This window comes from Mytilus galloprovincialis, chromosome 1 (genome assembly GCF_965363235.1).
Source record: "Mytilus galloprovincialis chromosome 1, xbMytGall1.hap1.1, whole genome shotgun sequence".
In the NCBI taxonomy this organism is placed as follows: domain Eukaryota; kingdom Metazoa; phylum Mollusca; class Bivalvia; order Mytilida; family Mytilidae; genus Mytilus; species Mytilus galloprovincialis.
The window spans coordinates 65,576,251-65,648,339 of record NC_134838.1 but is presented as its reverse complement, the minus strand read 5'-3'; the positions used below and the strand labels follow the sequence as shown (position 1 = coordinate 65,648,339).

At 32.7% G+C, this 72,089-nt stretch overlaps 4 long non-coding RNA genes across 5 annotated transcripts in view; 2 read left to right on the top strand and 2 right to left on the bottom strand.

Moving 5' to 3' along the window:
* The window catches only part of LOC143085451 (uncharacterized), a 2,136-nt gene extending 1,280 nt beyond the window's left edge, over positions 1-856 (bottom strand). The window contains exon 1 of the long non-coding RNA XR_012981341.1: positions 215-856. This is a non-coding gene — a long non-coding RNA (uncharacterized LOC143085451). The remainder of the gene's footprint in view (positions 1-214) is intronic.
* A 30,818-nt stretch (positions 857-31,674) lies between these two features.
* On the top strand, positions 31,675-38,780 carry LOC143081822 (uncharacterized). 2 transcript variants are annotated; one of them, XR_012980110.1, is made up of 4 exons: positions 31,675-31,967; positions 36,870-36,975; positions 37,568-37,841; positions 38,643-38,780. It is a non-coding gene; the product is annotated as an uncharacterized LOC143081822 (long non-coding RNA). The 2 variants fall into 2 exon arrangements; XR_012980108.1 differs by lacking the exon at positions 31,675-31,967 and having other exon boundaries at positions 36,131-36,975.
* A 9,794-nt stretch (positions 38,781-48,574) lies between these two features.
* On the bottom strand, positions 48,575-54,164 carry LOC143085395 (uncharacterized). The gene is made up of 2 exons (XR_012981335.1): positions 53,751-54,164; positions 48,575-48,830 (listed from the first exon to the last, which is right to left on the bottom strand). It is a non-coding gene; the product is annotated as an uncharacterized LOC143085395 (long non-coding RNA).
* A 968-nt stretch (positions 54,165-55,132) lies between these two features.
* On the top strand, positions 55,133-56,408 carry LOC143085356 (uncharacterized). Its single transcript, XR_012981323.1, has 2 exons — positions 55,133-55,553; positions 56,207-56,408. It is a non-coding gene; the product is annotated as an uncharacterized LOC143085356 (long non-coding RNA).
* The last annotated feature ends 15,681 nt before the right edge of the window (positions 56,409-72,089 follow it).

Sequence of the window (72,089 nt, the reverse complement as noted above, 5' to 3'; positions counted from 1 at the left end):
CTAAATATGCTTTCCACATTAAATGCTCTTAGAAATAGTATAATTGGAGGAAATTATATATGATGGCCCTTCCATGTGTTCTGATCTGTTTTCTGGAATACAATGTCGACGTTATAATTTTCTCTAATTGTGCAATATGATACCAATTCAGAGTTTCTAAACACAATTCATAAATATCACAAACCGTGATAGCCACATGCAAACATCTACATACCATAAATATACGTGATAAACGGGAAGTTTCTCTTTCCACTTTGTCCTTTGTTGTTCTTTTTCAAATACAGGAAAGGTGCGTGTTTGAATAATGCGCATGGGCAATCTAACTTCCTGTTCAAATCCCGCGAAAATATGAATGAAAGAAATCGCGATCATTGTTGATAATCAACTATTTTAAATTTCTTTACATGTTATCTTTATGTTCAAATTAAAGTTATGTGAAATGAAATTAATAAATTATATTTCTTATTCCCTAGAAATTTAGTATCAAACGACTTACCTCCCCCCCTTTTCTCATACTGTCACGGTGACGCAAAACTCAAGTTGAAATAGTGACCAATAGTTAGTACTGTACTCTTTTGTAAAACCCAAAACTCTTTTTCATTCTTTTCTTTATTAATAAATACTTCTACAGTTATGCATATACTGCCTTCTGATAATGATTGTTTTTATATAGGCCTACTATGAGTAAATAAGTTAACGTTGATTCAATGTTGAATCAACGTTCCAATTGCAACGTTGAAATGATCAACGTTAATTCAACGTTGAATGTTGGTTTATTCCTCAACGTTAAAAATGTTACGTTGTTTCAACGTTGAATATACGTTGATCACATTTCAACCTCATTTCAACGTTTATTAAACGTTGAGTGCCTGCTGGGTATGTACTAAAAAAAATGAACGAAAAAACAAATATGCAACTCATAAACAAACGACAACCACTGAATTGCAGGCTCCTGACTTGGGACAGGAACATACATTCATAATGTGGCGAGGTGAGTTTAGTTGCCATTCTTTTAAAAAGTCGTATCTTTTCTTGTTATTTTATATGAGAAGTTCAAAATTCAAAACCAAATACAGAAATATAATTGAATTGCAAAATCAAAAGCTCAAACACATTAAACGAATAAAAACAAATTATTCATGACTGTTAATGGAATTTTCATAAGTAGAAAATGGCGAATTAAAGTTTAATGCTAGCTTAACTTCTCACTGGTATGTCAGTAAAATAAAAGTCCAGTATATTGTCAACAATAAATGAGCAAAACAGACAGACATACTATGTAAAGGAGTGAAAAATGTATTTAAAATAGCATATCCGAGCTCACCCAAGTGCATGAATGTTAGGCCCGGTGTTTCTGCCGTGTTTGGGGAAAAACCCCGAGTCCGACTTCATCAGTGGTCGACTCAATAAGTTGTATATTGGCGTGTTATTTATGTTTTTTGTTTTATTTCGTATATTATATTGGACCATACACCGGTTGTCTTTGGATAACATATTAGTTGAATATGATTTATTTTTTGCGAGCTTCGAACAAAAATGCCATACGAAACGTTATGAAGGACTTTGACGAATTCTCAAGAAAACTTAGATGTCGATATCTCTTTAAAACTTCATTCCGGGCAGACCAATTGTATCACTGTGTGGAACGCCCCTACACAATATTGGGCACTATTTCGATTATTTTCTTGTTCCACTTGTTAAAAAACAATATACATTATATAAAAGATACGTCAAGCTTTATTAATTCGATTGAAAATATCAAACCCCAAAGATACTGCTATCTAGTAACATTCGATGCAAAAAATATGCACACTTGCTTTACATTTAATGAAATATTAGAAGCCACTAACGGGGCACTGACTAATATTGATCCAAGCGAGTATGAAATCAAAGTTCCACCAAAGGACACTATACTTCCCGATTTAAGGCTTATTCTAGAGAACAATGAATTTGTTTTTAACAATAAAATTTACCGTGAAACCTTGGGCGTGCCTATGGGCGGATCGGCATTTGCTGAATTGGCAGACCTTACAATGTTTGTCATTCTTGAAAATGTTTCACAACGCTTTCAGTACAGAAACAACATGATGATGACTTCCAGATTTAGGGATGACGGCTGGATTATATATTCCAGACCTATAGAGGAAATACACGAACTATGTACAACAGCTAATACTGCACACCCGCACTTGTAGTTCACCTACGAATTTTCCTGTAATGAAACAATATTCTTGGACACTGTCATATACAAAGGAGAAAGATTCGTTAACGAAGGCCTACTAAACATTTAAACCCATATCAAACCAACTGAAACATTTCAATATCTACACAGATACAGCTCATATTTACAACCACTGGGTCGATGCCACTGCTGGTGGAGATTTATTTCCCCGAGGGTATCACAAGCCCAGTAGTCAGCACTTTTTGTGCTGACATGAATTGTCATTGATATGGTTATATTTATGAATTTACTGTTTACAATTTTTTGAATTTTTTGAAATACTAAGGCTTTTCTACCTCAGGCATAGATTACCTTAACTGTATTTGGGAAAACTTTTAGGAATATTGGTTCTCAATGCTCTTCAACTTCGTACTTTATTTGGCCTTTTTAACTTCACTGATGAGTCTTTTGTAGACGAAACGCGCGTCTGGCGTATATACTAAATTTAGTCCTGGTATCTATGATGAGTTTATTCACACCCGAAAAGTGTTTTCAAAGGATTTATCAAGGGTGAAGTATTGAGATACATCAGAACACCAGTAGCAGAACTGAACTTAAAAAGCAGTTAGAAGCGTTTAAAACACGTCTCCTCAAACGAGGATGTAAAATGTCTGAAATCAACAAAATATTTGATCAAACACAAAATATAGAAAGGAAAAACCTGCTTATACAACGACCGACGAAACGGGAACAACTACTAGTTGTGTTAACAAAATCCAACCCATTTATACAGAAACTAAAAAATATAATTACAAAACACTTGACCCTTATTTCATTAAACCCTGAATGTGTGAACATATTTAATCATCCGCCTATTATAGCTTATAAAAGACATACAAATTTACAAGAACTATTATCAAAGCATTAGCGGGTATAGTCTGTTCTACCTTCCACAACACAATATGATACTGAGCTCGCAAAAAATAAATCATAATCAACTAATATGTTATCCAAAGACAACCGGTGAATGGTCCAATATGATATACGAAATAAAACAAAAAACATAAATAACTTTTCGAGTCGACCACTGATGAAGCCGGACTCGACAGAAACACCGGGCCTAACATTCATGCTCATGGGTGAGCTCGGTTGTGCTATTTAAATACAAAAACAAGTTCATCATAAGGAATTGAAAAATATGGCCGTGTTTAGACCTCAAAATTTTCTATGAGTACAGTGAACTAGTGCATATAGGAAAGTTTTAAGGCATTGCAGGAACTAGATATATAAAAGTTATATGTAACAAACATTTTAGAAAATTAAAAACTTACCTTAATTTTGATGTCCATTTTTTTCCAGTATGCGGAAAATAGCAAATTAAACCCGAATTTCATTTGATACAGTCCACTCAGTTACACAGTTTAAATCACCTATGTTCAGCAGATGTCTGATGTCCATCTATTGTCAATTAAAATCAATACTACTAACAACATGTAACATGTGAGAGGAGATCACTACAGGTTTGAGAAGCTGTATTGATTAACATAGACAATAGATACCTGAAAATAGAGCATTTGCATTATTCATGTTTATGGATACGTACACGGATCGACGTAAACGTATCGGGCAGATTTGTATAAAATAATGTTTTAGTCCCGATCTCATTTAAAACTAAAAATATGTAAAATACGAACCAAATGTTGTCGATATATAGTTAAAACACTAAATATTTATTGCTTTTATTAGACCTGGAACATACATGCTTCGGATTTAATAACCGTGCGTGAAAAATGTATCTTTTTCATATACAAATATGGAAGGATCAAATCCAACACACCTTGCTTACAAAAAAATACAGGAACATTATGTGTAATTAAAAGTGTGTTTATTGCCAGAGGCGAGTTAAGATGGGGCACAAGGGGCCCTGCCCCCCTTATCTAGGATTTATTTAAAATTTTCACGGAATTTTATGGTCTGGACCCCATTTTCAAACTGCTTATAATATCGTAAAATTAAGCGAGACTATCCCCATTACCTATCTCCCATCTAAAAACAATCTGGATCCACCACTGATTGCTACACAAGTTATGTTTTTTGCTTTACTACCCCAGTTAATATTTTAATCTGTCCCTGTACGTGTTAACTTTATATTCTAGCTATTTAAAGTTATTACGACAAAAGTGTATTGATTGGGGTATGTAGGGCTTCATTTTTGTATGCTTTATCTTTTTTTTAAAGTAGCTATTCTGAGACATCCCCTCATAATACCATTCACTTCAGCTCAAATCAATCGACGTCCATTTGCCCGTAGACGAAGTTTAAGACATTTTAACCGTGTTCTGAGAAAGTATCGTGTCTATATAGAGCATGTTATTCGGTTACTCAAACTTTTTAGAGTTAATGGAACTTTGTGCAGACGTCATAGGGATCCTTTAAGTAGGGTTGTTTGTTTGTGTGCAGCTCTTGTGGTCCAAAGAACCAATTTGTTTATTTAATAGTATAGTGGGTTTATTAGTATTACATGTATGTGACTTTTTATATATGATTGATTCTTTTTATTGTATTTTATCATGCATTATAAAATATCTTCATCGGGACCAACCTGACTGAATGTATCATTTCCTTATATACGTGTTATACGATACGTCGATACGGATACGCCAGCAAATACGTGAATAATGCAAATGCTCTAATAGAGCATTTGCATTATTGCAAATCCGTATCGTATAACACGTATATAAGGAAAGAATAAATTAAGTCATGTTGGTCCCGATGAAGATATTTTAAAATGCATAAAATACAATAGTAAGAAGAATCAATCATATATAAAAGTCACATACATATAATACTAATAAACCCAATATGAAATTAAATAAACAAATTGGTTCTTCGGGCCGCAAAAGCTGCACACAAACAAACAACCCTTCTTAGAGTATCCCTATGATGTCTGTACAAAGTTCCAACAACTCTAAAAAGTTTGAGTAACCGAATAACATGCTCTACATATACACGATACTTTCTCACTACACGGTTAAAATGTCTTAAACTTCGTCTACGGGCAAACGGACGTCGATTGATTTGAGCTGACGTAAATGGTGTTATGAGGGGATGGATAGATGCAGTCGCCAAGTACAAAACAGTGTAGCGGAATAGAGAGCTGTCCATATTCGGAAATCTCCGACATTAGATTAAACGATTGAGCATCGTCGGTATGTCTTAAAAATCCAGACTCTACATGTCTTATTCGCAATTCATTGTCAATAACAACTTGCGTATGTATACAATGAAAGCGACGATGACCACTGTAGTACATCTGTTGTATTTCGTTGTTCGGGCGATATATTTCGTGCGAGGTACCATTTATACAACCTACGACCTCGGGAATATGTCTCCATCTGCCCCGCATACCCAACCATTCCTCGTTGCTTGGCCAAGTAATAGTATGGCATAAATGGGCCGCAAGTAATTGCCAGGTTGCGTGAATAATGCGTGATGTTTGGGAAATGCTTAAGTCAAAGATCAGAGAAAGTTGATTCATCAATGGGTATGATTTCAGCCACATAAATGTCATCAACAACTGATTTCGGCGATCAATCCGGGAGGTCTACGTCGGGAATTAGGAACCATATTTTGATAAAATGAGTAATAAATATCTAAAAAGGTTTCTGGTGTTTTTCCTGTCGAATTATAAAATTGGCGACGTCGCAGAATTAATGATCCAAACACATTTCTCCCCTGGCGGTGTGGAGATGGGGGATCATCCCAAAATAATAAGTTTCTAGAATTTGTCATTGAACGTTCAGGTGGAGCGGTAATCATCAAAAACAATTCATTCAAATCTACATCAATAGGCGCTGAAAAGTTTCGGAGCATTTCAAAGAATTGCATAACGAAGTCCATACTGGCATCATTTCTAGAAGAAGAAGGAAGAAGGAACCAAAATATAACAAATACCATTCTACGTTGATCCTAAAACAATAAGGAAAATGTAAATACACATTATAAAGTAGTCTATAAAACACACACATAGATTTTATGTTCTTAATCTCTCTGATCAAAATATATTTTTATTCGCAGTTGTTAAAAAATGGGGCATTAAATTGAGCGTTTTGATACTTTTTTTTTCTGAATCGAGTCAAGGACGTATATTAGATAGTTAGTTATACGTCCTTGATCGAGTACACCCATCATTCTTAAATATGACATGAGGCTCTGAATGTTAACTGTGTGTGAGTGTTTGAGTTGATTGATTTATATTGAAGAAGTTATAAAAATCCGAGTTTATAATAAAAAAATATCTTTTACTAGCGATATATACTTCAATTTTTTTTTTCGTAAGGAAAGATCCTGGTTTTATGGTAGTGTTTGACAAAAGTTAGAAACTGTCCTCGTGCGCCCATTTTACACGTATCCGCGTACGTATCAGAAACTGTCATAACGAGTGCACCTTACAGACGTAGACAACTTGAAAAATGTCGAATAAAGATATGCGTATGTATTTTATGTATTAACTGTACTTTATTTACGATTTTTATGTATTATATGTATTATACTTAACAATATAAAAGTAAATTGTACTTACCATAATTGGTGCTAAATACAGTTTCAAGTGAAGAAAAGGTGTGCTGGACTTGATTGATACTCTCAGTCCAATTCAGTTGTCGAGTTGGACAACCCCAACCCCCTTTTCCGGCAACTTGTATTTCATTTTTATTTCTATTTTGTAAAACACGATAAAAAAAAAATTCTGTCTCTAGCGTCTCTCATTATCGAGGAATTAAAAATGACTCCACAAATTAATCATATTATTTAAAAGGCAGCGAGTTCCATTTTTTCTAAAAACCATGATCTTCGAAATAGCATACAGGGGGCGGAAGCATGATTGCTATTTAGAGGTGCGCGCCCATGGAAAATATACATGTTGGATAAAACAAATTAGGAAAATAATAAAACGAGAAAAAAAAACTAAACAAATTATGATTAAATACTTTCTGAAAGGGAAAGCGGGGGCGCAATTCTTTGAACAACGCCCCGTCTTGAATATCCACAAAAGTAGTTCTTGTTTTTCACACTGTAACGATTGAAAAATACATAAAAAAGATGAACATTAGTTAGTAGAAAACAGGAAAATTTAACTATCCAAGCAACATGTGCCAGTTTACACCAATGAAACGGTTAGTCCCGTTATTTGGACTTTGTGAAATTGTTATCAAAGTTGTTTTTCCGTGTGATTGATATTTAGATATAGGAAGATGTGGTATGAGTGCCAAAGAGACATTTCTCCTTCCAAGTCACAATTTACAAAAGTATACCATTATAGGTCGAGGTACCGTCTTAAACAGGAAGCCTAGGCTCACATCAAATAGCAAGCTACAAAGGGCTCCAACAATTAATAGTGTAAAACCATTCAAACAGGAAAACAAACGTTCTAATCGAGAAAAAAAACCCTACACAAACGATAAACACATACAAACCACATAAACATACAACCACTGAACACTAGATTCCTGATATATGACAGGTGCAAATAATTGCTGAGGAATTAAAAGTTTAAATGATACCAAACCTTCTCCCTATCCTGAAACAATAGTATTTCATCACACATAGAAATACCCATTTGTATTGATATATTGTGCTTGCTGCATTTGGTATTTATGTGTTTTAGCTGCCTCATCCGTCAGACGGAGCATCCGTTTTGAAAGAATGGAACTTCTCCTTATAGCAAGGGGGTACAGGAACCACAATGGTTCTTTCGAAGATATTATAACAGACATCAAAGAAAATGTCCATCTACTGTCTCCCGCTCTCAGAGAGCTATATCAGAATGACCAGCTTAAAAAGGCGAAGCAAAGAATAAGAGAAAAATTTTCAAGAATGATTGCCAATCGCGCGAAGGAACAAGATTCAGAAATACGGTATATATTTCTCTAATTTTTGTTCTATTTTCACTTTGATTGATAGTTTAAGAAAAATATTTCTGCTTACTAGTGAAATATCTTTTTGCGGCAAATGGTTGGTCGAAATTTAATTATGACGTTATATTTTCTTCGTTTCTTTTCTGAAATAGCTGTAATGACGTTATGCAAAAAACGTTACAATAAATATAAAGACCCCAACTTTCTGAAAATCTTTGTAAGGGGAGGATAAAGGTCAGAAGAGAAACCGATTCCAAAACTATAACTCGTGTATACCATTTCTCAACTATCAACAGTTAGATTTTAATAATTCAAAGAGCTCCACAAGCCTCGTGCTTTTCTTAGATATCAAAATTTAACTTTCTAAAGATAGATATCGTGACACACTGGTTGTAGTGTTAATATCATATATGTATATGTACGCAAATGAAATTGCACAACATGACAATATAGTATCATTGTCAAACTATAGGGATATCTACCACATTGGTTCCATAGGAACAAGTTTAAGTCAGTTGTACCAGAAAAGCACCTAAAAATCAGCCCATGTAATGTATAAAAAACGTTGTTTGTATACAAACGAAAAAAGCATATCTTAAAAATCAATTCGGATAATAAGGGTACGAAGACATTTAAACTTAACAATTATAATTAACCACACGATTTCCAGTGTTTATGGACCAGTTAAAAGAACCCCTCCGTTCTTATGGGCCTACCATGGTACATGTAATTTAAAAGAATTTCATACACGATTGAGTTATAATGGTTAATTGACGAACAGTCCAATGGCTATTCCATGACTTACACACAACAAGCTGTTGGTTATGTGGGTTCCTGTTTTAAGCAAACCTATCCTAAAAAGCCAAATGAGCTTTTCTTATCACTTGGCGTCGGTCGTCGTCCATCCTCGTTGTCGTCCGTCAACTTTTACAAAACGCTGCCCATCTAAAACTACTGATACAAAGTTAACACAACGGGCCACTATCATCATTCGGGTGTGTAGTTTTAAAATAGAACATAGTTGGGTATATACAGTTTTTGGCCTTACGTATTTGGAATAAATTTGACGAAGTTAAAATGTTCATCAAGTTTAGACAGCAATAATGTACAAAAAAGTTAGATCTACAAATAAGTCAACATTGACAAAATGGTCAAAAAACCCCTTAAGGAGTTATTACCCTTTTAAGTCAGTTATTAACCTTTCTTAATTTTGTAATCTTTTACTAACCTTTTCTCTGAAACAATTGATGCAAATTAAACCTATCTTGTCCACAATCATCATAAGGGGATCTAGTTTTTTTTAAATTGTCCGATACTGGACCAAATTAAACCAAACCCGGTCTCAGACATAACTGGGGTATCTAAAACTATATATTATGATTTTACCCTTAAATGATTTCCAAAACCACAGAAGATAAAGGCGAGCAAAACGGGCCTTAGTTAAAAAACGTCAATCATAATCTGTTGAAAATGTTCACTATATAACACTAGTTCACGTTTATATATGGGAACCGTGGAGTGTGAAATATTTTTCATTTAAATGTCACGCTTATTAAACTATGGTTTATTTTCAGACAAGAACTGGACGCCATAGTCGCCAAGGAGAGTGAATTCATCTCAAAGACAAATTCAGAGCAAATGTCAACAGGACCTAAACCCAAGGTACTTCAGTTTCGATCCAGGTCTTTACAGGACTCACAGGTTTCTTCTGGAAAATCTCATATCTCACCTCTCCCTTCGCCATCTCCGCGAACACCAACAACATTAGGACAGGCCAATACAGATGATATGTCCCCGGTATCCCCTGTACAACTCCTTGTCAACCGGCGGCCATTATTGTCTTTGCCAGAAGATAGTTCTACTCATCTGAGACTCAACACTAATCCAGTATCCTCGCAGGTTTCTGTCCAAACTGATTCAAGAATCTCTAAAACTACCATTACCAGGCCGTTTACAACACTTACTATGCCAACCGCTTCGTCTTTTCGTGCCTCTGAACATGTTCGTAGATCTTCCATACCTGCACCAATGTCTAATTCGCCTATAATACAATCTTTTTCTTCACATCTCAATTCGGAGAGCAACCCACCATTTACTGCAAGCCGAATTCCTCAAACAGTAACAGGTAACCAGACGTCCATTACTAGAAACCAGCCGTCTTTCAACTCACACAGTCAGCCGCTAATTTCTCTTGTCCAGTCATCGACTCCTCAGAACACTTATGTCATCCAGTCGTCTACCTCTCGAAATCACCAGTCTGGTCCTTGTATGCAGCCCTCCACATCTCGAAACCCGTCGTCATTATCTCACAACCCGTCGTCATCATCTCACAGCCAGCCGTCAACATCTCACATCCCGCCGTCAACATCTCGCAACCCGTCGTCTTCATCTCACAACCTGCCGTCAACGTCTCACAACCCGCCGTCAACATCTAACATCCCACAGTCAACATCTCGCAACTCGCCGTCTTCATCTCACAACCTGCCATCAACATCTCGCAATTTGCCGTCAACATCTCATAACCCGCCGTCAACATTTCACAACCCGCCATCAACATCTCGCAACCCGCCGCCAACATCTTGCAAGCAGCCTTCCGCCTCTCAATCTTCTACATCTCACATCAGGTCACAATAAACAGCGTCTCGCAGACTTCCAGCCTCTAGTCAAAATATCAACGAGCGAGTTCGACGTCATTTAAGGAATGTAGGTGAAGATGCTCAACCAGATCAGCAACCTCAAGAATCCTCAGACGATGATGTGCGTCTTGCCATCTTGGAATGGCAAGACGCATGGTCAGAAATATTGAAAGACCCCGCAAGATATCCACTAGACAATTGATGAGGAAAAATGAAATTTTGAGACACAAAATGATGAAGTATTTTTATAAACATCGACATGATATCTTTGGAATCTCTTCTTCAGGCTCTTCCGATTCTGAGTCCATGGAATAATGTACATTGGTATTAAATATAAAAAAAATATACAAGAAATTTTTGTTCAATTTAGTGATAGGGGAACGAACATACAAAATGTAGACAAGCTAGGTGATTGGGGTTTATGTTCTTTCATTTGTTTAAAAAAAAAAATAGAACATAGTTTAACGTAGCACACGACGGGTGCCACATGTGCAGCAGGATCTGCTTAACCTTCCGGAGCACCTGAGATCACCCCTAGTTTTTAGTGGGGTTCTTGTTGTTTATTCTTAAGTTTTCTTTGTTGTGTCATATGTACTATTGTTTGTCTTTTTCATTTTTAGCCATGGCGTTGTCAGTTTGTTTTAGATTTATGAGGTTGACTGTCCCTTTGGTATCTTTCATCCCTCGTTTAAGGGAGGCTGTCTGGGGCGGATATTACGTCCGTGTAAAATTGAGAATTGAAATAGGTAATATGTCAAAGGCAACAATCGCACCAAATAGCAGAAAACTGGGGAACGCTACCAATAGGTCTTCAACGCAGCGAGAAATTACAGCACCCAGAGGTGGTCCTCAGATGGCCTCTAAATATAATTGTGTACTAGTTTAGTGAAACTGGACGTCATATAACATAAATATAAATGAACTTAAATAAAAAAAAACACCACAATGATACAAGACTAACAAAGAGGCTCCTGACTTGGGACAGGCGAAAAATTGCGGTAGATAGATCTCAGCCTCCCCCTATACCTCTAGCCAATTTAGAATAAAGAAACACACAGAAATACACACCGTAACTAAACAAAATGACAGTGACACATAAATTAACAAAGGACTACCAGCAGTTACTGATATGCCAGCTCCAGACCTCAATAAGATAATATCATTATTATGTTAAGCATACGTTTTTCCTTTTTAAACTGAATTACTGCAAAATTTAAAGAATTTAGTAAAAGTATACTTAATCCCCCCACCCCCCTCCCAAAAAAAAAATGTGTAGAATATACAAATGATGTTACAGAACAGATCCCAGATAAGGAACACAGGGTCCTTTGTGTCCCCCTCTTAACTCGCCTCTGGCAATAAACACACTTTTATTTACACAAAATGTTCCTGTAATTTTTTGTAACTAAGGTGTGCTCGATTTGATTCTTTCATATTTGTATATGAAAAAGATACATTTATCAAATACGGTTATTAAACACGAAGCATGTATGTTCCAGGTCTAATAAAATCAATTAATATTTAGTGTTTTAACTATATATCAACAACGTTTGGTTCATATTTTACATATGTTTAGTTTTTTAATTGAGGTCGGAACTTTAACATTATTTTATACAAATCTGCCCGATACGTATACGTCGATCCGTGCACGTATCCATAAACGTGAATAATGCAAATGCTCTAATAGAGGTCGGTCATTTACAAACGTATCAACCGTATCGTATACGTTGACGTATCCGCATCTGCAGATATATAAAAAAAAATATTATGTGATCCCGAGCTTATTAATAAGACCATACTTCTATGGTGTACCATTTGGTTCAAAAGGTATTTTTATCGGTTAACCGCTATTTATATACCGGTTAACCGCTATTTTTATCTGTTAATCGCTATTTTAATCGATTAACCGCTATTTATATGTCGGTTAACCGCTAATTTTATCGGTTAACCGCTATTTCTACCGATTAATCGCTATTAATATGTCGGTTAACCGCTATTTTTATCTGTTCATCTGTTAACACAGTAATTTTAATTGCTTACTCCTCCCATTTTGGTCAATTAAAATTATTTGAAGAACGCCCACATGTTCCGAGCGTTGAGCACGTGGCAATATTATAGCACATAACACTATATCGCACGTCAGTAATCTTTATTTTATTTATGACAAAACGGATTGTTTTGCATGAATTAATCACCAAAAAAATGGATTCATTTACCTATCAGCTTCCCCTCTTCTCCCACTCTACCTCCTTTTTATATTAACGTCGACATAACCACACGGTAGACGCTTTCCTGGTAATAGAATTTCCCCTCTTCATTCCTTAATATCATAATTTCTAGATCGATTTGTGAATTATTGTTGGTTGGTTCATTCTCTTTATAAAATAGTGGGAAAACATATTAAGCGCTAGTTATTTTTGGCTTTTTAACCATCTTTAACGCTTCTTCCAACGGATACGTAAGACGCAGAAATTAACAACTATCAGACACCTTCAACAATGAGTAAAAACCATAATGCATAGTCAGCTATATAAGGCCTCGAAATGACAAACGTAAAACAAATCAAACGAAATAACTAACGACCTAAGTGATGTACAAAATAATAAACGAAAAACAAAACTGTAACACATCAACAAAAAGTAAATCAAAAACATTGGATGACAATAAAGTAGAATGTGCCATGGGAGTTTACAAAACATTTAATGGCACAAGTAACACGATACCGAATTGCATATCTCCCGATGTTTTAAATATTTTGCACACTTTTTGACTAATCCGAATTAAATCGGAATATGAAATACAAAATAGAGGTCACAATTTTTGTTTTCTTGATGATTGATGCCATTTTATTTACGATTTGCGTGTGATTTGTTTAGGGTAGGAATATATGATTTACTTCTGATTTGTTTAAGATTTGATAACAATTTGTTTATAATTTCTTCATAATTTGAAAACAATTTGTTTATGATTTGCTTGAGGTAGGAATATGATTTACTTCTGATTTGTTAAAGATTTGATAACAATTTCTTTACGATTTGTTTACGATTTGAAAACAATTTGTTTGTGATTTGCTAGAAGTTGGAAAGCAATTACTTCTGATTTGTTAATGATTTCAAAATAATTTCTTCACAATTTGTTTATGATTTGCTTATGAATTGTAAGCAATTTGTTCGTGGTTTGTTATTGTGATTTTTTTAGCTCATTTGCATGTGAAATTTTATCATTTTCAAATCACAAAGAAATCGTACGATTTGTTTTTCATTTGTTACCATGATTTGTTCCTCAATTTATTTTGTTTGGGATCTCTTTAAATATAATAAAGTTTTTCTTTTAAAATTAAATTCTATAGGAAGTCTCCCCAATTCAGCTCTAGTTGCAAGATTAGATGCATTCTTTCTAGTTCTTAGTAAGAATTTACAAAATTGCAAGTGTAATTTTTCAATTGGACTTTTTTCTGCAAAACTTAAAATATCTACTTCTTTTCCAGAATTTAAAGCTCTGTTTTTTGCTCTAAAAAGAGATATATATGTGTCTACATATGTAACTTCGGAGTTGTATATCATTATTGGTTTAATGAGGGAATCAAAGAGGTGGCATGCAACTTTGACTGGTAAATTATTCAAAGACTTTGTGTAAGCTTTCAACCCAAATTAAGCTTTTTGGTCTTTTTTTACAAGTTCTTTAGTGCTATGAGACATGTTGCCATTGCATTTAATTAATAAGCCTAAAAATGAGTATTCTGATACATTATCAATGTAACTGTTTTTAAAATTCAAAAATATTTTTTTCTAGTTTAGAGCCTGTCCTATTAAATATCATAGATTTTGTCTTTTTAATATTCAATTCTATCTGCCATTTAACACAGTATAAAGCTAAATTTTTTAGACTATTCTGTAGCCCTGTTTTAGTTTCTGAAAAAATTAACAAGTCATCTGCAAAAAACAGGCAACTTAGTTTTGAGTCTATAATTTTTAGAGGATAACACAAGTCATTTTCAAAGACCTCTGTGATGTCATTAATGAATATATTAAATAAAGTAGGACTCAGCGAATCACCTTGTTTTATCCCTCTTGTAATATTAAACATATCAGTTACCATGTTTTTGTATTTAATTGAAGACCCAGTGTCATCATATTGATGTTTTATAATGTAAAAAAATTTCTTTCCTACCCCCATATTATAAAGTTTGTACAAAAGTGCATCTCTCCATACAGAGTCAAATGCCTTTCTTAAATCTACAAAACCAGTATAAAATTTCATTTTGTTTTTATGTAAATACTTATTTATTAGAGATTTTAATATAACAAGAGGCTCTCAAGAGCCTGAATCGTTCACCTTAATTTTTTGGTTAAATCTCTCATCAGTGATTATTTTGGCTTTTCAATTTATGTAAATGTTCTTTGAACATGTTGAATCGTCCTATTTTCTTCAAAAGCAAAAAAAAAAAATCATTTTCTCCTATGTTCTATTTTAGCCATAGGAGCTATGTTTCTGACATACAAGGAAATGAAATATAAAATTTATACTAGATACTCTGAAACTCATTTAGCCTAAGTTTGGCTGAAATTGATACAGCAGTTTCAAAGGAGATTTTTTTTTAAAGTAACTCAACATGATGAACAAATTGTGAAAACAGTCTTTAAAGGGCAATAACTCCTTAAGGGGTCAATTGACAATTTTGGTCAAATTGACTTATTTGTAGATTTTACTTTGCTTAACATTTTTGCTATTGACAGTTTATCTGTATCTATAATAATATTCAAGATAATAACAAAAAACTGCAAAATTTCTTTAAAATCATCAATTCAGGGGCATTATACCTGAAAAAACCAGTTACCCAATTCGGCTGAAAAATTCAGGACAGGTAGACCTTGACCTAATAAATACTTTAACTTCTTGTCTTATTTGCTCTAAATGCTGGAGTTTTTGAGATATAAGCCAAAAACTGCATTTTACCCTGTGTTCTATTTTTAGCCATGACGGCCATTTTTTTGGACGAAATAAAAAATAATGCACAAACTTTATTATTTTATTCACCCTACTGATCATTCAGTTGAAGTTTGGTTGAGTAGTTTTAGAGGAGAAGATTTTTTAAAGTTAGCAAATATGATGAACAAATTGTGAAAAATTGTCATTAAAGGACAATAACCCCTTAAGGGGTCAATTGACAATTTTGGTCATATGAACGTATTTGTAGATCTTACTTTGCTGATCATTTTTGCTGTTTACAGTTTATCTTTATCTATAATAATATTCAAGATAATGACCAAAAACTGCAAAATTTCCTTAAAATTACCAATTAAGTGGCAGCAACCCAACAATGGGTTGTTTGATTCATCTGAAAATTTCAGGGCTGATAGATCTCTGACCTAATGAACATTTTAACCCCATGTCAGATTTGCTCTAAATGCTTTCGTTTTTGAGATATAAGCCAAAAACTGCATTTGACCCCTATGTTCTATTTTAAGTAACGGCGGCCATGTTTTTGACGGATCAAAAATCGAAGCACAAACTTTGTGCAGGATAATCTAAGGAACAATCATGCTAAGTTTCATCCAAATCCATTCAGCAGTTTCAGAGGAGAAGATTTTTTAAAGTTAGCAAATATGATGAACAAATTGTGAAAAATTGTCATTAATGGACAATAACCCCTTAAGGGGTCAATTGACAATTTTGGTCTTGTAACTTATTTGTAGATCTTACTTTGCTGATCATTTTTGCTGTTTGCAGTTTATCTTTATCTATAATAATATTCAAGATAACGACCAAAAACTGCAAAATTTCCTTAAAATTACCAATTAAGTGACAGCAACCCAACAATGGGTTGTTTGATTCATCTGAAAATTCAGGGCTGATAGATATTGACCTAATAAACAATTTAACCCCATGTCAGATTTGCTCTAAATGCTTTCGTTTTTGAGATATAAGCCAAAAACTGCATTTGACCCCTATGTTCTATTTTAAGTAACGGCGGCCATGTTTTTTGACGGATCAAAAATCGAAGCACAAACTTTGTGCAGGATAATCTAAGGAACAATCATGCTAAGTTTCATCCAAATCCATTCAGCAGTTTCAGAGGAGAAGATTTTTTAAAGTTAGCAAATATGATGAACAAATTGTGAAAAATTGTCATTAATGGACAATAACCCCTTAAGGGGTCAATTGACAATTTTGGTCTTGTAACTTATTTGTAGATCTTACTTTGCTGATCATTTTTGCTGTTTGCAGTTTATCTTTATCTATAATAATATTCAAGATAACGACCAAAAACTGCAAAATTTCCTTAAAATTACCAATTAAGTGACAGCAACCCAACAATGGGTTGTTTGATTCATCTGAAAATTCAGGGCTGATAGATATTGACCTAATAAACAATTTAACCCCATGTCAGATTTGCTCTAAATGCTTTCGTTTTTGAGATATAAGCCAAAAACTGCATTTGACCCCTATGTTTTATTTTAAGTAACGGCGGCCATGTTTTTTGACGGATCAAAAATCGAAGCACAAACTTTGTGCAGGATAATCTAAGGAACAATCATGCTAAGTTTCATCCAAATCCATTCAGCAGTTTCAGAGGAGAAGATTTTTTAAAGTTAGCAAATATGATGAACAAATTGTGAAAAATTGTCATTAAAGGACAATAACCCCTTAAGGGGTCAATTGACAATTTTGGCCATGTAACTTATTTGTAGATCTTACTTTGCTGATCATTTTTGCAGTTTAGTTTATCTTTATCTATAATAATATTCAAGATAATGACCAAAAAATGCAAAATTTCCTTAAAATTACCAATTAAGTGGCAGCAACCCAACAATGGGTTGTTTGATTCATCTGAAAATTTTAGGGCTGATAGATATCGACCTAATGAACATTTTTACCCCGTCTCAAAGATTTGCTCTAAATGCTTTCGTTTTTGAGATATAAGCCAAAAACTGCATTTGACCCCTATGTTCTATTTTAAGTAACGGCGGCCATGTTTTTTGACGGATCAAAAATCGAAGCACACACTTTGTGCAGGATAATCTAAGGAACAATCATGCTAAGTTTCATCCAAATCCATTCAGTAGTTTCAGAGAAGAAGATGTTTTAAAGTTAGCAAATATGATGAACAAATTGTGAAAAATTGTCATTAAAGGACAATAACCCCTTAAGGGGTCAATTGACAATTTTGGTCATGTAACTTATTTGTAGATCTTATTACTTTGCTGATCATTTTTGCTGTTTACAGTTTATCTTTATCTATAATAACATTTAAGATAATGACCAAAAACTGCAAAATTTCCTAAAAATTACCAATTAAGTGGCAGCAACCCAACAATGGGTTGTTTGATTCATCTGAAAATTTCAGGGCTGATAGATATTTACCTAATGAACATTTTTACCCCGTCTCAGATTTGCTCTAAATGCTTTCGTTTTTGAGATATAAGCCAAAAACTGCATTTGACCCCTATGTTCTATTTTAAGTAACGGCGGCCATGTTTTTTGACGGATCAAAAATCGAAGCACACACTTTGTGCAGGATAATCTAAGGAACAATCATGCTAAGTTTCATTCAAATCCATTCAGTAGTTTCAGAGAAGAAGATGTTAACGACGACGGACGCCAAGTGATGAGAAAAGCTCACATGGCCTATCTGCAGTTCTGTGGTTCTCTCTAAAACCGAATTGGCTGTTACTTAATTGTTCATCTATAATTTTAGTGAGCCTATTGTTTAGAGTTGCATTAAATATTTTAGCAAGACAATAAATCATAGAGACTCCTCTGTAGTTATTGGGATCATTTTTATCTCCAGATTTATGTAATGGGACTAAAAATGAGTTTCTCCATGTTTGAGGGTATTTCCCTGTTAGTAGAATAAGATTAAATATTTTTACATCATTTTTAATCATAAATGGGTTAGAGTATTTTATAACTTCATTTATAATTCTATCAGGGCCAGCAACTTTCCCTAATTTTAGTCCATTTATAACTTTTGAGAAACTGAATGGTTTATCTGTTTCTAAATTTTCTATAATATTATATTCTATATTCTTAAGTTTATTTTCTATTTCCCTTTGGAAGGTAGTATTAATTTTAGTTGGATTTCCTCGATCTATAAAGTGCTTGGTCAGTTTGTCTTCTTCTTTTAATATTTCAGGGATATCATCCGTTTCATCTGTTCTCTTTTTTATAAATGATTTTAGAATGTTCCAATATTCTTTTGGACTTTTACCACTATTATCCGACAGTGAAGCAGATATTTTTTCTTTAGCTTTACCATCTTTTTATGATTTTTGTAAAGAAGAAAATATTTTTGTTTTAAATGATTATTAATAGGGTTATCTTTTATTTTATTACCAATGGAATTAATCTCTCTTTTTGTTTCATAAATTACATTATCTGACCAAGGTTGTCTTTTTTTCTTTTACTTCCAAAAAATTTCTTACATGCTATCTCAAAAATATTTTGCAAAATATGTGTTAGCTTTTCAACTGCTTCATCAACACCATCTTGAGTTTTATTAATATCAAGTATTTCTTGACTAATAATTTCTTCTCTGATATAATCAGTGGATAGAGCATTAATCACCAAGTTCTTGACTGTTCTGTCCATTTATATATTATAAGTCTTAATATTATTTATTATTATCTAATTTAAAATAAGTATTAATATTATTTATTATTATCTAATTTAAAGTCAGTGTTCTGATCAATTGAACATTTTAAAAATAAATCAATTTTAGCATGATCTGAGAGATATGTAAAGTCATTTGTCTTAAAATATTGAACTGAGGACAGGAGACTCTCACTCACTAAAGCATAATCAACAGTGCTAAAACCATTTTTAGACATATAAGTATAATAACCTAACGAGTCTCCTAATAACCTTCCGTTTACTATACTGTAAACCAACTTATTTTCGCGAGCGATTTATTTTCGCGACTTTCGCGAGTAGTAAAATAACGCGAATATTAATCCTCGCGAATATGTAATACTTGGATCATTCCTTATTGAACTTCAGAAAATCGTGAAACTAAATAGCCGCAAAGTGGTCTAGGAAGGGTAAAACGCGAAATTAAGTATCCGCGAAAATAAGTTGGTTTACAGTAATAGAAACTGGTTGATACAGGAAAATTCCCAGAGATTTAAGACTATGTACACATTGTGATGCACTAGATGATGAGTTTCATTTCTTTTTGTAAATGTAAAATAAATGAACAATTAAGAAAAGAATTTTTAAATAAAAATAAATATAATAACTTAAATGATATAGTTATTAAAACATATCCTCAATTCTGAAACAAAACAGGAAACTTGCAAATTAGACTCCTTTTTAAAAAAGTCACTACGACTGAGGGCAGGGGGTCCTTGATATAATTTGAATCTCTTGTATATATGTATATATATATATATTATATTTAAACAAAACGCATTTGACTAACAGGTCGAACAACTGATGTTCTTTAAACCTGCCGACTGCCATTGGCGATTGCCAAATAAAATTGATCACAAGATGTAACAAAATGGATCTTAATATAAATTTAATACTAAACAGAAAAAAATTACTTGTGGCCACGATGTTATGCCACAAACATACGGTGTCAATATTTTTATATATAATATTGATTTAAAGAAAGACAAGGATTATAGTTCAAAGAGTCTGCATTGTTCATTTTCATTGTTTTTATATGTAAACTGTATATTATGTATAATGTTTAAGCCAGTGGCCCATATGGGGGTAAAGTGCTTTTCAATAAAGTTAAGTATATATTTTATATTTTGGGATGCTGGAATTTCATTGTATTGGAATGTTGGCATTCCATTTTCAGCTCACCTGGTCCGTCGTTTACTTTTACTAAAATATCCTCTGAAACTACTGAGACTACCTAACTTGTCAACAATTATCATTAGGGTATCTAGATAAACATGTGTCCTATGACCCCGCCCGTGAACCACGGTGGCTTAAAATAGTATATAGGGTAAAATTGAGTTTTGGGCTCATATTTATGAAACTAAAGCATTTACAGCAAATCTGACAAGTATAATACTGTTTCTTAGGTCAAGATCTACCTGCTTTGAAATATTTAGACCAATGAGGCAACCCGTTGTTGCAGGGATTGCTACCAACGAATTGAATTTTCTAAAAATTTGCAGCTTTCGGCCTTATCATCAATACTATTAAGATACAGATAAACTGTAAACTGCAATAATGTACAGCAAAGTAAGACCTACAATTAAGTTAACATGACCAAAAGGGTTAATTGACTTCTAAAGGAGTAATTGTCCTTACTAGTCAATGTTTAACCATATATTTATATTTTACCACAGGTGTGTACTCAGAGCATATATAGAACGTCATGTTAGAATAAATAATTTAGTTACTTACTTACTTAGTTATCGTTAGTCATTTAATTTCAGTTTTTGCTAGTATTTCTGTACCTAATTTTTCAGATACATTAGAAAGAATCTCTCCTACATGCTCGAGAACAGGTCATATTCCTGTAATGTCCCATCATTTCTGATAGACAGACCTAGACAGTTTGTAACACACGGTCTCGATAGAATGCCACCAGTGTGTTAGAAATTCCACCTGGCAGTATAACAGTTCTAGAGGATGGTTTTAGTGTTAGAATCACGGAGGTTGACAATCGGTACACTATGTTAATCAATACCGGTGGACCGTATTGTTCCTGTATTGACTGAAAAAGGAATCACTGGCCTTGCCAACACTTGTTGGTCTTATTCACACAATACCCTGCCTATAGATGGGATTTCATGCCATCAGTGTACAAAAAACAACCATTCTTTAAGCTTGATAGTGCTTTAACAGAAAAAGCAGTCTTCCAGATATTACAGAAAATATCATTGAAGAATGCAGCATCAAAAACAGATGAACATATTAAAATATCAGAATTGGCAGGAATGTCAAAGAAAAAAATGTCTAGTTTTAGAAATAAAAGGAACCACCTTCAACACAAGTATTGTGTTTATTAAGCCCTAGAAAGTGCTACTACACATTAAAGACATAACGAATGCAGTATATAATGTTTGTTCAGCAGAAACTGCACAATTCTCACAAAATGCTGCTAAATGTTAATTCCTTCTACAAGAAAAAATTCCCAAGCTTTCTGGACTTCCTATAAGAAAAAAAAAATCCTGGACAAAAAGTGATGAGAAAAGTTGTACAGAGAAAAAACAGTGAATAGAAAAAATGTACCTACATCCTAAGGGAGAAACCAAAAGAGGAGTACTCAAAAAAGTAGTATCACAAGATGAGAGTCTAGGTATGGAATGTGGCTTCAATTATCAGAGTGAAGATTTTGAGTCTTCAAACATGCCTTTTTTGAATGACACTGAAAACTTGGAGGTGTATGAAAAATGTAAGTTAAAAATATCAAATTAAAGTGGTTATATTTTCAGTGTTGAAGTTGATTTCTGCAGGAGGTGTTTATTAAGACGAATTGAACAAGTTAAACTGTATTTTAACCGGTATCTTATTTATGATACAATTTTATTATCTGGATGCTTCATATCTTGTATGTGGTTTCCTTATGTTACAGCGTTTCCGTCTGATATATGTTAATTGTCCAGACCTCATGTTCATGGTAAATGAGTGATTTCCAGTTGCTTTGTTTGTGCCTAGGGTTTAAAAAATTGTAAGGTGTATAAACGCAGCAGAAAAAGTCCCACATGCGATAATTTTGTTATAAGCTTTTTGTTTACATTGTGTGTCAAATAGTTATCAAAGGTACCAGGAGTAGTGATCAACATGAGAGTTTACTAAACTAACTATTTTGTCAAGGAACATAAAATATTAAAAATATCTACCTGACATGAGAGATAAATAAATGGTAGGTTGAGTGTTAATATGTTGACTGCTTTTTCATTCTTACAGATGCATTTGTCCAGTTATGAACATACAATGTATCATTGGAGCAGTAAATGAAGGAGGTAACCCCTGGGTATTACTGGTAAGGAATATAATATTGTTATCCTTTTTCGATATATAGACATTTTTGTACTGATAATCAAATAGGTGGGTGTACCTACAGAACCCCAAAAGGGCATAGCTGTTTTTGTTCATTTCATCCACAATCAAGCGAAATAGATTTTAGATATCACAAAAGAGGGACAAAAGATACCAGAGGGACAGTCAAACTCATAAGGTGCATGAACAGTAATCCAACAAATTAGCAAAATTTATTTGGTAATAACAGTTCACTTCATCTAGATTTGAAGAAAATACTAGTATTTATTTTAACATGAAACATAAGTAACATTATGTACAGTATCTTATTTCAAGAGAATACACCTGGGATGATTCCAGCTTAAATTCATTACCGTAAAGAGCATTCATATCAATTTGAAGAGGGAAGAATCACCAAAACGGCAGTTTGGGAGATAATTGCTTTCAAGTTCAATGCCACTAGAGTCTCAGCCTGTCACTTGGATGCAATTGAAATCCAGGTAGGGGAAGCTTGAGACAAAATAGCAAAAAAGAATAGGAACCGTGGACAGGGCACTCATCCCTTTTAATAAATGTAGGAAAAGTTGTAGGGGACAACCCCAACATACGTCCATCTAAAACCATTTTCTCCATATATTTGAGTTGATATAAGGAAAATTGAAAAGAAAACTGAAAGGGAAATAACCCATAAAAGGAAAATCTACCGAATTAGCAGAATCATTGGGGAAATCAAAAGGGACAGCAGACACAGGCATGAAAGGTTAGAAAGTATGGTGAAAGAAATTAATAAAGAGAGGCTAGTTAACCCTAACCCTAATTATCACTAAGACCAGTCGCCCATTACCGCTAATTTTTTAGCGGGGCCCTGGCTACAGGTCCCATGGGGTTAGAACTTCCAGTGAAGGGATTAGAGGGGGTTTGGTGGCTAAATCTAAGTTTAGGGGGAGGGTCTTACCCCCATTTATTTGTTTATAATCCTTGTCTTCTTAATAAAGGGGAAACGTGCCAAAGTCCAAACCTAACCATATGCCTTTCCCTTTGAGGGGTTAAACATTTTTTCCAATCAATAGGGGTTAGCAAAATTATCAATTCAAGGGGACCAAGGCCCCCCCCCTAAACCATCCCCCCCAAAATTGGGGCATACATGTTCAAAATGCGACTTCTCCACTATTGGGGTCTACCCGGTATACCGAGTCACTTTATCTGACGATCCTAAACTATGATATATTCTATATTGGGGCTAGATATTTTGTTAATTAAGATAATGACTAAATTTGGCAGGCAGGTGGGGAGTGACATTATAAAGCATCATAAGTTTTGTACCAATCCGATCTCTCATTTTTTTTTGATTTTTACCGATTCAAAGTTAAGCAATTGAACTAAAAAGTTAGGCTTACGTTTAAATTTGCTAACAAGTGTACTGTTCACTCCCAAGGTCTGATTTTTTTATATGTTGTGGTCAAAAGGATTGTAAAACTAGGATTTTCTGTAACAGGGTTCAATCTAGTGGCATTTTTGACAACTAGTTCAATGTTTACGGTAGTAAATCACCGCTAAACTCAAATTTAAGATAATCTAGGGGTAACTTCAAACATAATGAAGTCTTACAATTTTTCAATTAACGCCTGCCACTATATATGGATCGAAAGATCTGCTTTATAGAATTTCAAAACGGGTTTTGGATTAAAAATAACGCAACATATAGTGAAATGCCGAGTGAAATACGGACCATACCCTTAACAAAAATTAAAGTTTGTTCATTTTTTTCAATATTTTCTATTAATCAATTTAATCAAGTGATCTATTTGATTTTATGTAAATTTCTCATGCTGTGGGCATCCAAAACATGTTTAAGATCAATCAAAACATCAAGCATATTGTGTCAGCGTTGAATTTAAAATCCCTACCCTGTTCGCCCAAAAGACCTCCTTTTTAGCTAATGTTGAGATTACTTCAAACATGTTGTTGTCTTACAATTTTAAGAAAAACGCCTATCACTGTATATGGATGGGATGATCTGCTCTCTAGAATTTCAAAACGGGTTTCGGATTGAAACAAACGCAAGATATAGTGAAATACCGAGTGCAAACCTAAGCCTACCCTACTATTTCACTTATTGTAGCCAATCACCGCAGAACCCAATGTTGACCCTTTTTAGGGTTTAAATGAAACCTGTTTTCATATACATTTTTACTTATGAATTTTGAAAAGCAGACCTTTGGATTCATATTTTATTGTTCAAAATAAAAGGACTAGAAAAGTACATTTCGGCTTTTGATTTTTGTACTTTGAAAAATTATAAATTTAGTTCTGTTTGTGGTAGAAATCATTTATTACTTTATTCAATCGAATCCTATTTTTCTTTAAAAAATTTCCTGGAATCAAAAAACAAACATTTCACTCATCATTTTTTTAATAAGAAAGAAAAAGGTGATTATCTGCTAGTTGAGGCAGATATTTTGATTCACGTTAATCTCTGACAAATTTCCAAATTTGCTTCATTACTTAACTAAATTTATAGTTATTATATAGAAAGGTAAAAAAGATGTCTTTTTAGTTTTTAAAGTGAAACCTTATTTTCAAATTTTCTTCATTACTTTAACTAAATTTATAGTTATTATATAGAAAGGTAAAAAAAATGTCTTATTTGGTTGTAAAGTGAAACCGTAAGTTTTTGATATTTTGTTCTCAGTCATGTTAAGGTATATAATTAAATTTAAGAAGCTCTAGCAAATACTTTCAAACCTTTTTAGTTTATTAAACGAATTTTGCAGGCAATGCTTCAGTTGTAATAGTTCGAGTTTATATTCAATTAATCTGTTAGATAGTTATTTATTTGATATTTGAATTTTAAACACACTACTTTAAATAGGAATACATATGTATTATTTCAAATTGGGGATTATGGTTTCCATAAGGTTTGGAAGCCATATTTAAATTCGATACAGTTAGAAAAGATCTAACTGATATCTTAAAAAAGGTACTGTTTCAGGAAGGACCTGGCAGTTGCCTTGATTTTTATGGAATACTGTATAAGTAGATATAGAAAGATGTAGTGTGAGCGCCAATGAGACAAAGAATAAAGGAAGGACCTGACATTATTTCTATACACAACATTTTTTTATTAGTATCAGGAAGGGGCTGACAGTTATTTAAACTGATAAGAAATCCGTCTTCTTAACTTATTTATCTTAATCAGAAAAGGTTTGTGATTAACTCCTGTTGAAATTATTAAACTTAATTTATATTTATAGAAATTTTAGTTAAATAACTAAATTATATATATATAACTCAAACATGTAAAATTTCGCATATATGTTAGTACATTTCTTTATATAGCACTACAAACAGTATATACGGGACTAGGTTACAATCTCCTATTTGCCATGAATTTCAATACAATTAATAATGCATTTCGTGTACCTTATTTAAAATTGACGTATTTTCTAAAGATAAAGAGTTCCTACATTTTTTTTTAGCTCTGAGACTGGTTTAGAGAGATGCTATAAATTTGAGTATTATTTAATTCCTGTATACTTATATGTCTTATATTGTATTGTGAAATACATATTTCATGTGGACCTCTAATAGAATATAAAACTTAATAAAAATGGAACTTCAAAACTTGATTGGTGTTATTTTCATCAGGATACACATGCATAATCTGATTGTCCGGGCGGGTTTTTATCAAAGCAGGAGTACAGCTTATAATTTATTTAAAGAATATTTAGTCTTCAGACTGGTCAGAAATAGTCTGGAGTTTATACTTTTCCAAGTGGATGGAATATAGAAATTAAAATGTTGCTCTATGTTGGGTTAGTCACCCTTGGCTCGCTACAATATACAAACACTATTAAGTGAAACCAATTAGAACTGTTCACACGTATTCTATTATACCTAGCGGAGTTCTACCAACTAAGATACACATTGGTGCCGTGACCAGGATTGGTTATAGTTGTTATTGAATTAATAAAAGTTTATTAAGATTCATCCGAGTAAAATCACTAGATATTATTTCTCGGGTACTCCGGTTTTGATATTACTCTCGATATTACGCCGTGGAAAGATCATAAGACATTTTGAAAAAAGCCAGTAACAGCTCTCTTCCAATTTCTTTTGATAATAATAGTACTAAATGTTTTGAGAAACATGTTATTAAAATTTGCAATGATCTTCTGGAGGGAAAGGCACTACTCATTTCAGACACTGTGCAGTGTTATAAAGTTTTTGAGGGGATTTAGATAATTCCATCCACTGTAAATATGACCGAGAAGGTACTTTAATACTGATAAAAGGACTTAATATTATTTCCCGTCTTATTGATTCATTAGCTAAATTGAAGAAATTTAAAACATGTACATGTACTTGACATGATGGAAATACAATTGGAGAAAAGGTACAAATTGATGATACAATTGTTATAAAAAAAGCTGCAGAAGTTATCAAATTAAAGATAATAATACCTTGTAAAAATCCTTCATAATGAAACTTGTCAAATGATAAATTTCACAACTTTTTAGAAAATAGTATTGATCCAATATTTTGGAATTTCTTGTGTGCCTTCAAAGATGAAAAAAAATCAGAATAACAGTTTCCTGGAAAACTTCAATCTGCTACTGTTATTTCTTTTTTTGTGTATAAATTTTAATTTATGATTTTTTTTTTATTTAAAGTCTTTTAAATTGAAAGTTTAAAAAGGGGTCACAATGAGATCATTTGTTGGTAATTTATATCAATACACTTGCAAGTTAAAATGGAGGTACTTTTTGAAAAATATATGCAAAAAATACTAGAAAAGAGACACCTGGCAGGAAATGATAAATGTTTACTATGGGATCAGAGGACAACAAAAGATGGAAAATATGGTCTTATATCTTTCTTGGATCCTATTTTTAGGACACAAAAAAAGAAAAAAACGCCCAATGATTTAGTTTAAAAGGAAACATTTGACGCCAGCCATTTATGACACAATATTTTGTGATTGAATGTGGCATCACATAAATACAGAATTCATTGCAAACACCGAAACTCTTGCCAGGGCCAACAATTTTAGACTTTTTAAAGATTTGGTGGTCCTGAAAAGGACCGCTTATTTTGTCTTTTTTTATTAAGTCTTCTTTGGGTATATTCAATAAGTGATGAAGAAGACGTATGAGAGATATCAAACGCAGATTGTTGAGGAAATGCAATCAATTATTAAATTCCTCAAAATGACAAGTTTCAAATAGCATATGAAGAAATATTAACAAAAGATCATTTTATTCTGCTATAAAGTCTACAGATGTACATCGTGGTTTCGATCGAACAAATTGGTTATACTAAAGCCCTCAATAGAACTATTACCCATCCGAGGAAATGCAACAGAATTTAAAAGGAAATATATTTTTGTATGATAATAAAAATGAGTACCTTTCCATCAGTGTATTTCAAGATCATGAATTCAAAGTTATTTCCCTGTCCAAATCAACTGCCATTTTTATGAATAACGGTTTACTTACATCTGATAGAGATAATGATGGTATTCGCACTTCTGATATAGAAAACATTATAGACTGCCTAATAAATACATTACATGATCAATATCGGAGATAATTAAAATAAGATCCTTATTACTTATTTAAATGATGAAAACTTTTCTAAAGTTTGAAAATTTTCCCATGTTATCAGTTGATACACTTTCCTCTTTAGATAATTTGTGAAACTACAAAAAGAAACGAGAGATTTTTAAATAAGCATTGCTTCACTTACGTTGCATATTTACTTGCTATACGTTCTGGTAACGGGGAACTTAGTAAATTTTGTATTCAAGGAAAGACCAAAATTACACAAATAAATGAAAACAAATAGTATGCCTGAAATTAACTTTATCATATAGGGGACTTGCAAAAATGTCTAGCTGGCATAGCTGGCATAATAAAAAAAAAATTTGAAGGTGCTTTTGCATTCATAGTCGGGATTGGATGCAGCACAAGCACAATAGAGTTGTATAAATCGTGAAGTAAAGGGTGCATTGTCAAAACTATTTCAGTATCTTCCCCATGGAGCTAAAGTGCAAAAAAACTTTAAAAAAGCACTTTCATTCAATAAGCTAGACCTTAAAAAAACTGCAGTTACTAGTACAACTTAACATACTTTTGTATATCAAACAAAGACATTTACACATTTAATCAAAAAGATGACCTGTTATTATATGATTAAGCTGAATGAAGAGGCAATGATAAAAAAAAAATTTTTGAAGAATTTAGTATCTGTATTGGGAAGTGAAACGAGTTGATGTGGGGATCTAGTTAGATATGAAGCTTGTTCAGTCTTTTTACTCATTAATTGAAAGAGAGAAAAAAAAACCACTGAACTTAATATTCTTATGACAATGTCAACTACATAAGGAAAAGGGAATGTGTACTAAGACAGCACAAGTGGCCAGTGATTACCCAATACAAGACGATAGGACTTCTTGTGGTGTATTTTGTTTAAAGGTACACATATTTTGTTGTGACAAAAGTAATTGAACTTACAATTTCTTCCAGTCAAGGAAAACTTGCCAATTTTTTTTACAAAGAGTTAAATCAGTAATGACAGCGCTCAAGTGAGTCAAGTTGTGAGATACTTTGGAAAAGAGTCTGGCAAATCCATTTGGTACTATATATTTTTTTGTACAGAGAATGCTTAATATCGCAAGTCTGTTAATAAAATTAACGGTATCATTTTTTTTTGCACCAGATACGCATTTCGACAATACATGTCTCTTCAGTGATGCTCGTGGCCAAAATATTTGAAATCCAAAGCTTATATAAAAGATGAAGAGCTAAACATGTTTATATATCCTAAATTACCACCCGGTTATGACGAAGTCTTTTTCGGCAAATATTGGCTACTTATATTCGATAAAAGCCGAACAAGTACAAAGTTGAAGAGCATTGAGGATCCAAAATTCCAAAAATATTGGACGACTGAAAGCTTGGATGTTCGTTCCATTCAATCTACGCCAGCCGAGGAAGAGTACAGCAGAAGACAATATAGAACAAGGGTAACAATAGAGCAACTATTTGGAATTTTCAAATATCGCTTAAGATTTATTCATAAACAGGGGGATGTCTATGCTATGTATCTGCAGAGCGTTTCAGTATGATTGCTGCTGTGTTTATTTTGTACAACATATGTGTTGATAGTAAGATACCTTGTATTGAAAATGATATTATATCTGATGAATACAATGACTTAAATCCGCCATTAAATGAAGTTTCGGAATTTGGGAAGGACAACATATTAGAAAGAAATCTTATTTATAAAAAAGATATGGTATAAAAGCCAATGAGCAAAATGTCCGCAAGAGACCGAAATGACAGACATCTATAGGTCAACGTTCGGCTTTCAACAATGAGCAAAGCCCATATCGCATAGTCAGCTATAGAAGGCCCCGATATGACAATGTAAAACTATTCATACGAGAAAACTAAAGGCCTAAAAATGAACGCAAAACAAATCTGTTACACATAAACAAACAACACTCCCTTATTGTAGGCTCCTGACTTGAGACAGGCTCAAACATGAATGTGACGGGTTAAAAATGCTCGTGGGATCCTAAACCCTTCCACTAACCTGGAACATTGGACTATAACAGTACAACAAAAGAACGAACTATAATAATCAGTTGAAAAAGTCTCGACTCACCAGATGGCCAAAAATACAATAGGCGTGGCCGGGTACTTGTACATCCCGACAACAAAATGGCACTAGGAACAGATCCGAGAGTACTCACAGTTATCCGACAGCTAGTTCTAAGCCACACACAACTAATAAAAAATTCATGCATCTTATGCCTTTATATGAGGGTGCCAATACAGCTATCGAGCTAATACATAATAACATGACAAATTGCTTAAGCTGAATGAAGAGTTAATGATAAAAAATTAGATTCGTGCAAGAATTTAATTTGAAAAGCAGTTGATGTGTAGACTTACACAGCTTATGACAACAGTTAGGAAGAAAGTTGGTTATGAAGCTGTTCCACAGTCCTTTTACCCACTAATCGAAAGAGTGAAGGAGAAAAGAAAACCATTGGATTTTTTTTTATGACAATGTCAACTAGAAACAGATTTTGATGTAAGGAAAATGAGTGTAATCTCAATGAAATACAAAATTAAAGACACAGATACACAAAGATACAATTTCTCCCAGTCAAGGAAGGAAAAAAGGTTAAATAAGTTAACAGTGATACATGCGCAATTTGAGTGAAGTTATGGTATAATTCGGGAAAAGTCTGACAATTTGGTACTATATATTCATGCAAATTGCCAAAAAAAATGTAGCCTGTTGTATACAATTTAATAAAACTTACTATACTCAATTCTTGTCGTAGAGTTTATAAAAAAAATGATTTAAATAGGCACCTTCTTAAGATGTTTCAATTATAATGTCTAGGTTTATACAGCAAATCAATATGAGAGCTTGGGTCACCGGGTCTTCTCAGAGGCTCCAAAATCTATTTTACATAAATAGATTAGCTGGAACAACTTACCGGCTTAAACCCTGGGACTTAACTTTTCTAAATGTGCACCGTTCTTTAAGATTAAGATACGAAAAGAAATCATCGCTCTTTAATATTCTCTACGAAAGAAAGACAGTAAAATATATATATATTGCAGAGTTAAAAAAAGAAGGATTAGACGAAGTTTAAAGTATTGTAAGTATAAAATCAAATCCATCTTTGCAAATCAGCAAGCTTTTAAGTAGTACAAGACAACAGAACATTCATATAGAAGAGAAGCGGATAGACTTGATGTGTGCGTTTTAAGATTTTTGACAACGTCTAACAGACAAAACAGAAGAGTAAGACTAGGTTCATTGTAAAGCGGCAGTTGTAATGATTAAAATCAAATCCATATGTGCGAATCAGCAAGCTTTTACCTTTATATGGCAACAGAACAGTCATACAGAAGTGTAACGGATACACTTGATTTGTGCGTTTTAAATTTTTTGACAACGTTGAAAAGATAAAACAGAAGAGTAAGACTATAGTCGCCGTCAGCTGAAATTCGTAGCGGTTATCGGTAAAAATAATCTAAACTATCAATCGCGTTTACTCGAGATATAGTTTTTTACATTCCATTCAAAAATCGCATTTAGAAAAACCACTACTGACCTACCTTTTAAGTGATCGCACTGTCATAATCCTGACCTTCACATTTTCATAGACGATTTTGAATGGTGGAATCAGCCATTGTTTTTACCGGAAGTGTTTCCGTGGAGTTCAAGTTCAGGAAATTTACATAAATTTCGGACGTCTCGGATTTTTTCTACAATTGCAAGGTAAGACCCAAAGTAATCTATAATTGCAGACGATAATAATACAGACAGTACAATTTTTAACTTTGTTGTTTTATTGTTAATTAAGAATATACAAAACCAGAAATATGCCACCAAAGTTAAAGAATTTGGTAAAAACCAATCAGGTATATAACTGATGAACCAAAATTGGCAAAAAAAACAACAAAAGAAGCACAATAATTATGAAAATGACAAAAACAAATGAACTGCCAACTGGAATTTGGAAAGAAAAGTGTTATTGTGTCACATATATTATGACTATTTTCACAATACCTGGACTTTCAAGGCATAAGTAAAGAATGGCAAAACTCTATTCAACTCAATCAATCCCATTTATAAATAAAGATTCAGAAGCATAATATATATATGTAAAATGGATGGGTGGGTGGGGGATAAGAAAGGCAACATAAGTGTATGTGTTACCCATACATGGATATTTCACACCTTAATCTGCTTCTAAACTAACTTGCTGCAACCAACCTTAAGAAGTTAAGACTACTTTAGCCTTACTCTATAACTTGAAATTAACCCCACTGGCCCAACATAATGCATTGCCTGGAGAATGGAAATACAAAGCTTCTGTCGGTCTATCCTTGTTTTCCAGCAGTCGGCCGGTCTCCGATTCAATTCTTACCAGATTTTATGAAACTTACAAAAATATAATAGGTTAATATCAGCAATATCTCAGACAAGTGTTTTAAAGGAGTTATTCTCCTTGGAAATATAATCTCTGTGCAACACGGGATATAGGAACTCTGTTCTTTTGTTTAACTTTTAAATACATGTATAAATTTTTTCCTATTAAAAAATAAGGAGATGTGGTACATGATTTCTGAATGAGATAAATATCCATTAAATTTCAAATGAAATGGATGTAAGCATTTACAAATGTATAAGTAACCATACCGTTACAGCCTTCAACAATACAATAAACTGTTATCACAGAGATACGTCACGCCTGAAAGTACATGGATAAACTAAGTCCATTGAAATGAGACATGCCAATGCTAATACAACTGTATACAAAATACCATTGCCTTATCATAAGTTGTTCCCTTTAAACAGACATAAACACAAACTATTACATGTAAACTAACCAAAATTTCAAAGTCAATAAAGCATAACTGAGGGGACATGGTCAAATAATCTACACGGTAATAAGGTGTGCCAATGCTCATACAAATGTAAACCAAATATCTTTGACTTACCATTAGTGGTTCACCATAAACTAGACCTAATCACAAACTACCGGTAATACATTGTTGACACCATTGACGTCGATGCCAGAAACAGCAAACCTGTCTTGCTTTTTTACTCCATCAAGCAAGACAAAAACTCATACCGTATTCATTTGTAGTTAGCTATAAAATACCCCAACATGAAAAGTAAAAACAAGAAATTGTCCAAAGTAGACGGATGCCCCACTCGCACTATCCTTTTCCATGTTCCATAGACTGTGAAATTGGGTAGGGCCATAAAAAAGAATAGGTTTGTTTGCCCTAACACTACCTATCCAGAAAAAAGCTGCCTAATCTGTAATCAAATTCTTTTATTGTCCTGATTGGAGGAAGTTTTTTTTCAATCAGATAGGCATGAAGACTAATAAACACCCGATACTTTAATTTCTCTTTTTGAAAAAAAAGGAAATGCCTACCTACCTACCCACTATCTCAACCTTTGGGTAGGGTTAATTTTTTTTTAATTGTGGCCGAATAATCTAATTTCGCATTAAAATTAGAAAGATTATACTATAGGGAACATAGGTACTAAGTTTCAAGTTGATTGGACTTCAATTTCATCAAAAACTACCTTGACCAAAAACTTTAACCTGAAACTCCCACTTTCATTTTCTATGTTTAGTGAACCGTGAAATTGGGGTCAAAAGTCTAATTTGGCTTTAAAACTAGAAAGATCATATCATAAGAAACAAGTGTACTACGTTTCAAGTTGATTTGACTTCAGCTTCATCAAAAACTACCTTGACCAAAAACTTTAACCTGAACGGACGCAGACAAACGGACAGACATACGAACGGAGCCACAGACCAGAAAACATAATGCCCCTCTTTTATCGTAGGTGGGGCATAAAAATTTATGAAAGACAAATATAAAAGTGTAGGCTCTTAACTGGGACAGGTACTTAGAAAATGTGGCTTATTAAACCTAAGACAGTCGTGTAACAGCTGAACATTATAACATTAACAAACTAGAGTATAAAATATAAGTGGAAAACTGCTTAACACATGAGACCCATTACAAAGCAGGAAAACATTAACTTATTTGTAGATCTTACTTTGCTGAACATTATTGCTGTTTACAGTTGATCTCTATACTATCTATAATAATATTCATAATAATAATTTCCGAGTTATAAGTCAAAATCTACATTTTACCCCTACCTTCTATAATTAACCATGGCGGTCATCTTGGTTGGTTGGCAGGGTCACACCACACACTTTTAAACAAGATACCCCAATGATGATTGTGGCCAAGTTTGGTTAAATTTTGCCAAGTAGTTTCAGAGAAGAAGATTTTTTAAAAAATTACAAAAAATTTCGAAAATTGATTATAAAGGGCAATAACTCGTTAATTGGTCACTTGACAATTTTGGTCATGTTGAATTAATTGTAGATCTTACTTTGCTGAACATTATTGCTGTTAACAGTTTATCTCTATCAATATAATAATATTCAAGATAATAACCAAAAACTGCAAAATTTCCTAAAAATTACTAATTTGGGGGCAGCAACCCAACAACGGGTTTTCCGATTTGTCTGAAAATTTCAGGGCAGATAGATCTTGACCTAATAGACAATTTAACACCTACGTAAGATTTTCTCTAAATGCTTTGGTTTCAGAGTTATAAGACAAAATCTACATTTTACCCCTATGTTCTATTTTTAGCCATGGCGACCATCTTGTTGATTCAGCATATCAATGAACACCAAAAATTAATTTTTTTGTTACAATCGAAATAAGTTTAATCATGGACCCTTTAGATCTTAATGTAGACCAATTTGAAAACAGGACCCAAAATTAAAAATCTAAATACATGTTTAGATTCGGCATATCAAAGAACCTCATAAATTCAATTTTTGATGAAATCAAACAAAGTTTAATTTTGGACCCTTTTTACCTAAATGTGGACCAAATTCCAAAAACATAATACACAGTTAGATTCAGCTTTTCTAAGAAATCAAGAATAAAAACCCATTGAAATCGGTCAAGAAATAAGCAATTTATACAAAGTATAAAAAAATATTATTCGCTGGTCCCTTTATTAATGTTAAAAATGGAAAGAAACCATATCTCCCCACCCCTCCTTGACTAAAAAAAAAATTACTCCCAACCTTTCTGTTCAGTTCTGGAACCTTGCTGTTTGGGACCTTCAATTCCTTAAAAGTTAGGACGATAACCCTCAAATTTAATCCCAACCTGATTTTTAAATTTTATGGTGCAGACAATGCTGACAAAGGCAAAGCTATAACATTATCAAATGCTAAAACTTCATGGTTATAAAAAAAAAAAACCAAATGACCTAAATTATTATTAAGGGTATATATTTCAGAAGTTCATAATTAAAACTTCATTTAAGCAATAAAATTATAAATTCTTTTGATTTCAATTTAGACCCCCATCTAACTGGTTTCTAGAACATTTTTTATTTTACAATTAACTATCAATTTAAATGCACATCTTCATATTTTGAACAAATAGTATGCAAATTTTGATTATTGCCACACTTGTTAACATAATAACAAATACGTAGAAGGAAAAAAATATAACTATAAACTATAATATAGGAGATAACCTTAAAATACAGTCTTTTAGTCTTACAACAGATAAATGTCCAGTCCATTTAAATACATAGGGCCTAAAATAAAATATTGTTTGTTTCCCCAATCCCGACCGACCCTGCAAAAACAGTGCTACTCTTAAAATTTTATTGTCAAATTTAAGTCAAATATTATTTTATTCATTTCCAATTGTCAGGCTAGCAGGATCGTCAAATGCTGTTCAACCTTTTTGGAAAAAATAAAATTATTTCCCTACCTTCTGACCCACACCTGGCTTTGCAGGGTAGGGATTGGGGAAACAAACAATATATTAATTAAACCCTAGCATGATATCTATGATATAAATAAATGCCTGAATTTTTAGTATGCACTATTCTTAACGTCAATATAAACTATATATATTCAACTAGTATCAGTCTTATTCCATATTTATGCTCAATAAAATTTTTCTTTTTAGTATGTACTATTCTTAACGTCAATATAAACTATATATATTTAACTATTATCAATCCTATTCCATATTTATGCTCAATGGAATTTTTCTATCTTCACACATAAGACATAAGACATTTTATTTCACTAAAGCCCCCACATGGGGTATGTTAGTACAACATTTTTTAACAAACAATAAAAGTGTGAACATATTTACATTAGAACAACATGGTTAACAAAGGTGCAATAAATTGATAGTATATATATAATTAATACAAATATTTGACAGGAAGTACAAATTATAGGAACATGATTAAGCACATGTATTAAAAGGTTTTAATAACACTTTTGCAAAATTTTGCTATTCCAGTAAGTGTAAATAAATCTGATGTATTCATCAATTCTTTAAATTTTAAAACATTTGGGTTTTTACATAAATTTGAATCTAATTTGAGTTTGGATTATGTCCCCTTGATCACTGTTAAAGCTATCACTTTCACTTGGCATGCTTGGCAAGTACTTGTTTTATTAAAAAAATAAAATTTAACATTCGTTGAAACATTATAAAATTTACCACACTTGTTTTATCAAAAAATTGAAGTGTAACATTCTATGAACATTATTATAATTTTCCTAATTTTTTATGTACTTTTCAGACAAAGGACTTGTTGAGAAAACTTTACCAGTTTTTTCTGATGGAAAAGGGTTTGAAGCGCCCATGGATGCTTCAAAACCCAATGAGAAGACTAGTGAAAGCAACAGGTAAAATTAATCAATTTTTTTATTTGATTTGAAAAAAAAAACCAATTGGACATTTCATTAGCACACTTGAACATTTTCAATGTCAATTAAAAAAATCAAATTGTGTATACTAGCATATACATTTGTATTCAAAAGAAGAAATAGAAGGATTTCAGTATTAATTACATAAAGTATAATTCTAACAATAAAGTCCTTCTAAAAATCCATTCTTTAAGTCTAAATAAAAAAAGATGTGTTTCCTACCATATAAGCACGGCTAAAGTCAAAATGAAACATAGACTCAATCTAAAAAAATGTTAGAATAAAAATAAATCCCTTTACTTAATTACCCTTTTCTTTTCAAAGAAGAAATACAAAACACACCTATTAATTTTTTTTGGCCTTAAGTCTAGACAAGATATTACATTTTTTATGTTCTACCATCAAAATTCAGCAAAAACAAAAGGTGATGAAAAATATGGTGAAAGTCTTCAATATTGATGTTTTGTTCAACATAATTTACAATTTATATATATAATAACATTGCATGTATTGCATTGATAAAAACAAAATGGTAAACATTTGTTTAAATAATTCTCAATGAAAATTACAGGCATTAAACAGTCCACCCTGAGAGGGTACATCAATGGAAATGATCCTGTGCAGGATGTGGTCAAGTCAATTCACAAGGATTATGTCCAGAAAACTGTCACCAAGACTCAGAAGGTGGATGATTTCGACAAAGGTGTGGTGAGGAGGACCATATATGATCTGCACAAGAAATCCCAGTCGGTGACCATGCCAAAGCTGCAGGAAGCTCTGAAAAAGAAAGACATTGACATTTCCATATCTACAGTGTCGAGAACAGTGCATTTACTGGGGTTTCGGTAATTATTTCAAAATATTTTGACTTACTGGTCATCCAATCTCTAAGCCAAAAATTTCATTAAAGTGAGAATGTAAATACATGAAATAGGGAATGTGTCAAAAAGAAAACCCGACCAAAGAGTAGAAAACAGCCAAAAGCCACCAATGTATCTTCAATACAGTGAGAAAATCCTGCACCCGGAGGCGTGCTACAGCTAGCCACTTAACAAAATGTATACTAGTTCAGTGTTAATAGACGTTATACAAAACTCTGAACTATATCCTTTATTTTCTTTTTTTTTTATAATTTGTAATGGAACAGATATAAAACATGCTGAAAGTGTATATATATTGGGTATTTTATCTTTTTTGTCAAAATCATGGGACAGGTGAACATGTATAATTTTTAATTTCAATGCATATAATCAAAATGTTACTTGTACTCATAGAGGTCCAGGAAAACAAAGAATACATCTGAATATATTTAAACAATGTTGCATACAAGTTTAAAGATTTAGATTTAAGTTCCCCATTGCGAATCATACTTACAAGACTAATGAATTTCTTTTCTGCTACTAATGATCAAGCTACCAGAATACATCAGAGTCATCTACATTCAACTTTACACATACTCCAGGTATTGCTTAGCAGGCAGTAAACTTAATGATTGACACTACATGTATATATAGCTAACAGCCTGAAAATAAAAACAATACATTCTTATCTAATATTAAAAAATATACAAACAAACGTATTATCTATTATCATGATTATTAAAATACATCACATACAAATATATACATGTATGATTTTTTTTTCAGGTTCTACAAGAATGCGACAAGCAGAAGATTTGTGTCGGAGAGGGAGGACATCGTTCTCATGAGAATGACATATCTTCGTAAGATACATAAGTTTAGGCAGCAAGGGCGTCATATTGTATATCTGGATGAGACTTGGTTGAACACCAATCATATGGTAAAGGGTGACTGGCTGGATGTTCCCAGCACGTCCATGTCTGTCTTTGAGCCACACTGTAAAGGTACCCATCGGAAAGTACCTTCTGGCAAGGGTACTAGATTGATAATCTTAGATGTTGGCTCCTCTCAACAAGGCCTAATCCCCGGATGTGGTCTTATATTTGAGTCGAAAACCAACAGCTCTGATTATCATGACGAGATGAATAAGGAGCACTTTACAGAGTGGTTCAGAGATACACTTCTCCCTAAACTGCCTCCTCGGTCTGTAATTGTAATGGACAATGCTCCGTATCACAGTCACTTAGATCCTGACTCAAAGGTACCAAACACGAACAGCAACAAGTCAGAGATCTCGGCATGGCTGGAGAAGAGCAATGTTCAGTATGATAAAAAAATGAAAAAGACCGAGCTGCTTGATTTGGTGAAGCAAAAAAAGCCTCAACCTAGGTATATAATAGATGACCTTGCATCAGCTAATGGCCATGAGATTTTACGCACACCTCCTTATCATTGTGAGCTCAATCCCATCGAACTGGTTTGGTCTTACTTAAAAGGCTATGTAGCTAGAAATAATTCTAGTTGCAATAAAAAGGTATTACTCAGCTTTTTTTGGAGGCCAAGTCCCATGTCGATGCGGAGCGCTGGGCTAAATTTGAGACTCGCGTGGTAAGGGAGTTTGAGGAAAAGCTCAGGAAACTTGATGGTATCAGGGATGAAGACGTCAATCCAGTGGTGATTGACATGACAGACGATGACAGTGATGACAGTCAAAAGACTATTCCTTACATGTTTTCTGAGGGGGAGAGGGAGGGGACTAATGAAAATGACGTTGACTTTGAGGACAGTGTCCCTGATACCATCAATGATGCTGATGAGATTTTGTGCAATACCTGTGGTAGCACTGAACCACCCAAATCCATTCAAAAGGACAAGTATATATCCTGGTTTCAGTGTGATACTTGTGATCAGTGGGTACACAACAGGTGTTGCACAAAACCTGCTCTTGCGAGGAATGTCTGTCTTCGATGCTTTTCCATTCTTAACCACCGGAACCTCAGTGAACCACTGATTTCGCCAATTGAAGATATGGAACAGTGATGTCTTTCTTTAATGCCATTAAAATAGTTACATGTACATACCCCAAAGTCAGTTAATTAAAGAATATTTTTAATCTTATAAGCAATAAAACATTTTAAAGTCAGTAAGGCATGTAAGGGGCAATACTATTCAAGTTATGCTTATTTACTTGAAGATGTAATATGTCAGATTTATTATAAGTTTCTTCACTTATTCTTTTGAAAATTTTGATACTAAAGATTTTTTAATACCAACCCTTATCCTAAATTTTGGGTGTTCAAAACATAAAATTGTAATTTCGATTGCCAATATTTTTAGGACAGTTCAACCTATTATTTCAGAAACTAACACATATATAGCATAGCTGTGCACGGCCTATAAAACTGCCTCCTGGAGACTTGTAAATGAGCAGCTTTTGATTATTTCATTGTTGATAGTTTACGCAAATAAAGCATTACATTTATGGAAAGAAAATAAGACTTGTATCTTTATACAAATGAAATTATAATCTGACTGTCTATTAACGGAAATAATTTTACCTCCAAAAAATAAGTAAATTATACATTTTTTTAACATGAATATAATTCCCATCTGACTGGTATTATGAAATACATATTTCATTCTAAGATAAGCAAAAAGATAAAATGTAAAATTTGGATCTTTAATTTTATATCAATTTCCTTCTTCTGATATCACTACTCATGCCAAATATTTCTCATGATTTGTTTTTAAGTACATGTACATGTATCTGCTTTAATGGCAGTTTCAGATCTGAAACAGCTTACATGGATACCGTCTCAGTTTCTTTACAGCTCTGGAGGACTTTCTCAACATACCTTTGTTTAATCTTCAGTTACTGATTCATTGATGACAATTTCTGGACAATAATTTGAGTGATTTGCTTTCCCATCCTGCATACATCAATAATAATTAATCAACACCTGATAAACTGTGAAAAATTTCCACCATATATATATATATATACTTCAAATATCTGTGATATAAGCATTGAAAGATTACTACTGCTATTTGTGATATAAACAACATAACTGCTATCTGTGATATGAACATGAAGTACAAGTCAAATATCTGTGATATATTTATACTGGTTGTACATAATTGACTTCAGCTGAAGATATTTATTTCTTATTAAGATTATTGATATATTTAAATTTAATGAAAAGTAATTATAAATTGAATGTTAATGGTTATTTTTATCATGTTGGTTAAGTTTTGAATCATAAATTGTTGTTATTATAATCATGCATGTATATTTAGATATTAAATCATAATTGTTGTTATTATAATCATGCATGTATATTTAGATATTAAATCATAATTGTTGTTAAAATACTCAATCTCAATTATCATTTCATCAAACCTGCTTTGAAAAACAGCCATTGAAACATGTATATAGTTGAATAAGAACATATAAATCTGTGGAAGGTGAAAAATTTGAAATTAAGATAAAGAAAAGCAACAAAAATGTTGTTCCTTCAATTATGATCTGTGCATTATTTATAATTTTCATTTAATATGGATACATTTGTCATCAACATTGAAAGACAAATAAAATTCAGGGGGCGGCTTGATACAACCCCCATATTCAAGCTTGATACAGCTCTGAATTTAGATTGTGATTAAATATTGAGACAGCATAGGTTTCAGGCATGTGACGTGGTATTAATGAAGAAGCTCCAAAATTTGGAATCAGACTTTAATGCAAAAATATAAGATGTACAAAGATAGCAAATGAAACAATTCATCAAAAAGACAAATGACTCAGAATCAACAACTGCAGGTAACCATACAGCCTTCAACAATGAGTTAAACCCATACAGCTCAGTCAATGGAATCACAATTGTAAAACAATTCACACGAGAAAAATAACAGCCTGATTTATCATGTTTATGGTCCAAAATACATAGATTAAGAATATCAAATAACCTCAAGATTTCAATTAAATAAGAAATCAAAGTAAGTTTATCTAAATTTAATTTTGGTCCTCAATATCGACCAAATTAAAATGGAGCCCAAAATCCAAATAAATATTTGAAAACAGTATACTGTCATAGTTACAATGTATAGGAAGATGTGGTGTGAGAGCTGATGAGACAACTCTCCATCCAAATAACAATTTATAAAAGTAAACCATTATAGGTCAATGAACAGCCTTCAACACAGAGTCTTGTCTCACACCAACTGCAAATTCAGGGAAGTGCATTTACTGTTGCGAGTTTGTCATTTTATACCAGAATGTGATTAATATTTTTGTGATACCTAAATAAATGCCTGGGTAGTGTTGCTAAGAGTAAGCATGGTAAGAAATCAGTGCATAAAATAAAGAAAGTATATTATATATATTGGTAAGTAAGTTTAAGAAATCAGTGCATAAAATAAAGAAAGTATATTATATATATTGGTAAGTAAGTTTGCATTTATTTTACTGTGTGTATTGCTATATAAAAAAAAAGATGTGATATGATTGCCAATGAGACAACTGTCCACAAGAGACAAAAATGACACAGACATTAACAACTGTAGGTCACAGTACGGCCTTCAACAATGAGCAAAGCTCATACCGCATAGTCAGCTATAAAAGACAATGTAAAACAATTCAATTAAAACGAACGGCCTTTTTTATCTAAAAAAAAAATGAACGAAAAACAAATATGTAACATTTAAACAAACGACAACCACTGAATTACAGGCTCCTGGCTTGCGACAGGCATATACATAAAAAAAGGTGGCGGGGTTAAACATGTTAGCGCGATCCCAACCCTCCCCTAACCTGGGAACTATGTATTCCTTTGTTCTTCATTGGCTACAGATATAGAGGAAAAGTTGAGATCTTACAAAACATATTTAACCCCGCCTCATTTTAATGCCTGTCCCAAGTCTCTGGCCTTTGTTAGTCTTGTATGTTTTTGAATTTTAGTTCATTTATATGATTTGGAATTTTGTGTGACCTCCATTTTCAATGAACTAGTACACAATTTTATTTAGGGGCCAGCTGAGGACCACCTGCAGGTGCAGGATTTTCTCCATACGTTGAGACTCATTGGTAGCTGTCATCTGTTTTCTGCTCTTTGGTCGGGTTTTTGTCTCTTTGACATATAGTCATATTCACCATTTCCATTCTCAATTTTTTGTACATAGAAGCAGAGAAAACATGAGCTCAATGAAACAATTATCCACCGGACCAAATGACATAGATATAAAGAAACTATTGAGTCACATAAGAGCCTTCAACAATTAGCAAACCCATACTGCATAGTGATCTACATGTATAATAGGCCCCGAGACCACAGTTAATTCCTCTATCATTTCTTTATAACGTTTTGTCGCATTAAAAAAATTGCCTATTCTTTTTGTCTAATTTTTTGTGTGTGTAATGTACAGTACAAGTCCAAAAATATATGCAATTTTCAGAATCATTCAAATTTGGCCAATACACATCCATAACCATCCCCTATAGGCCAGTCAAGAGATGTTCCGAAACGTGTAAATATTACCTTTTTGCACCTGGCCTAATCACTCTTTCCTGATTAAAATCAGTTTAAATAAAACATCCAAAAGTTTATTTCAGCTCTCTTCTTTCATTTCCACCCCAGAAAAGCTAAGAAATGTATGAGAAAGGGAAAGAAAAAAAATAAAGAAAAAATACACTATAATTAAAAAGGGCCCTCATGGGGTTTTTGATTATGTGATTACTTGGCCGTTTTTTTAATGATTATTTGATTATTAAGCCAAATATTTCATGATTATTTGATTACCTAGGACTGTATTTTTAGTTTATGATTATTTGATTACTAAAGATCAGCAAATATTTAATGATTATGTGATTATATTGGCAAAAAATGGTGATTATGTGATTACTAGGACCCCCCCATGAGGGGCCTCATTAAAGGGAACTATATTCGTGAACAACAGATCTCTACGGTACTCTTATAATCAGCAGATGGAGCTTTTTTTAGAATCTCTCCCCCAATTTAGTTTGGCATCTTCTGCATGAATGGAAAATAAAGTAATTATCGCTAGTCTCTGGCATAGGGCTAGTGGCAAAATGTCTAGACCTGCCAAAATTTAATAAAAATCCTGAAAGATGTTAGGAGCAACCCTCTAAATTAGGGATATCCCTTTGTAGAGGGACTGTCTAAGACAGGTGACCAATTTACTGTTGTAAATTTAAAAAAAAAATGAATAACTTGATCCAAATTTTTAACTTAAAAACGGGAAAATTCATTATATTTGGAACAATCTTTCTAATAGAGGGTCCATTTTTTTTTTTAAATAGTACATGTATATAAAAAGATATACAAGTCCATGAATATTGCAAAATTCTTTGACATGTTTTTGATAAAAAATATACCAGGTAGATGTATATGGATTTAGTTCTTAGGGAAAAGTTTCTTCAAATTATATAAATATTTGCTCATATCTACCAAAGTGGTTTTCATAAACAAAAAATAATCACAAGAAATGTCATGTTAAGGGCATAAAAAGGGATAGTCATTACATTGAGTGGTTGTTCCCAACTTGTTAACAAGTTTTAATACTCCCCTAAAGCTTGCATCATGTTGTGATACTGCTGAACAGCTTACATGATACAAAGTTTGTTTTTCATATTTTTATAAAATGATTTTTTTCTCTCAAGATTTTGCACACAATAATCAACCGTATAAAACACACACAGACAGAAAATAATAAATTAAATAAATTTTCACCTTTATATTAAACTGTGTATAAAAGCCTAAACAGGATTCTACAGGTACCACACCTTGAATAAATTAATTAGCCTTTGGGTAATTAAAACATTGCATCGGTTTGTATGTTTTAATACTCGTGATGATATTCATTCTTTTAATTATTTTTTTTTTTATTTCATTAACCTACAGAAGTTATAATTCTACTTACCGTACATTTTTTCATTGATACTCCGTGTAAAACGTCATTCTGTTGAATTGCGGGTCACATTGAAGTTGTCTTGTCGATTACATTACATGTGTTATTGTTTACATGAAAAAAACGCGGGAAAGTTGATCACATCATTATGCTCCGCCTCCGGAAGTGACGAATGCTTATCAGCTGCTTGTGTAAATAAAGGATCCTCATAGAAACAAAGATGGCGTAATTACAATGGAAAACATTCTAGGAAATGTGAAGGTCAGGATTATTACAGTGCGATCACTTAAAAGGTAGGTCAGTAGTGGTTTTTCTAAATGCGATTTTTGAATGGAATGTAAAAAACTATATCTCGAGTAAACGCGATTGATAGTTTAGATTATTTTTACCGATAACCGCTACGAATTTCAGCTGACGGCGACTATAGTTCAATGTATAGCGGTGGTTGTAAGGCAGCAACCATTTGATTTTCGGGGAGGGAGGGCTATGCCTAATGATTAAAATAAAATCCATATATATGGATCAAATAGTTATCAAAGGTACGAGGATTATAAATGTGTACGCCAGACTATGTACAATGAGGTTTACAGTCACGGTTTTTTTCTCAATATTTATAATAAAAGGTTAATAAGATATATTAAATTTTTTTTTTTTTTTTCTGTGGCATATGATGAATGTGAAACATGATGACTGATAGTATATCGGTCGTATAATGTCATACCTATGGTACATATGCTTACTTCTAACGCACTGATTTCTGATCACCACTTCTTATCTAATTCGGAGGAACCGGAATTTTTAGCATTTTTTGTTGCAACCAGATAAAAAAAATGATGGAGTCTATAATGTAAAATATCTGGTTGTAAATTCTTAACTCAACTTTCATTCTCGAGAGATATATAACGGTTTAGAAAAAAACATCAACACCTTGTAAAAACCGGAAGTTGTGCTATCACCATGTCTTCCTTTTCATAAGCAAAACCTTCAAGATGATGTTACAAATTCGCACTTTGTTCAAATGTTGATCCAAATCTAAAAAGTTTTAATTAAATATTGCTATTATTCAGTCGGTATCTATTTAGGTTTGATGACGTTAGTTTTTAGAAAGTGTTGACAGATAATATCGTTACGGACTTTACTGATCTGCGGTACATTTTATTTATAATTGGGTTTAAAATTCGAGAAACATGATGATAACCTTGTTATTACATATTTGAGCGTACACATGATTCAATGTGAATGTGAATCTTGAATTCCATACAAAAAAAGTAAAATAACAAAATACTGATTCAAATGAAAAGTCACTAAATAATGTTATTCGTTTCCTTTAATGATTTAATTGTATTGATCTTTGCTGTTTATCATTTATCGTGTTGTAAATATGTTTTCGTTGCTATAGCATTAACTTTTGCCTATTTTCATTTTCTGACGAGGAGACGTTCAGTGTAGTTTATGATGCGTCACTGATGAGTCTTATGTAGACGAAACGCGCGTCTGGCGTACTAAATTATAATTCTGGTACCTTTATGATTAACTACTATGTTAGTGAAGGAAGTTGAACATTTAGTTTGGTCACCATTGTCATACTAAAAGTCAGGACTAATGTCAAATTAATCTAAATATTTGCAGAATTAGAACAACACATCTCGTATGCGATGGATGCAAATAGGGTTCTCCCCATCACATGATCATTGATCGTTTGGAGGTCAATTAAATTTTCTATGATTCAATATGAGTCTAAATTAGATGGGTGTAAATGTATAGTGGATTAGGATACATCCACAAAATAAACCCAGAATGGAAACTTGTTTGAAGCTTAAAAATTAATATAGAGTGGGGTGCTCATTTTCGCCGAAAGTTTCCATGTTTTCTGCCCTTAATGTTTAGGTCTTAACGTTTATGAAGTATACTGATATTTTTATATGAAAACAACATCAAAAGCAAAATATTCTTAGCTTGAAACTTGTTTCTTTTTCCGGTGAATAGAAACTGTCAAAATAGGTGCAATTTGGGTACCCTTGCGTTATATTCTCGATACTGACATTGTTTATCATTATAATAACGTGATTAAGTATTTTTTGAATGGTCGTTATGAATATTACTTTTACATTTTAGTCTGTTTTTGTTGACATCAATTTGACGTGGCTCTGTACTTACGCATTCCGTTTTGGGCTATGGTCATTTTTTGTATTATTTTTCAATTTTCATAACCTAACTAGTCGACTTATGGAATATCTGCTTTGATCTATACTGTCTATCGAGAGTTGAATTTAAATCCCGAGTGTAAGAATCCGGTTTGTATTATCAATGCAATTTTTAAACAATGGTGATGCGTACATCTACTCCTAGTACACACACCGTAGATAGAATATTGTCTGACCAATAGATATAGGAATGAGGTTTGACTGTATCACATACTGACCGTTACATATATAGGTGACTTGCAGGAATTGGCCAGAGGGTTTGCTAATGGAAGTTTCAGGGTTGTTCAGTAGTGAATCTTGAGAGTTGCTTAAATGGATTTTACGCAGGCTCCAAAAGAAAAGCGAGAATAATTTTGTAGACCTGGACATTTATATGTACTCGAACAAGTGATTTTAAGGAGATCTTATCTGGCAAAATTTGTTAGATCCCGACTTTGAGGGTTTGTATCTCGCTGGTACCATCAATGCATTTTTCAACAATACATTTTAAAAACCAGGTGTTGGCATGACACGGGTTATGTTCTTCTCATATATGTTATGATGGTATGATACTAAACACCTCACGGGAAGAATTGTGCCTGATATTCTTATGATGAAGACATAATCTTTCAATCAGTTTAATTGAAGTCTTGAGCTGGCATGTCAGTTAACTGCTAGTAGTCTGATGTTATTTATGTATTGTTGTCATTTTGTTTATTTTCTTCGGTTACATCTTCTGACATCAGAATCGGACTTCTTTTGAACTGAAATTTAATGTGCGTATTGTTATGCGTTTACTTTTCTGCATTGGCTAGATGTATAGAGGGAGGTTTGAGATTTCATAAACTGGGATTTTTATTGTGTTCAAAAATTTTTTTCCTTCCTTCAATAAAATATTTTTTTCCCAATAATGTTGAACAGAAAAACATTTTTTTTCTCAAAACCATAAAATTTTCATAAAATTCATTTTAATTTTTTAATTGATGAAAAATGTAAAATGCATGGCTCTGTCTATATCCTGGCATTGGCTGTTGTCTCTTGGTTTTTTTAGCCCACTTTTTGTATAATGATATTCTCCGAGTCCGTCATACAGGTACCACAGTTCTTGAATTTTAATACTGCAAATTATAAATATCCACTGTTTCCAACTATGATAATTGACATTACATTTGAAAACGGGGTATAAAGAATGATACAAACGGAAAATACTACAGGAATACAAGTCTCTGTTCTACACAATCCGGGCTACGTTAAAAGACTGCTTATGATACCATATATATCCCTGTTATTGAATGACCATTTCATGTTTATAATAGTTGCTGTTTTAAGTATGTCATAATGTAGTAGTATACATGTGTATGCGGGAGATTTGAAATGCTTTTAAATATTTCTGGATCAAACACTATTACAAAAAGTAAAAAGGTATTATTAAATATTCGAAAGAAACCAACAGATATAAATTTAGGAATTCGATATACCAGATAAAAGATAACCCAAATCCATTGAAATCACTCGTAATATTTCCAATGACTCCAGATTACCTTCGTTATACAAATGAAGATAAGTTGTAAGACAAACTAAATAATTATCATAATAAAAAACAACAAATAGTAAGTTTGAATTTTGGCAATTTTTTGTCATGGATTTATTAGGACAGTTCAACTATATATCAACCGGCCTATGAATTTGCATTCATCGACAATGTCTCATTAATGTCCAAGATAAAAACATAGAAGGGCAACCAGCATATGTTTTCTCCAAATGGCAACTGGGCTACCAGACGCCAACTGTAATAAATTCAGCCATTCAGTAAATCAATATATTCAGTTCATATTCTGTCCAATCCATGACGCTTCTTTAACGATATCTGAAAATATACAACAGAGAGCAGAAAATATTCTCAAGGGTGGGATAGGGTGGGTTTTGTGTTCCTTCATTTCAAATCACGCAATGAACAAATCACGAAAAGCATGCAATTTTATACCAAATAAAAGCGGGAAAACCGCTTACGAAATTATGTAGGTAAATGAAAGACGCTCAAGTCATTCAAAATTAAAGAAAAGACAACTCTAGTTTAGCAGACGATAATCTTAATTTATTAAATTGATTTAATGCTTAATGATTAAATCTTATTATTAAATATTCGAAAGAAACCAACAGATATAAATTTAGGAATTCGATATACCAGATAAAAGATAACCCAAATCCATTGAAATCACTCGTAATATTTCCAATGACTCCAGATTACCTTCGTTATACAAATGAAGATAAGTTGTAAGACAAACTAAATAATTATCATAATAAAAAACAACAAATAGTAAGTTTGAATTTTGGCAATTTTTTGTCATGGATTTATTAGGACAGTTCAACTATATATCAACCGGCCTATGAATTTGCATTCATCGACAATGTCTCATTAATGTCCAAGATAAAAACATAGAAGGGCAACCAGCATATGTTTTCTCCAAATGGCAACTGGGCTACCAGACGCCAACTGTAATAAATTCAGCCAAATGCTAGCAAACTTGTTTGTAAGCATCGCCAAACAAAATTTATCAATCCATGACAAAACATTAACTTTAACACACAAAACAAATGAAAAACCTAGGTTTTGAACAAACATATTAATTGAACGGAGTTTAACAACTAAACATTAGTTCAACGAAGTATATTAACTATACTAGACATTAGTTCAACAAGGTATATCAACTATACTAAACATTAGTTCAACGAAGTATATCAACTATACTATACAACAGTTCAACAAAATATACCAACTATACTATACAACAGTTCAACGAAGTATATCATCTATACTATACAACAGTTCAACGAAGTATATCAACTATACTATACAACAGTTCAACGAAGTATATCAACTATACTATACAACAGTTCAACGAAATATATCAACTATATTATACAACAGTTCAACGAAGTATATCAACTATACTATACAACAGTTCAACGAAGAACGTCACATAAACTATACAACAGATCAACGAAGTAATCAACTTTATTATACAACAGATCAATAAAGTAATCAACTTTACTATACAACAGATCAACGAAGTAATCAACTTTACTATACAACAGTTCAACGAAGTAATCAACTTTACTATACAAAGGATCAACGAAGTAATCAGCTTTACTATACAACAGTTCAACGAAGTAATCAACTTTACTATACAACAGATCAACAAAGTAATCAACTTTAATATACAACAGATCAACGAAGTAATCAACTTTACTATACAACAGTTCAACGAAGTAATCAACTTTACAATACAACATATCAGCGAAGTAATCAACTTTACTATACAACAGATCAACGAAGTAATCAACTGTACTATACAACAGTACAAATATAAACAACGTGCACAACAAAAAATTTATTCAACTATGTATTTACAACTAACAACAAAACTGTTGTATATTCAACAGAGCTGTTCAACTTGATGAATGCGTTTAACAACTGAAATAAATTATTCAACTGACAAACAACTTCATGTGTCAATGCACGATGGCTTGCAACTTTAAACAGTTTAAAATTCATCTGGATATAAAAATCTGTTTGGATACTTAGTAAACAATTCTAATGCTGACTGAATAGCATTAATAAAAATGTCATTGCCAATATATGACATATTCGCCATCATCAGCGAAAAGAGTTGAATGGATATCATCAAAATCAGTATGTTTAATAGCCTTGCCCTAAACTTTGTGTAGGTAAGATCTAACCCCCCTTTGTTTAAAACAGACTGAAACTGAAATCTTGTCAATGATTTCCCATTTATATGGCAAAAATGAGGATCATCATTTCCAGGTCTTATTTGCAAAAATGCTTTCAAACTTTGTAGAGGACAAATCTCATTTGATTCATTTTTATTTATTTTTTACAACTAAAGTAGTGGATCTCCCTTTTTGATCAGTTTTTTTTTTTTTTTTTTTTTTTTAAATTATCGTAATAAACAGCTGATTTTAGAAGGTCAATATAACATCCCGCCTATGTAAAACATGCTCTTGCATAACATTCGTTGTAATGGCAAATTCACTCACACGTAAAAATTGCAGCAAGCTCAGTTAAATGCTGTTTGAAACAATATTGTTTCATAATAAGAAGAGCACACGTGCCTCAAAGTCACATTTAATCTAATCAAAATATCAATAGTCAAAGGTTCCCGAAGATCTTAAGAGTTGTAAAGTCTATCACAACCACCCAAAAGTTTCCGTATGATAAAAGATTTAGTTAAATCTTCATTCCCTTGAATTTTTAATTGTAACTTATTCCAGATATATATGATCTAATTGTAATGATGAATAATGATTTAGTGACAAAAAAAAAACCAATATAACCAATAATGTGTCTGTTACTTGGTGGCCAACTAAGGGGAATAGAATATTCCATCCTGAACATATTGAACGAATGCAATGCATTTTCATAAACATTTCTGGTACTTTGAGAAATTGAATAATTCAACAATTTAAGCTTCTATAACAAAAGATCTAGGAATTCGTGTGGAATAGTCTGTGGCGTCCGGTCGGCATTACTCGTTACTTCTCTGAACTTCATCTGTCCACGAGATAAAGTATCAGCAATAAAATTGTATTTTGAAAAATTATGAAACGCTTTAAATTGAAAATTAAATAACAATGTCCACAAAACTATTTTTCTTAACAAAAACATAACCCTTTTTTTTTTTAAAAGATTTTGAATTTAAAACTGTAACAACAGCCATATTATCACAATGAAAAATTATCTTCTTATTCGTAAACCTTTCTTTCCATAAATAGATTGCCAAAGCAATAGGTATAATTTCCAAATAAGTAATGTCACTTAATAAAACTTTGGCCCAATTATGGCCATTGTAAAATTGCCCATGGCCCATTTAAATAAGCTGCACAAACCGGTGAATGACCACCTGCACTGTCAGTATACAAATGTAAATCAGTATTTGAAACCCAATCTAAATCTTGGATATATGTATAGCCATTAAATTCTTTATAAAAATATTGCCACTATGCAAAGAATCGCGTATTACTTTGGTCAATCTTATAAAATGATGAGATTTTTAACATTTTTAAAAGAGCCATATAGACGCCAATACCCAATTTATCTGATCTTTAAGTTTGTTTGTTTGTTTGTTTTTTTTTAATTTTAACACTGGTATTCTAACATCTCATCTGAATAAATTAACAAACCTATAACCTATACATTCCAGTTTTGTGCAAGGACCTTCTATTTTTTTTTGTTTTGTTTTTTTTGTTTTTTTTTTGCTATAGGAACTTCCAAGTTTGAACAAACTTTTGAAAATGCAGTCAAAAGAGACAGTCATCTTTATGAGCTTCTCCAACAAATATAAAATCATCAAGATAATGATCCAAATTTTCAGAATGCGTTTTAATTTTAACTGACCAATGCAAAAAGGTTGAATTTTTTTCAAATGTAGCACAACTAATAGAACATCACATGGGCATTATTTTTTTTTTTTTTTTTGGATATAGTAAAGACCATTTAGTTGGATGCCTAGAAAATCAAAATCACCAGGATAACATTTAAGTAAAGGAAATGCCGATTTAATATTCATTTTTGTCATTAAAGCCGAATTCCCCATTTGTTTAACAATTTTGACTGCATTGTCAAATGATGAATAAGTGACCTTGGTAAACTGAGTATCAATAAAATCATTGATACTTTCCTTCGGAAGTAAGACAAATAAGTTATCAATCTAAGTCCACCAGTTTTCTTAGGAACTAAACCAATAGGAGAGCACCGAAGATTTGAAATAGGTTTATGTTTGAATGGGCCTTCCATTCGACCTAATGATATCTCATTATTCAACTTCTTTTCAGCTTCAATAGGGTTTTTTAAAACAGACAACAAATTTCTATATTCACATGAACGTCTAGGACCTAATGAATTTTAAAACCATATTTAAATCCATTCAAAAGTTCAACAGCGCTTTGTTTATCATGATATAGTTCCAGTAGAGAGTTCATTTACATTAACCGGAGATGTTCCTAGGGCCCAAATATTAAACTGGTCTGCATGTAGTTCTGAAAAATTATAAATTATCTTTGCTGACAACCTCCTTTTGGTTTTTGTCTATTAGCAGAGTTGTTAACAAAAGGTGAAATGTTATTTCTCTTAAACCTAGATGGACCAGTATTACCTTCATTGTCCATAAAGCAACGACATCGTGAAGCAGGATGATTAAAACCACATTTAAGATATGCATGCCTGTATTGGCAATTGCGTTTATTGCAAAAACCTTTAAAATTAAAATCTCAGCATTTATAACAAACATTAGCCTGCTGTTGTTCTTGAGTATTGTTATTTAAAATACGCAACCACAAAAAACCATCTATGGATGACCATTTTTCAGTATGATCCCTTGATACTCTCAAACGAAATTGTTGGTCATAAGAATACCATTCTTCAACAGGATGATCAGCCGCTTCACCCCTTATTATTGACATATATGAGAAAAGTTCACTTGCTTTTCCAGGATACCTTTCAATAAGGACCTGGGCATAAGCAATAAAACAATCAGTTCAATCCTCAACAGAATTAACAGTATGGTTTTTCCTAACTTTGTTTTGTATAACCAGCATACCGTCATTAATGCCAATGGTGGTTTCATTTGTTTGACTGTTGAAATTGTTGTGAATGCATAAGGGACAAATCAATATATTCAAAATTCCTTAAGTTTTTGACTTATCAATAAAACAACCTCATTAAAACCAGGCAACATTAGATGTTCATCAAAAACTTCAATAACCTCACCTAAGGCAGCTAATTCAGGTTCAATCTCTTGAATTCTACATCTGGTTGCAAGGCAACTAGTTGAGGTTCATCAACACTCCGTCTTCTTACTACAGGGGCATCTTCATCAATATCAACTTTGGGACGCCTTTTCTCATTCCTAAATGGTGGTTGAAGTTGTTCCCTGGGAGCCATTATAAGACGAAGTCTCCAACCGGTTCCTGCCGACGACGCCTGCCTCTATCTCTTGGCATTGTTATAAACTATCATAATTATAAAAACAGATTAGCAACATACATCAAGTCTGAAAAGTCCTTTCATCTTTCAAAATATAAATTCAACTTCTTATTCAATCATTCGATTTAGATAAATGAAATACCACATATAACCCACTACGTTGTCTTAAATAAAATTAATACATTTGAATGCATTAAACAACTGAAGTCGGTAACAAAACACAATTAAAACAAGTGCAATGTTCCTTCAAACCAAATATAACGTCGCTATAAACGATAAGTTAAATTTCCAAGCTTATTTAATTATCCGCAAATTAAACATTAGCAGGCATGTAAATGTTAACACGGCTTACACTACAAACATGTAATTACCTGTTTAAAGAATATCGCTCATACATTACAATCAACACAAATATATTACCTGTATTAAAGCATTTTAAATTTAATGCTATTCAATGATTAATATATGTGTGCACAAGTGTAACTATTGAATAATAGTCTAGTCAGTATAAATGCTATCGAAGTAAGCGATACATTGCATTAAGAATTAAACTATTTGCAAGAACAACTTTCAAATAAAATAAAATTATTCTTTTATAAATTACAGAAATAAAATCATTCGGAAAATTCAACTGCAACAACTATATCTATTTATCACTAAAACATATGTACTTATCTTAGTCTGAATCAGCCCATCCTTTTTGTGTTCCTTCAGTACAAATCACGAAAAGCATGCAATTTTATACCAAATAAAAGCGGGAAAACCGCTTACGAAATTATGTAGGTAAATGAAAGACGCTCAAGTCCTTCAAAATTAAAGAAAAGATAACTCTAGTTTAGCAGACGATAATCTTAATTTATTAAATTGATTTAATGCTTAATGATTAAATCTTATTAATAAACATCTTGGCGTAATCTGTAGACTGGACAGATGTTTGTAATCTGCTGTTTCACTGTCTCAACTGTTGTTATTTTCACTATTCTAAAATTTAGCGTTGTAAAAAACATTTCAGCTGCAGTGCATAATATAATTTTTTTTCCGGTCAGCTAGGCCATCAAAATATTTCTTGTTTACTTTGAAAAGTGGATTCAAATATGCTAATTTTGCAAAAACATATGTAGAGGGAAAATTTAAATAAAACCTGGTTACCACTTAAATTGAATTAGCATCAACAACAAAATTACAACTTGCTCTTGTTTATATACTGAAAAGTTTTGTTTTCATTTTAACAATTTCAATACATTATGGGATCACCAGCAGTTAAGTAAGAAAAACAATTTAATTTTTCTGAAGAGTTTGCCATGGGAACAGACTAATGTAACAAAAAAAATCAGTTTTTGTGTATCAATATGTTCCCTTCCGAAGCACCTGGGATCACCCCAGCTCGTATAATTTGTCTATTTGTGTTTGTTTTAGCCATGGAGTTGGTCAATTAAAATTCAATCTACGAGAATATCTTTCCCTTTGGTGTCTTTCGCACCTTTATTAAATTAATATACTATGGTAGGGAGGTATTTAAAAAGTATAAGATAATAATCATGTTTTTTTTGAATTTTTATATTAGTCCATTTTTTAATGCATTTTGATGTAGGTTTGATAAACAAGCATAATTATATTTTTTTAACATCTGTTTCTAAGAGCACATTTTTAATCGAACTTAATATACGAGCATTCCAACGTTACAATTTTTAAAATCAATAGTAAATCGTCAAACATAAAAATCATAAAGAACACAACATATAATAAGGTGCGTATAGCACAGTGTATTTTTTGTTTATGGACTCATTATGTGTAAATAGCAAATAGTAGTACGCCATAATTGGTTAATTATTATTTAACACATACAAGAAGAAGAATCCCTCTAAATAACTATTAGTCTTTTAACATAATCAATAACCAAAATGCACGTTTCCCCTCCACAGGAATACACTTTAAAAGTTTGATAAAAAGTATACCAGTAATTTGTACATCGTTGTCAACTGAAACAAATTTTCAGAAGCAACTCAACCACCAAATTTGAAATATATATTCTTGAATGTAACCTTTTTCCCCCCATTTGTTAGTTTTCAGATTGCATTTTTTTCAGTAAGAAATGAGAAATTCCATTAAGTGACCATTATAAATAAATTTGGATATCTAATGAATCAAGAGTATGTTTCATGAACACACTACTTTTAAAGCAGTAAAAAATTACAGGATTTGGAAAATATTCAATTAAGAAAAAAATATGCTTAATTCAGTAAAAACAGACATGTTGATTTTAATTAAAAAAAAACGGTATTGTTCTTCGAAAAAAAATAACTTAAACCCTGAAAGATATTCCCAGATAGTATATTCCTATGTCTCTGCATTTCCTTTTGCAGTAATTTACATACAATACTCATAAAGCAAGCTTTAGCGAGCATACATCAGAACAATATTCTCCTGGTGCTGTTCACATTCCGCTATATAACAGCAAAAAGCATTGTTCCATTTATCATTCTTGGCTTGAAACAGTCAAAACTCACAAAATTAAGATTTATAGATTTTCCAGTAAATAAACTCGATTCATATGATACGCTAGATTTTGAAGAAAAAAAAATCAGTTTTCATTGAGGGTAACGTGGTGCTTTGTTTCACATTTCAGTTTTTACACAATATCACACATTCTTAATACTTAAATAACAGTATTTTTCATAAGTTCTACTATTACATCATAGACTGTTATAACTTCAAATAAAACAGCAAGATAGTTTTACTTTATATTTTGAAAAAAGCAACGAGGAGAGTTTCTAGAAATCAAAAATATAGAAATTGGGGATGAACATTTGTATATTTTTTTTAATCTTCTAAGACTTCTAAACTTTTTACAAGAAAAAAGTGCGATTCGAAACTTGAAGCGAGATTCCGCTAGTTACAAGAACGATTTCAACAGTTTTTAACATTAATGTCAAATTTAGAATAGCAATTTAAAATAAAAAAATACATATATAAGATAATAGAAAAAATTAAACAAATACAATGCATGAATAAATAATTAACAACAAAACCTTCTGATCTGGTACCTTAGGTTACTAAATGATTTGTTGATTTCTAACACAATTTGTGTTGATTGGTCAACTAAATTAAAAAGTACAATTTCTAAACATTAAAAAAAGTTGGCATAAATGAGAAAAAAAATCGATCTATTATTTTGTAAACCTAACAAATGAAGATCAAGCACATATGCCGCATCCATTAAAACTACCAAAAAGAAGATGGCCGTCCCTACACTAGTACTGTGCGTTTTACTACTGTACAAGAAGAGGAAATTGGACACCTTCGTCATCCTAATACTCAGCTTGGTATAATAGACCACTTCTTGTGTGTTTGAAAACATATTTTCAAATTATAGGCATACAGGCAGAGAAACAGCAATTCCGTAATGTTAGTGCGTGAAGTATTTATGATCAACAGTTATTGTTGACTAGTATGGTAAGGGCACATCTTAAAGCAAGGGCTTTTTTTTCGACAATTGTGGCAAGAATATTCAAGTACCCTTATATGAAAGACCAAAGGAATTTTAAATACATAACAATATAAGTACATTACTTTCATTTCAATTTTTCAACAGTATGTAGCGGGCAGGGGCTTGAAATGCTTCGACCCAAGAGTTTTTACTCAAATTATATGAGTAGTTTGTAAATAACAAAATCAGTATAAGATATGAGCTGGTCAGTATAATATAGGCATTTGCTAAAAGTCACGTAAATAAGTTTCTATCTTTTATTCATTTCAAGAATCATATATTTTCAGTTATATTCAAGATAAACAACAATTTTAACTAGTAATATACTTAAACTATAGACTAAGATGATATGACAAGAATCTATTCAGTATGATACATGTAGTAAGTTATCTCTACACTCAAGAGATATTTATTAATTTATCTCTACACTCAAGAGATAATATGTTAGTGTGTCAGAAAAATACATAAAAAGGCTGAGTTCTGCTATCTTACTAAGAAAATAAATTACCTAAGAGAAAATCCTAACTTTAAGTGAATTTAATCAGAAGACCTCTTTCTGACATTTTTGTATATAGTTGTAACTGATACCTCACTAGTTACATAAAAAATGTTTATTATTATTAGTTATATTCAGAACCTTTCCTGAATAACTAACAATGGAATACAGTTTATACCATACATAAACTGTAGTTTATTATAATTTCCAGACCTTTAGGAAATTATCCCTTACTTGTCAAATGTTTTCCTACTTAATCCTATTTATTACAAAAAGACAAACGTTAACAGTAAAGATGAACTTCAATGAACAATTTCAATAATCCTAACTTTAAAAGATAAACTAAAAATAAAGCTTTAAAGAGTCCGCTAAAGTGAATAATTCCTTTTAACTTTGAGAACGCTAACTTTACAATTTTCCTTTACAATTTAACCTTTAAAAAAATATAGTTTCTAAGAAAAATTAACCATTTTGACTAAAATAAATAACGAGCAAATAAAAATACCAGCTGTAAGAACCAAAAGTTAAAGCAGAACTGACGAACAGGCGTCGAAATTACGTCAATGTTGGATTGTTGGATCGCGCTTGCCGTCCAACTAAATATTTGAATTCTTAAATAAATTACAAAAATCACAATAATATACAATTTTAGTAACCTTTATATAATAAACAAAGTTTGCATGGTACTAAACAAATTTCTATGGTAACTAAAAATACAACAATATATACAGCGCCACCGTAAGTCACAATACGTAAACAACATTGCGAAAAGTTATGTGTGTCACCGGCGGATCAAAATGTTAAATATCAAGGATAGTGAGCATTAACATCTGCAAAAAATTGAAGACGTTGACTACAAATACTAAAAGGAAAGGAGTATGTGAAAACAGTTGCCAACACGTAAAAATAGTGTTTTTATTGAACAATCGTCCCAAGTGACACATGGGTTCTACTGCGCATGTCAATACATTTCATTCATAAAATTCAAGCACAGGTGCGTGGAATTTACTACGATTTACTACAGTTTCTACAATTGGATCTTCACAAAAATACAAGACATACAGTGGATTATTACTATGAACTGGTAAATTATTACATGACTTCAACTGGTTTATCAAATATACAAATGACATTCAATTCAATATTTCTACAAGAATCAGAATAATATGATTGTTCTAACTTTACTTTATTAAATGTTAATTAAAACTTATTTGCTTCAATTATCATATGTTCCAGACTACAAGTATTACAAGTAGTATAATACAAGGTATTTCACACAGTTACTGTTTCCTACATAATAACTTTCATAAAAAAATACAGAATATTAAACAGTATGCTATATTAATACCAATTTAAAACATACATCAAAAGTATCTTGCATGTCTATGTACTAGACTTACTTGTCTATCACACGTCAGAATAAATACATGAAAATACATGTACCCTAGTCGTCGTACTCTACAAGTATATAAAGGCAAGAGTAGTATACTGCTGTTCGAAACTCGTATATTCTCTTCTTTGACTACATGTTATTTTTCGTACTAATACTTTGATCATATTTCTACCAGTTTCAGTTATTTAAAAGTGATAAATTTTGTTTATCAGATAATTTTGAAAAACTAGTAATATGTTGGTGCGCTATAACGTACATTCAGTAATAGTTATCTCATGAAGACAATAACACACCAAGTCTGAATGGGATAACTATTTTACATCCAAGCTGTTTTAGATAAAAAGAAAAAACATTTACAATTCATAAAATCTGGTTTAGAACACCACACAATCATTAAAATATTCCTTATATATTACTTTATAATATTTACCCTTTACGACCCCGAGCAAGATGTTTAAATATGAAACGATGCCAACTCGCCCCACTGGCCAATCAGCCCACACTAAATCGCCACTTTCGAAAAAAAAACTGCCCCACTCTTTTTGGAAAGTTTGCTATAGCAAGCAATAAACTTTCTTTAGGCATCGGCCTCTAACCGGGAAAGAGAGACTATCTTACTTTAGGAAGTGTGTCCTTTTTCTAGATAATGTAGTACTGATGTTTGAAAACTAATAATAGAAAGATGCTTTTGAAATTTTGAGCTCTTCTATTTTAATAGCATACAGCTTGAATTAAAATGTACTGAATTTTCATCAATATATCAAATAATTCAACTTAATTTCGAAAATGACGAACAAACACTACTTCGCGGATCTGCGCTTCGCCGGGAAAGTAAAATCAATACACACACGAGACAGCAGTTTCTACGTTATGATTTTATCGGTATTATTCTCCAGACATGCGTCAGATCCATATATGTGTGCCTCAGACGGGAGTACTATCATCCCGGTTTCAAAGGTTTCCTACCTTCCTCCGGTTGAAGAGAAAAATTAATACCGTGTTTGAAATATTTCATGAATGAACTGTGATTTTTCGTCGCTTACTACGATTTTTACAAAAGTTTGTTCAATAGGTAAAAGCCCGGGAGTATCATGGTATCTCATCTCATCTCGGCCCACAACAAACTCGAACTATAATAAACTCGGCCTTTTACATGTTCGGCATTAGAAATCGGACTATAACAAAATTCGTAATTATACTAATTGCTATCAAGACTCCTTAACAAAATTTTTGCTCAGTTCTTACTATTTTTCTTCTTGGGGTCTATTTAGTTGTATTTTGAGGGGCCTTCAAAAGGGAGGAATTTACTATAGAACCCTATGGGATTTTTTTTTTAATTTTCAATAACAATAATAAATTTTATAACTTGAAAACAGTAAGTGACAGACACATCTGGTTTTCAGTAATGATCACAGGACCATAAAACAAGTCAAATTAATTAAATTTAGGTTGAATTCATGGTGTCACTCCACCCAACCCCTCATGTTTGAGAACTTAAAAACAGTCAGATCCCCACCCCTAAACCATATATTCTTATACGTTACGATAAAACAAATCAAATGAAATAAAAGGCGAGCCCCTGGGGTCACTTTCACCCCCTGGTTGTTTGAGAACTTGTAAACGGTTGAGATCCCTACCCCTAAACCATATATATTTTTGCAACAAAACAAATCAAATGAAATGAAGTGGGTGTCCGTTTGGGTCAGCCCCCACCCCTCATGTTTGTGAACTTGGAAACGGTCAAGATCTCCATCCATAAACCATATATATTTTTGTATGGGGCAACAAAACAAATCAAAAAAATAAAGTGGGAGTCCCGTTGGGTCAGCCCCACCCCCCTCATGTTTGAGAATTTGTAAACGGTTGAGATCCCCGCCAACAAACCATATATATTTTTTATGTGACAATAAAATAAATCAAATGAATATAGAAGAAGTCCACAGGGGTGACCCCAGCCCCTTCTTTTTGAAAACTTGTAAACGGTCGAGATCCACACCCCTAAACCATATATATTCTTTTATGGGACAACAAAACAAAACAAATGAACTATAGTTGGAGTCCCTCTGGGTCATCCCATACCCCTCATGTTTGAGAACTTGTAAACGGTTGAGATCCCCAACCCTTAACCATAAATATTCTTGTATTGTACAATATAACGAATCAAATAAAATATAAGGAGAGTCTCTCGTTGTAACCCCACCCCATCCTGTTTTGAGAACTTGTAAACAGTTAAGATCCACCCCCTTCTTTTCGAAAACTTAAAAACTGTCGAAATCTCCACACTGAAACAACATGTATTCTTGTACGGAATAATAAAACAAATCCGATGAAATAAAAGGCTAGTCCCCTAGGGTCACTATTACCCCTACCTCCTGTCTGTTTGAGAACTTATAAACTGTCTAGATCCCCACCCTAAATCATGAATATTACTGTACCATACATGATTTCAAGAAGATTTGAATGACTTACAGGTGTAATACCTAGACGTCACTTGTGCATATCACTTTAGTAGACCAGACGAATTTGTATTAGACTTTGCTTAATGTCAGGCGACCGTGGGAATGACTAATTTTGAGAGCTTTGTTTGGGAGACTTCGTAGCAGCATTCTGTTACAATTATTTCTTGATAAAGTTCTTTTTTTCTTTTTTAAGTAGGAAAAAAATTAACCATGCAATCTACACATTTACAATCTATTTAAAATATTACAATCTACCGTTGCAAACTTTCTACAGGTGCTATCCAGCACTTTGATTTACCAACTCGTCCAACTTATGACAAGGGTAAAATCCCTTTAAAAAATCAGTCTGACAACTCGCCTTAATTATGAAAAGGGTTAAAATTCAACTGAATAAAGGTCTGCATACTCGCCTCACTTACATCCTTTAAATTACTGTGAGTTGGTATTCAGGCATCCTGGTCTAGGGGTATGTGTCATGGATTGATATGCTAAAGGTCTTTTGAGTTCAAATCCCAGTATAGACTGGATTATTTCTACATAAATTTGGGAAGTTTGTCTTTATCAATAAATATTTTTAAGTTTTATTGTGGATTAAGCATACCCGCCAAAATGTTACAAAACAAAAGAAAGCATGCAAAACAAAGAAACTCAAGCTGGGGTAATCTGGTTGGGACGATCCGGCTTAGATCACCCCTGGTAGAACAAAGGAGCTGGGATGTAAGATGTGGTAAGACTAGAATATATACAGTCAATAAGTCGTGCTCACATTCAAATTATACATTAGCGAACACATCAATATAACTTAAGTTACAGCGAGAGGGGAAGTAATAACGCCATATGTGTTATATAGGAGTTTTGTTAACAAATATATAACCGGAAGACAAGTCCATAGACCTCTGATTTTCTTAATGGCTTTTGACTTGTCACTTAATGTACAGGATATATGTAAACATTTAGTAGCTAGCAATGTTGGATATGAAATATAAAACAAATTCCTTTAAAAAATGTTTTTTGATTTTGATTCATCTGTGCATTTGTCTACTTCCCCATTAATTTGCTCTATGAATAAAGCCCTTTCTTAACCACCCGAAGCTAACATTTCCGTTCATTAAGAATAATTTTAGTTTGACTTGGTAATCTATGCATCGTTGACAATGTAATGGAATTTGATGCGACTGTCATACAAGTGAGAGGTTTAGCTAGCTATAAAACCAGGTTCAATCCACCATTTTCTACATTAGAAAATGCCTGTACCAAGTCAGGAATATGACAGTTGTTATCCATTCGTTTGATGTGTTTGGACTTTTGATTTTGCCTTTTGATTTTGGATTTTCCTTTTTGAATTTTCCTCGGAGTTCAGTATTTTTGTGTTTTTACTTTTTTCTATGAATAATCGTTTACAATTATCTTTCCCAACCCCGAAGCCAACATTTCCGTTCATTAAGGATAATTTCAGTTTCACTTGGTAATCTATGAATAATCTTTTACAATTATCTTTCCCAACTAAGTCAAAGGGGAGGTTTTTTTGGGATCTTTTTAAAGTGTGACCCTTTGTTCATACCTAAGATCTTTTAATCACACTTAGTGTATTAAAGCTATAGAATCTTTTCTGTATGTCCAGTTGTGAGTCCTTAACAAAAGGTAAGAAAACTCGCTTTTTGTTGCCGGTTTAAACAATTTGATCTGGCGAGTTCGTTCCCTATTGTCTTCCTTGACTGAGTCAAAGAGGTGGGATTTTTCTTTTTTGTGTCTTTTGAAGTATGACCCATTGTTCATACCTGAGATCTTATAATCACAAAGAGTGTATTTTACCTTTATAATCTTTTCTGTGTGTCCAGTTGCTTCAGGTAGCAATACACAGTTAGGAGTTTAGTTTCGCATTTTGGCCCCTGTGGATTTTTCAAATAGGAAAGTTATTGTGTAATAAAATTCATTTTTAGACAGCTGAGTGCTAATTTAGCCTTCAAAGGTGGTTTATAAGTGCATCAAGATTATTTTTTACATGTTTTATGGGCTGTTTTCTGTTTGACAATCCGTATTTTCATAGCTAGACCGGCCATCGGTCCAGAAATTAATGTAATGTTTACAAACACTTTTTTTTCTACACGAAGTTTTTGACGCAATTTTACAAAAAAATGAGATGAAAGACATTTGGATTTGCTGAATGATATATGTACACAGTTTCAGAAAAGGTATTACTTCAAGCGATTGAAATTCTACTTTTAGCCAAATTTTGGGGAAATATGTGACATCTTTTCCCCCCTTTTTGCAATATTTTATAACAAATAAATGCAGATTGTTGCCATGGATACACCCAAAAGAAATTATATTTTACCATTTTATATACTGGATATAAAATCTATGGAAGATTCTGATTACATACATATGCCCATATATGACACAAACAGTAAGCTTGATATTGCAAGAAAGCAATGAAAAGGGGATGGTAAAATTTATAAGGGCAAATTTTAATATTTTTTCCTAACTGTTTATTGCTACCTTATGGCATACTTACCAAGCTCAGAATTGTATAATTTAAGACTTTTCATGCCTCAGATCTATTGATATTTAGATTCTAAATCAACTTCTGAGGAAATTAAGTGTTTAAGAATGACAATACATGTTAATTTTATTGTTTACAGTCCTTAGCAACCAAAATTAGACATTTTGACACAAGGCTTATATTTGTACTCTATCGGCTTAACTCTTGCTTCTGATGGATTGGGCTGCATGTAGTAGCCTAAGTATAGAACGCGTTGGTTTTTTTCTTGCGAATATATCAAATTATTGTTTTAATCAAGATTTCATGTTACATTTTGGCATATTTTAAATGTATAGTTAAATCAGAAGTAAGAAATTGGTTCCCTATCACCAAGTTTTTTAATCAAGTCTTTGATATGCAATAAGCATAAAGATTAACATTTTTATGCTTGAAATTGCTGAATTTTGTACTATTTTGCATCATCAGAGATCTTTTTAAGATTTTCAACATAAAAAAACTGACAAAAGAGGTATAGTTTTTAAGATTTTGCTAAAAGTTGAGGTAGAGACAAGATTTTACACTTTGACTTGGTACCTTTCTTTAAAATCAGTTTTTGTCGCGTTTCAGTGTCAACTGCTAACCTTCATAAAATATTCATTACTCAACCAATTTTCAAAAATAAAAGACCATTTTGCTCGATTTAGCTAGCAGAACACAGAACATAAGTTAAAAGGGAGAATTTGAAAAAAATATTTACTATTAAGGTAGCAATACACAGTTAGGAGTTTAGTTTCGCATTTTGGCCCCTGTGGATTTTTCAAATAGGAAAGTTATTGTGTAATAAAATTCATTTTTAGACAGCTGAGTGCTAATTTAGCCTTCAAAGGTGGTTTATAAGTGCATCAAGATTATTTTTTACATGTTTTATGGGCTGTTTTCTGTTTGACAATCCGTATTTTCATAGCTAGACCGGCCATCGGTCCAGAAATTAATGTAATGTTTACAAACACTTTTTTTTCTACACGAAGTTTTTGACGCAATTTTACAAAAAAATGAGATGAAAGACATATGATTTTCCTTGGATTTGCTGAATGATATATGTACACAGTTTCAGAAAAGGTATTACTTCAAGCGATTGAAATTCTACTTTTAGCCAAATTTTGGGGAAATATGTGACATCTTTTCCCCCCTTTTTGCAATATTTTATAACAAATAAATGCAGATTGTTGCCATGGATACACCCAAAAGAAATTATATTTTACCATTTTATATACTGGATATAAAATCTATGGAAGATTCTGATTACATACATATGCCCATATATGACACAAACAGTAAGCTTGATATTGCAAGAAAGCAATGAAAAGGGGATGGTAAAATTTATAAGGGCAAATTTTAATATTTTTTCCTAACTGTTTATTGCTACCTCAAGGAATTCCCGGAGAAAAGGGAAGGCAATGGGCTTTTTTCCCCGGGGACCTGATTTTCTTCCGCTTTTTAGCTTTTCGCTCGGCTATTCTCGATTACCGGCTGTGAATTCCATTTTTATTTATCACTGCAAAATAAAAGCAACATTAGTATACCGCTGTTCGATATTCATAAATCGATAGAGAAAATTCAAAACCGGGTTACAAACTAAAACTGAGGGAAACGCATCAAATATAAGAGAGCTACAACACAACATTAAAATGTAACACACACAGAACCAGAAATAAAAACTTCCAAAAGCGGAAATTAGCTCATTTTTGATTGGCGAAAGCTATGTGTTATCATGTGTCGGGATTCAATTGTTTATTGTTGTCATACTCTCCACAAGGAGTCGTAATTATTAAGAAGAAAAAAATTCACTGCTGATTATACTCATAGTAATGACAGGAAATTAATTATCAGTATAAGATTAAAAGATATATATTTAGTATAACCTATCATACCTGGTCGTTATCTACAACAAAGCTTAGTTGATATATAGTTTTGCATATGCCTTTGTTTACCTATGATTAGGTCGCGATTTCCACCATAATTTTTTTTCATACATATGAGAGAGAAAAATGATAGCCAGAAACGATTAAATGTAACAGATGATACATCTTACATCTATTCACATCGTACATTGTCACAGTTACAAATCAAATGTTGTTTTTCGTACTCGGCCTTGTGTTTTCGCAAGTCTTTTGTGATTAAAACAGATTTTATCTTCCCTCTTACAATCGTTAAAGTGATATGGATATTTCCGCAAGCATTTTTTGCATTGGAAAGTTTAGTAATTCAAATGCTTGCTCTTTCTGTGATCTATGTAGTCCGCTTCATTGAATTTCTTTACATTTCCAAATTCGGAGGTAAATATCTTAGATGATTCATTATAAACCTTGACATGTAGTCTCAATAAAAACCTCGATGCATAAGGTTTTCCACAACTATCGCGTAGGAATTTATGATCAACCAGGATCATTCCACCATTTTTTTCTTTAAAAAATATCCTGTACGAAGTCAGGAATATGGTCATTGTTATATTATAGTTCGTTTCTGTGTGTGTTACATTTAACATAGTGTTTCTTTTGTGTCGTTTGTTTCCTCTTATATTTGAGTGTGAACTATAAAACGTGTCGTGGTACTTTTCTATCCCAAATTTATGTATTTAGTTTTGATGTTTAATTTGTTATTCTCATCGGATTTTGTCCAATGCTTAGATCGTTTCTGTGTATGTTACATTTTAATGTTGTGTCGTCATTCTCTTGTATTTAATGCATTTCCCACGGTTTTGATTTATGACCCGGACTTGGTTTTTTCTATTGATATATGAGTTTTGAACATCGGTATACTACTGTTGTCTTTTTTATCTGCCCTTGGTGATGATAGTCAAGGCTCTATTTTTCAATGAACTCAGAAGGGCAAAAAGAACAAAAATAAGGGTTTCTGTTTTTACCACAAAGGTTGTTTTCTTTGTGTGTGATTTATGGAAGACTTTCAAAGTAGTTATCAAAGGTATCAGGATTATAATTTAGTACGCCAGACGCGCGTTTCGTCTACATAAGACTCATCAGTTTCGCTCACATCAAAATAATTATAATGCCAAACAAGTACAAATTTTAAGTGGTCACATCAACTAGTCTGAAATTCAGGGGACTAATTCCGTTTGGTAATATTCTAATTATGCAATCTGTTTCCTCTTTATCTGCTCGCAAATGGGTCAGCCAGCTTTGGTGAGTCACTTTTAAATTTTTGGTCCTCAATGCTCTTCAACTTCGTTCTTGTTTGTCTGGCGTATTAAATTATAATGCGGGTAACTTTTGATAACTATTAACACCACTGGGTCGATGCCACTGCTGGTAGACGTTTCGTCCCCGAGAGTATCACCAGTCACTTTTGTGTTGACATGAATATCAATTACATGGCCATTTTTATAAGTTTCCTGTTTACAAAACTTTTTTTTTTCTTATCCCAGGAAGAGATTACCTTAGCTGTTTTTGGCACAACATTTTGGAATTTTGGGTCCCCAAGGCTCTTCAACTTTGTAATTGTTTGGCTTTATAAATAAAGGCAACAGTAGTATACCGCTGTTCGAAACTCATAAATCGATTGAGAAAAAACAAATCCGGGTTACAAACAAATCAAATATAAGAGGAGAACCACAACACAACAGAAACACAACATCAAAATGTAACACACACAGAAACGAACTATAATTATACCATGGCCATATTCCTGACTTGATACAGGACATTTTAAAGAAAAAATGATAGGTTGAACCTGGTTTTGTATTTTTTTTTATATGAGCATCACTGATGAGTCTTTAGACGAAACGCATTAAAATATAATCATTGTACCTTTGATGACTATTATTTGACATTTTAAGCATTTTTTATTCGAACGTCTGCAGGTGTGAATATAAAATTTCGATCCGATATAATGATAACACGGTATAGCCCTTTCAACTGCGTTATGCATTTGTTCTTATGCTTTTTACCCCACATTATTACATGGATACTTTCTTATTTCAGATATACAAATAAACAAAACAAACTTATCTTTGCTTGTCTGAAACTCCTACCTCTAAATGTATGCTGTCAATTACAATATTATTATATTACACATTTTCCACTTCTTCATCAAACTTAAAAAGAACGACGAAATATGCAAGAGGGACAGTCAACCTCGTAAATCTAAAATAAACTGACAACGCCTGGCTAAAAATAAAAAAAGACCAACAATAGAACACATGACACAACATAGAAAACTAAAGAATAAGCAACACGATCCCCACCGTAGGGGTGATCTCAGGAGCTCCAGAAGGGTAAGCAGATCCTGCTCCACATGTAGCACCCGTCGTGTTGCTTATGTTATAGCAAATCCGATAAATTATCTAATTCAGTAGGTCACATTCATGAAAGGAATGGGGATTGTAGTTTTCATTTGTGAAACGGTTATTCCATAACGGTCAACCAACTCGTGATGGCGTCCGTAAAATTTACGAAGGAATGATTTCAACTGCACCATTTGGAACTCTTGGTTTAATAGCTTCCTTGTGAGCAGCAATTCTCTATCAAGAAAAACATGATAGGAAATTCAAGCACGGAAATATCGTATCAGTTGAGAGATATATACCACGTATGCAGGTGCTGCTGGAATAATGCTACTTAGAAATGGATATTTCACAATTGGAAAGCTGAAATGATCTTTTTGTCGTAAAGTTTTGTTTTCAACCGACCCTTATGGCCAATTTCTATATGTTAGTCGAGATATGAGGCCGACTTAACTGTATCTGTTGTATCCTTTATCTCCAGTTCGATGGTATAGATGCACGAAACAAGGACATTTTTTTTTCTTTTCTTATCATCAGGAGAGTTTCGTTTTGCCACATTGCATGACTTTTGCATGAACAGCAACGTTTTATTGCACTAGGTTCGTTAAACGTGTTAGCGGAAAATTAAGCAATTATACTTGGGTAAGTTTGTTGTTTCTTTGTCACGTTATTAAATTTTTCTGTCATATTTACAATTCGCCTTTATGATTAGGTTCCATTACAACATCCCCACAACTAGAAATTCATACGCCTCATTTTAGACTTTTACCTCGAATTTGACATACTGTAACGATTTCACCCCTCAAACTGAGTGGTAAGTTAAATTGAATAAGGAGGCTCGATCAAACACAAATTGCATGGATCCTTTGAGTTTGTATATGGTTAAAATAATAACTACTAATAATTAAAGAATATTGACAACACGAGTTCTATTAATTTAATGATACGATAACTGAATCGTAACACAGCCCCCTAACCACTAGGCGTTTGTCCTCAAATGCACAGAAACTATCTATACATTTATTTAATTAATTGGTTGGTTGGCTCAAAATCTGAAACACAAAATCTAATAAGACAACACTGTCTTTAGTCCTGGTATCTTTGATGAGTTTATTTAATACCAAACTCATTATATACACTCTAACTTAAAACTTGTCTATTCACATACCAGGAAATGGGTAATGAAAATTCAACAACAAATTATGTCAAATAATGACATAATAAATAGCACTATCAATGGATGTAAAATCCATAATTAACAAGACATTCTACTGTTATATGAATAAATAAGCCATTACTGGACAGTAAAACCTGAGAAAAAGGATAAATTACCTTTCAGTCATAAAGACATCAGAGGGCTTTTCTAAGGGAATACTGTAACTGCATCAAGAATACCTATCATCATGCATAAAAGAAATATTAAGTAACACACATGTATATATTATAATATGCATTCCCAATGTTCTTCACATAATCCTATGAAAAAATTATCCTAATAAAATCCACCCCATGTTCATTCCTAAAGCAAGCTTAACTAGAACTGCTGTAGATTTAATATTTTCTTCTGGACGGCGAGTATCAGGTGTCGCAACTCATAGTAGTTGCACTTAACCTGTAACTCCCGTAAACTGCGTTCATCTCTAGGCAGCACATCTGAATAGATCCTGGCCTTACCCTGGTTCCTCAAATAGTTAAGTATGAGGGGAAAATGACATTTCTATCTACAATATAGGTGTAGCGTCCATCAAATAGGTATGGCGTTTTACACTGGAGTCTTCTTTGGTCATCTCTGATAAAAGTGAATCTGGGCAGGACTGGGTAACAGTTACCGAAGTTTCAAATCTTGTTCCACCAACATTCATAAAGAAACGAGGTTATTGGCTCTTATTTATCTGTTCCAACTTTAACTTCTTTACTTGGGTAGGGGTGTATATGGCAGCAGTTTGTATTATGTCTGATGGGGAGAAAAGTTCTTGGGTTGATGATTATGCTTGACAAGGCTGTATGGAGTATGCTTGACAAGGCTGTGTTGACAAAGGGAGACATAAACTAGTGGAGATGACGGGTAGTTCCAATGATGGTAGTTCCACAACAGAGACATCAATATTAGGGATGGCTGTATCAATATCGGGGACGGTTATAACAGAGATGGCTGTATCAATATCGGGGACGGTTATAACACGGATGTCTGTATATGGCATATCAGGATCGGCGCTGGTCTTGCAGGGATCACTTGGCAGAGGAGAAATAGGTTCCACTGCCGAAGTTAAATACACAATATCATTCTAAAAAGCATCCTCCTCTGGATCACATCGTGGAACTTCCTCAATAATGTAACGCCTCTGATATAGCATTACAAAACTCATGTTTATAAATGTGTGTGTAGTTATTTGTTTAACACTAGATACAAATCAACCTTGGTAGCAGGTCTTTTAAAGTCTTTCACTCGTAATCACTGAAAAATAAGACATGCTGGCCTTCAGAAATTCAGTAAGTTGCCTGGTTGTGTCAGTGGATATGGATTTGTCTTCTGGCGTGTATGTATCCTCCCTCCTAGTCTCGCACACATTATTGTTTCAGGTAGTTATAAGGTTAGTGTACTTGTCGTGACATTTCTCATGCTGTTTTACCATGTAGCCATCACACTTTGGTTGTGAATATTGTAACGTTCCGGGGTTTTCTTGTCAGGATATACAACCGTATTTACTTTTGTGGGTCTCAGCTGGTGAAGGAAGTAATAATAAATACCATAATGGAGTTCATAAATTGTATTAAATATTATTATCAATTCAATTCAACAGATACAGTAATTCATATAACACATAAATATTTGAGTTATCTTAAGTTTAAATATAATTTGCTTGGTGCAATATATTTTCGATTGCAAGTTAAGTTCTGCGATCGTTCTGCATTGAGGGGAAAAATCCTACTCTGTGCACGCAAACCTTGCTATTTATACTTTGGCACCGCCCACAAATATGACGTGCTACACAAGAAAAGCAAAACATGAGGAATGGCACTGATAAGTAAAAGTAGCGACAAACTGAGACAAATTTGGGCAAATGCACCGTTAAATGAAGATGACACATCGATTAAATAGAATCATTAGATATGTTTAAGTACAGGTAAACCACCTTGTGGAAAAAGGATTTGTCCTCAAATCAATGGTTTGTCAGCCATGCAGAAGTATCAGTTAATACCAGATTAGTATATGAACCTCCTTTTTTTTAACAATAACGTCGTAACAGGTTAAAAATAACACTCTTTCTCTTTTAGCACAATGAAATCAAAGGTCCATATTTCATTATAGCAATTGAAGTTCAGTGCAGTAAGCTTTTACTTAAATCTATAATTTACACAATCAACAACAAGAAGACATTTTTCAAGGCAAGAATGTCAATCGCAATTGTTCAGTCTCTTTCTGAGAATACTATATATATATTTTTTAAAATTTTGTTTCTATCACAGACATTATTCCGGGGAACGTCATTATAACTATTGAGAGT